Source organism: Equus caballus, chromosome 19, assembly GCF_041296265.1.
Source record: "Equus caballus isolate H_3958 breed thoroughbred chromosome 19, TB-T2T, whole genome shotgun sequence".
Classification (NCBI taxonomy): Eukaryota; Metazoa; Chordata; class Mammalia; order Perissodactyla; family Equidae; genus Equus; species Equus caballus.
Window position 1 is genome coordinate 65018591 of NC_091702.1, and position 72089 is coordinate 65090679.

The 72089-nt window shown below is 41.5% G+C and overlaps 2 protein-coding genes, 1 long non-coding RNA gene and 1 other non-coding gene across 6 annotated transcripts in view; 2 read left to right on the top strand and 2 right to left on the bottom strand.

The window, feature by feature from the left end:
* Nucleotides 1–15292: 15292 nt before the first annotated feature.
* Nucleotides 15293–30811, bottom strand: LNP1 (leukemia NUP98 fusion partner 1). 2 transcript variants are annotated; one of them, XM_001503503.5, is made up of 3 exons: nucleotides 30193–30811; nucleotides 20547–20777; nucleotides 15293–17304 (listed from the first exon to the last, which is right to left on the bottom strand). In XM_001503503.5, the coding sequence occupies exons 1-3, from the start codon at nucleotides 30577–30579 to the stop codon at nucleotides 17155–17157; spliced, it is 768 nt and encodes a 255-aa protein (XP_001503553.2). In that variant the 5' UTR covers nucleotides 30580–30811; the 3' UTR covers nucleotides 15293–17154. The 2 variants fall into 2 exon arrangements, with proteins under 2 accessions (XP_001503553.2, XP_070099017.1); XM_070242916.1 differs by having other exon boundaries at nucleotides 16793–17899; nucleotides 30193–30728.
* On the top strand, nucleotides 15709–15813 carry LOC111769128 (U6 spliceosomal RNA). The gene has a single exon (XR_002801925.1). It is a non-coding gene; the product is annotated as a U6 spliceosomal RNA (small nuclear RNA).
* Nucleotides 30812–43523: 12712 nt separating the features above from the next.
* Nucleotides 43524–58991, bottom strand: LOC138919009 (uncharacterized). 2 transcript variants are annotated; one of them, XR_011428895.1, is made up of 2 exons: nucleotides 58346–58991; nucleotides 43524–48593 (listed from the first exon to the last, which is right to left on the bottom strand). It is a non-coding gene; the product is annotated as an uncharacterized lncRNA (long non-coding RNA). The 2 variants fall into 2 exon arrangements; XR_011428896.1 differs by having other exon boundaries at nucleotides 43761–48593; nucleotides 57966–58991.
* Nucleotides 58067–72089, top strand: part of TOMM70 (translocase of outer mitochondrial membrane 70) — a 34573-nt gene continuing 20550 nt past the window's right edge. The window contains exons 1-3 of the mRNA XM_014732669.3: nucleotides 58067–59548; nucleotides 69096–69269; nucleotides 71634–71760. Of these exons, the coding sequence (XP_014588155.2) occupies nucleotides 59231–59548; nucleotides 69096–69269; nucleotides 71634–71760 (619 nt within the window). The 5' untranslated portion in view covers nucleotides 58067–59230. The remainder of the gene's footprint in view (nucleotides 59549–69095; nucleotides 69270–71633; nucleotides 71761–72089) is intronic.

Consider the following 72089-nt stretch of genomic DNA (forward strand, 5'->3'; position numbering starts at 1 on the left):
CTCCTAGAGTCTAGGCTCAGGCCCTACAGTTCCTAAAAGCCAGAAGGTGAATATTATGGGGGGCCGACTTAGAGTCTGTCCACCACAACGGACTAGTCAGACACCTCGGTCTCTATAACCCTGATTGCAATGTCATCATACCTCCACCCTCCCAAAATTCAGGGCCCTGCTCACCAAGTAGGAAAATATGTGAGTGGATTAATAACATTCAATCCCTCTGGCAGTCAAGGAAACTCACAAAGGAGAGTTGGCCCGTGACATTAATTATGAATTTGACTTTCTAGAACATTTGTAATCTGACAATGGTGCACCTTTTATCAAAATAGCTTTTCAACAATGGGCTGATAGTCAAGGTTTATGATCAACTCTCCAAGACTCATTACCATTGACAGGCCTCTGACATTATTGACCACTGGAACAGCATTCTCAAAGATCTACTAAAAAAAGGGGCTGGCCCTGTGGCCGAGTGGTTAAGTTCGCGTGCTCTGCTGCAGGCGGCCCAGTGTTTCATCGGTTCGGTTCGAATCCTGGGCATGGACATGGCACTGCTCATCAAACCACGCTGAGGCAGAGTCCCACATGCCACAACTAGAAGGAGCCACAACTAAAAATACACAACTATGTACCGGGGGACTTTGGGAACGAAAAAATAAAAAATCTTTTTTAAAAAATCTACTAAAAAAAAGATTTCTGGGGACTTCTGCTTGCAAGAAGATGGGGTAGACATAATTTTCCCTGCTTCTCCTGCTAGGACAACTATAGCTCCTGACTTTATATATAAACAAGCATAAGAAATCTTTGAAAGGTTGAAAGAAGAATACAGAGAGGCCAGGAATCTAAGGACCCAAGGAATAATGTGATGGCGAGTTCCTTGAGTTTTCTGTTTATCTCATTGACCCAGACGTGGAACCCAACAAAAGTCTATTCTCTCTCACCAAAGGTCCAGAAAGGAGGAGCTGAGAAAGACAAAAAGAAACCTTTAGACAATATTGGCTCTACTGCAGCCAAACACCACAAAAAGAACTGTGGCTCTGCCCGTAGCCACACCAGCAAAGGCCAAATGGGATCCTGGACTTCCACCATCATCAGGCAATAACAAGGTGAAAAGAAAGGGCTAGTTCTTTGAAAAGATCAATATAATAGTCAAACTTTTAGCACAACTGACAAAGAAAATAAAGAGAGAAGACACAAATGACTATTGCCAGAAACAAAATAGAGGATCTCTCTACAGACCTTGCAGGCATCCAAAAGAAAATAAGAGAATACTACAAACAACTCTACACACATAAATTTGACTTAAATAAAGTGGACCAATTCCTTGGCAAACACAAATTACTGCAGCTCACCCAATATGACATAAATAATTTGAATTGCCCTGTAACTTTTAAGGAAATTGAATTCATAATTTAAATATTCCCAAAAACATAAATCTGCAGGCCCAGATGGCTACACTGGAGAACTCTACCAAATGTTTAAGGAAGAATTAACACCAATTCTACATAATCTCTTCCAGAAAATAAAAGAGGAGAGAACACTTCCCAATTCACTTTATGAAGACAGTATGACTGATGCAAAGCCAAACACAACCAAAAAGACAAAACTACAGACCAGTATCCCTCATGAATATAGATGCAAAAATCCTTAACAAAATTTTAGCAAATGGGGAGCCAGCCCTGATGGCCTTGCGTTTGGCTGTCACTGCTTTGATGGCCCTGGGCTCCGTTCCCAGGTGCGGAACCACGCCTCTTAGCCGTCAGTAGCCGTGATGCAGAAGCAGCTCACATAGAACTAGAAACTTACAACTAGGGTACAGAACTCTGGACTAGGGCTTTGGGGAGAAAAGGAAAGAAGGAATATTGGCAACAGATGTTAGCCCAGGGTGAATCCTTCCCTACAAAGAAAAAAGAAAGAAAAGGGGCATTAAAAAGAATTAACAAATGGAATTCAGCAACATATAAAAATAATTATACACCATGACCAAGTGGGTTTTATCCCAGGGATGCAAGGCTTGTTCAATATTAAAAAATCAATCCATGTAATCCATGATATTGACATCATAAAGAAGAAAAATCACACAAACCTATCAATCAATGTAGAACAAGCGTTTGACAAAACTCGGCACCATAAAATTTCTTAGAAAAAGAGGAACAGAAGAGAACATTCACAATTTGATAAAGAGCTCCTATAAAAACCCCACAGCTGATGTCACACAATGTGAGAGACTGGATGCTTTCCATACCTACTTTGTGACTTTATTTATATAATATCCTTGCAATGACAAAATTATAGAAAGGGAGAACAGATTCATGGTTGCCGAGGAGGGTTATGGGGATGATGAGGTGGGAGGGAAATGAGTGTGGCTATAAAAGGACAACATGAGGGATCCTTGTGGTGATGGAAATGTCTGTAGCTTAACTATATCCATGGGATATGGATGGGAGATTGTACGATGATTTTGCAAAATATTACCATTGGGGAAAACTGGTCAAAGGGTGCATGAGTTCTCTCTGTATGATCTCTTACAACTGTATGTGCATCTACAATTATCTCAAAATAAAATGTTTAATTATGGAAAAGATTTCTGACCCTGTCTCCCTCACCACTTCCTGGTCCGCACAACTTGGGACAGCAGTTTGGTCACTGGATGCAGCCCTCTCCTGAAGGGACCATCTCCTCTCAGCGGCTTTCTGGGTCACATTCTGGATGAAAGAGGTGGAGGGTTCTACAGAAGTGTTTTGAAAATTTAGAATTCTTCCCTGACCATTCTTTCCCCCTAATAGCACACCCTCCAAATGGCAGCTTGGCCAAAGGTGGGCCTATAGGATCCAAATTTAATTCTGGTTTGAGCCACCTGCATTCTCTTACTGGTTTGACATGGTCCTAGATCCTAAGGACAGTGAACACTCGGTTGAGTACACTACTCACCGAGTCCTCCTGCAATAGGCTGTGCCTAACCCTCTGGACAAAAGATATGGATGTGACTGGGAAAGAGGTGAGGTTATAGCTCCTGGAACAGACACACTGATTTTGTAAAGGGGAAGGGAGAGCAAAAGCCTGGTACCTGAGGAGGGACACAGTGAACCCAGGACCTGCAGTGGAGTAGGGGGAACATAATCATTCTTTGTCTTTGGGTGCCTCTTTGCCTTCCCCAGGGAAGATGCCTTGATGCAACTCTCCCAAACTGTTGCAAGCATTTTAGGTGACACTCTAGGTCTGTCATCTCCTGTCAGACAACTCTGACCACAATTTAATAGCTGTTCCCCTCAACCTTACCAAAAAGTCTATTGGAACAGAAAGCATGACTCCAGCTTCCATACCTTGCCCGCAGGACACTTACCAACATCTCTGAAATGCCACTTGGCTAATGGCATGGACAAACAGGACACGTTGGAAAGACTACCTGAGGGACTAGCCTCAATTGTTCTACCTTAACTGGGAACCCTCAGGCTTACCAACTAACCAGGGGGCCACATTGGGGGCGCTATCCATCTTCTGATGCAGACTTCCCTGAGCAGCCCCAACAATTGTCAACAACCCTGGTCTTTCCAGGGACACCATGTGCATCCCCAGGACTCTACTGCTTGAAGTGGAAGCCTGGGATTAACTTGCCTATTTCCAAAAAACACAATGAGTTGCATCTTAGGAATAATCATCAGAGACCTACAAATGTTTAAACAAACACCACAGCAGATTGTGTACCTCTCAGACCACTGAGGAGATCTCTCAAAAATGATACTACTTGGTTACTTGGAGAAGCTTCCCAGAGGGATAGATGACTCATTACTTGTGCAACGCTGCTGGCAGTTTTCCCTGCTCAGGAGTCATCCAATTACAAAAGATCTAGGAAGATGTACTCTTTGCTTTAGCTGAAGTAATCAAGGACACTACCTTGGTCCTCTAAGGCATTCAGGTCAGCCTCAAACCAGTGGTCAGGATTGTTAAGGATGATAGGCTGTCTCGTTACAGGCCCAAGACAAAGTCTGTGCAGTCATGAATAATCATGAATCTAGACTCTTGCCTTGGGCCAACTGGAAAGGTCAACCCAGAAACTTAAAGAGAAAGTCACTTGGCTTTCTAAGGTTGACTCTGATTTTGGGAGTTGGTTTATGACTCCCATAAACTCTGGTTTATGAGAGTTCTTCAGCAGGTTGAAGCCAGGACGCTGGGTTGGGAGGGAGGCAGGTTTGAGGTCAATGCTGCTGCTTGGATTCCTGTTTACGGTAGCCTTAATTAAATGCTATCTGGGACAAATTAAACAGATTTGGTCTCAGTCCTTGGTGGTCAGGTTAATCAGATTGGCTGATGGAGTGGCATTCTTGTGGAAAATATGCTCCAAGTTAAGACTGTATAGAAACAAGGGATGATATTGTTTGGGAGATGATTTTCCATGGATGTCTCAAGTTTCTGCATGTCTTATGATCAGAAGATCTGACAGCCTTTGTTCCAGACTATCTTCTCAAGAATATTTATAGAGTAAACAGCCTTGGAAAATAGTTATAATGTCTCCTTCCAGAACAGAGGGCATTTTTGTTTAATGATGAAGATAATATCTCCTTCCAGAGCAGAAATTGGAAAGGTTTGCTTGTAACCCATTATAAAATATTGGGGTTTTCTAAGCTCAGGAACCCACCATATGTTCAGGCATTAGCTGGCTTTCATCCTATTGGATTTGGGGTTGTGGGAACCAGCTCAAATGCTGATACTCCAGCTGCTGTTATTACTGTGAGTAATAAACTGTCCTTTGTCTCTGCTTCAACAGTCTCATGTCCTCTGTCATCATCTGTGACTCTGTGGCAGACGAACTTGTTGGCTTACATGTAGGGTAAAAGCTCAGGATCTTCACAGTTCTTGATGGGAACACCATAGTCTATCAGCCATCACCACAGATCCCTGCCAGTCAAGGACTTTGGTTGCTACTCTGACCTTGTTTCCCATTACAGCCATTAAATTCACCTTGCATCTGAGGTTAGTGTCCCACCTGCAGTCTCATATTCTGAAATCTTATCACTGTTTTTAGGGAGCCCAGCACTATGGCAGTATCACCTACCATCAACCCAAGCCTACCATTGATGGCCACTGCTTCTCAAAGACACCAAGTGCTCACCCTCTTACATTTCTTATTTCCTAATGAATGGAGTGTCCTCTGGGCTGTCTTGGGTAACACGATCAAGGGATGGATCCTCTGGTCTCATATAATAAATCCACTCTAATATCCCCCACTTCCTGAGCCCTCTGATACCTTCCTCAATACTCTGTCAGGGCAGTTCTGGCATTTCCACCTCTTTTATTATGAATCTTTGTCATACCCAAGCTTTAAGGAGTCATTCCAACAGGCTGTCAGAGCAGACTCCAAGTGTCCTTGCCAGGTCACTAACTTCTAAGTCACAGGACAGCGGTACCACATCCATCAACTCTTTCCTGTCTCGGCTTCTATTTCACCACATATACTCCAGTGCTCACATACTCGCCTGGTTCCTGCTAGTTCAGATTAGCTGGGTGCTGAAAATCTTTTGGGAAGCAAGGTATTTCATTTTGGTGACAGAACTGTATTTCTCCACTTAGGCTATCCGTCTAGAGGCAGTGAGTTCTAGGGGGGCAAATCTTGAGAAGGATGAACACTGCCCTGTGAAGCAGCCGCTTCGGGGGGTCCCTCATGGTTACCAGGCAAAGTGAGACTACTCTCCTCTAACAAACAAAAGGCACTGCCTCTGCCAACCTCCAGGGTTTCGGGAAATCAGGCAGCCCAAGCTTCTCCAGCATGTCCACTCCAGTATCTCCATCACAGGTCTCAGAACCCACTTCTTGGTCAGAGCTCTGGCTTTAGCACAGGAGATGTATCAAGGCTACTTATTCAGTCTCCTTTGCAGCTCTGCTATGCTTTCTGCTAAATCTAGGGCTTGATTTTTGTCACCATCTGCTGATGCCTGCAAGTGATGAGGGTCTCTTTAAACACTGCCTTTGAGGCCTTCTGGCTTTCACAGCCTGGACGGAGGTGACAGTTGGCTGAACTGAGCCTGCCATTCTCTTCTTTGAGGCATTCAAGGCAATTAACCAAAGCCCGTTGACTCTAAATTCTTATAATCTATTCTCCTAATCCTGTCTGACCCTATTGCATAACCTAGTGTTTCCTCTTCCACTTATAGCTCATCCCAATGCATGAAGGTAAGATTCTGAGTAATCGTGATGCTGGAGCACACCAGAGATGATCCCTGCCCCGTTTCCACAGCAAGGGAATCCTTGTTGTCATCTCACCAAGTGATCCGAATCCAGAGGCCCATCCTAATTACCAGTTTTCCAGTTCTATCTCCAGTAACATGTCTTAGATTGGGTTCCCCCCTCCCTCAAAAAAATCAGAACCTGGGGTCAGAACTTGGATGCAGATAGTTCACCGCTAGGTGATCCCAGGAAGCAGGAGCGAGGGAGCTGAGAGAGCAAGACAAGGAAGGAGGAAGAGCCATTAATAGGATGTGTTACCAAGGTCACCACTGTGGCTAACAGGAACTAGCATGCCCAGGGACCACCAGAGAAGCCTACAGAATGCTTCCCGTAATTGTGCCCCTGAAGGACGGCAGGCTGGAGCGTTAGTCACCAGCTCCTCCCCTCCTTTGGTTGAGAGTTGCCCCTGAGGGCATTAACTCCCCTCTCTTCCAGACTGTACTTGCTTTCTTTTGGCATCAGAGAAGTCCCTGGGGCCAAAAGTGAACCCATCCACCTTGAGTCCTTGGGGTGAGATGCTGTTCCCCTGAGGTCAGCCTGAGCTCACAAGGGATCGTCTACTAAATTGCCCTGGAAATCGGAAGTGGACTAAGGGCATGTGACAGAAGGCGCCAGAGGCATCACCAACAACTCCCAAACCAAGAGAAGGGGAAAATGGGATAGTAGAAAATGCTAAAGTAAAAGAAATCAATAGAGGAGAGAAAAGAGGACAGAGAAAAGGTGGGACAAATAGAAAGCACATGGTAATATGGTGGATTTAAGCAGCAATATATCAGTAATTACATTAAATGAAAGTAAAACAGACGATCCAAATAAAAGACGTATTGTCAGAGTAGACAAAACACACACACACTAATGCATACACAACTATATGCTATTTACCAAAAAAGCATCTAAAATAAATAACATATGAACACCAACCAAAACAAAGCTGTGAAAAGTGTGCCTATAAAAGAAAGACTGGAAAAAACGTTGACAAAATATTAATCACACTTCTGTCTAAGTAGATGGGTTTTGGGTGATTTTTACCTGCTTCTTGTTTGTCTTCCAATTTTTCAACAATCAACATGTAGTATATTACCCTTTAAAAAATAAAGGTTTTTTCAAAGTAAAATAATGGATTAGATCAATGAAACAGAGCAGAAAGTCCAGAAATAGAGTCACATGTATATGCTCAATAGATGTTTGACAAAGGTGCAAAGAAATTCAGTGGAGAAAGGATAGAGTTTTCAACAAATTGATGGGACAGTTGAGTACTCATATGCAAAAAGAAACAATTTTTTTCAAATCCACCTGTCCATACTTTGCAACATAAGCAAAAATTAACTCTGAAGTGATCATAGACCTAAACATAAAAACTAAAACTAGTAGCACATAGCAGAAAATCTTTTATGACCTTGGGTTAGGTAAAGATTTCTTAAATACACCAAAAGCACAATCTATAAAATAAAAAAACAGTAAGTTGGACTTCAAAATTAAGAAGTTCTGCTCTTTGAAAAACACTATTAAAAGAATGAAAAGACAAGCCATATACTGGAATAGAGTATTTGCAAAAGACGTATCTGCTAAGGACTTGTACCCAGAATATATAGGGAACTCTTAAAAAAATAAAAACTACCCAGCTTTTTCAAATGGGCAAAATACTTGAACAGAATTCATTTTAAAAAAAGATATACTGATGGTAAATAAGCACATAAAATGATGTTCAATGTCATTAATCATTTTGGAAATGAAAAATTAAAACCACAATGAGATACTGTAACACATCCATTAGAACAGCTAAAATGAAAAAGGTTGGCCACACCAAGCACTGGTCAGGATGTGCAGCGGGTGGAATTCGCATATACTGCTGGTGAGTATGCAAAATAGTGCAACTGCTTTGGAAAACAGTTTAATAGTTTTAAAAAGTTAAACATACACTTCCAATCCATCCATAAAACAATGAAAGCATGTGTCCACAGACAGACAATGAAGTATACAGCAACTTTACTTGTAATCACCAAAAACTGGAAACAGCCCGTATGTCCATCAATAGATGAATGGATAAACAGAGTGTGGTGCCTCCAGACTGTGGGATACTCAGCAATAATCAACATAGATGAACCCAAAATAACCGGGCAGAGTGAAAGAAGTCAGACAAAAAAACTTATTCTGTATGATTCCATTTACAAATTTCTAGGAAACGTAAATTAATCTATAGTGACAGAAAGTAAAAGAATGGTTGTCCAAGGGCAAGGTGGGAGGGTTATTGGAAGGAGAGAGAGAGAGGGCTTACAAGGGGACACCAGTATATACATGTGTCAAAATGTGTCAAATCGGTAAATTTTATGTTATGAATATTTAACTACAATAAAAAAGACAAAATTATCAAATTGTACACTTTAAATATGGGCAGTTTATTATGTGCCAATTATACCTTAACAAAGCTGTTTTCAAATGGTGTTTTTAAATAAAATGATGCCGTAAAAAATCATTATGCAAAAAAATTTTATCCCACAATTGTTATTTCTTAAGGATAGGTTCCTATAAGAAAATTTACCAGGTCAAATAGTAGTAACAGTTTCAATGTTCTTGAGACAAATTACTGTCAAAAAAAAGTTGAACAAATTTTTATTTTTAATATTGCATCTCACCCTCTCCAAGCTCTGAGAATTAATTCCTCTAAACATCTGCAAATTTGATCATTTTAAATGGCCTCTTATTTTTATTAACAGTTTTTTTTTAGGAAGATTAGTCCTGAGCTAACTGCTGCCAATCCTCCTCTTTTTGCTGAGGAAGACTGGCCCTGAGCTAACGTCTGTGCCCATCTTCCTCTACTTTATATGTGGGATGGCTACCACAGCATGGCTTGCTAAGCGGTACCCTGTCCACACCCAGGATCCTAACCGTTGAACCCCGGGCTGCCGAAGTGGAATGTGCAAACTTAACTGCTGCACCACTGGGCCAGCCCCTCATTAGCACTTTTATTACAATGTTACGCCATATTTTAAACAGAAAGTTGACAAACTAGAGAGCTTCATGTGAAGGCATTTAGGGTGATGAGGCTGTGGAACTCAGGTCCTGTGAGACATGATGGATGATGGCACAGAAAGTTCACCTGAGGAAACGCCCTGGGACCAGAGACGCAGAGGAAGGCAGGAGCACTCAGCTCCGGGAACTGTGCTGACATCATTCAGGAGAGAAAGGAGACTGCTGCAGGGTACCAGAGGGAAAGAAAGAGACTGGCTCCTGTGGATGGAGCTCCTCCGAAAGGGAGGTAGCGGTTCAGGATGAGAAAGGACCTTTCGGAGGAGGGAGGCAGGTAGAGGCAGGATGACAACAATTCAACTACAACAGCTTTAGTGCAATAAATAGGCTGTCTTCCCAGCCATGGCAATCATCAAGAAAAGCCTGGAACACACGTGGCGTTCATTGCAGAGGGACTTCCTGACTCAATTAGGAATTCGGACACTACAGTCTTTAATCAGATGATCTTTATTTTTTTTTCCAGTTTTGTTGAGATAGAATTAACATACGTCACTGTAGGAGTTTCAGTTGTACAGCATAAACAATGGACACATATATTGTGTAACCATTACCACATTTAGTTAACATCCATCATCGCATATAAATACAATAAAAAGAAATGGGAAAAAAAGAAAAAAGAAATTTTCTCCTTGTGATAACTCTTAGGATTTACTCTCTTAACGGCTCTCCTATATATTATACAGCAGCGGTAAGCATAGTCATCATATTGTACGTTACGTCCCGAGGACTCACTGATCAGATGGTCTTTAAAATTCTTCTGATTTTGTTTCTCTCATTCCCCCTCCTTCACTTTTTTTTTCTATTTGCTCCTGCACTTCCCTGGAAATAGTAACTTGTCATTATCTTACTATGTTTACAAGCTGAGAGGTGAGAAATAAAGCCACTGGTTTATAAGAATGTAGTGAGCATCCTTTAAACACGAATTAACTGATCACAAGTGAGAGATGTGTTTCAGAGACGGAAGGGAGATTCCTTGGAAAGTAATCAGTTGGCTCCTTAATTGTGTTAAAAAGGCTCATGACCAGTACAACATTATTATTACCCCGTAATGAATGGCTCACCAGTGCCCATCCCAAGTGGAAAATCTAAACAGGCAGACACAATAGTCATTATGAAGATTTCATTTGTTTACACTTATCCCTCCACCGAAACACTTGAAGGCAATTTACACAATAGCAATGAGAACGTGCTATGAAGAAGGATGTATCGTGCCCAGAATACTGAGGAGGGAGAAGAGAGGGGAGAGGTGAGAAGAGTTTGAAACAATGTCTTCTTCATTAAGTTTGAAAGCCAGCGAGAGGTATTTGATGCCATGCTAAAAGGTTTTGATTCAATTCTGTAAATAATGAGGAGCCCACCAAGTCTTTAAGCTAGAGAGTGACAAGGTATTTTTTTTTTTTAAACAAGTTATCTCTGGGGAAGGGATGTGTAGATTTCTGTTTACTCTGTCTTCCTCACTGGAACGTTAGCTACTGGAAGACGGGGTTTTTATCTGTCTTGCTCACTGTTGTCTCCCCAGCACAGCACAGGCAGTCAAAATATCTTGTTGAATGAACAAGTAAATCCTGGCAATTAGCAAGCAAGGGAGAAACTCAGAGGTCATGAGCCAAAGCAAAGCGCGGCGGCAGTCTGGAGTATAAGCCACGCAGGAGCTGCGGGATCACGTGTGTGCACAAGCTGGGGGAAAGAGGCTGGTAAAAATAGAGGGGTCCACAGCTCACTAGTGTTTTTGTTTATTTGCTTGTATTTTTATTGACATGTAATTGACATATATTAGTTTCAGGTGTACACATAATGATTTGATATTTGTATATATTGTGCAATGATCACCACAATAAGGCTAATTAACATGTATCACTACACATAGTTACAATTTTTTTTCTTGTGATGAGAACTTTTAAGATCTTAGTAACTTTTAAATATACAATAGAGTATTATTAACTATAGTCACCATGCTATACATTACATCCCTGGGACTTATTTATTTCATAACTGGAAGTTTGTACCATTTGATGCCCTTCACCAATACCACATGTGCATGCATGCACGCGCACACACACACCTGCTTCTGGCAACCACCAATCCTTTCTCTGTATCTATGAGCTTGGTTTTGTCTGTGTGTGTTTGTGTGTTTTAGATTCCACATGCGCAAGATCATACAGTATTTGTCTTTGTCTGACTCATTTCACTTGGCATAATGCCCTCAAGATCCATCCATGTTGTCACAAATGGCAGGATTTCTTTCTTTTTTATGGCTGAATAATATTCCATCATGCATATATACTACAATTTCTCTGTCCATGCATCCATCAATGGACACTTAGGCATTTTGCATATCTTGGCTATTGTAGATAATGCTGCTATGAACATGGGGGTGCAGATATGTTTTCAAGTTAGTGGTTTTTGTTCCCTTCAGATCAATGCCAAAAGCGGAATTGCTGGATCACATGGTACTTCTATTTTTAATTTTTTGAGAAGCCTCCATACTGTTTTCCATAGTGGCTACACCAGTTTACATTCCCACCAACAGTGCACAAGGGCTCCCATTCACTATTGTTTTTTTCTTCATGTCTCCACATGTGCAGATGGGGCAGAACTGTGTTCAGACAATTCATATGATAACTGGCTCCAAAGCTATAGCAGGAACTCAGCCAAAATAGAGTTATATAATCCAAGGTTAAAATAGGATGTTAAAAACTCCAAAGACAGAAAATTAGAATTCATTCTCTCTCCCTTCATCAATTTAAAATTCCCCATTTTACAAATGTAAATCATCTGCACAGTATTTTAAGCCCTCTTTCTCCGTTTGTGCCCCATGGAGATAACCAGTTTATTATCTTCCATTATGTGTACCTGTAAATACATTAATAAGTCATAAAAATTACCCTACATTTAATGTTAAATCCAACCTTTGAGCGTTTTGATAGGAAATGCTGCGGTCCTCTCGTTTCTGCTTGAAAGCAGAGGTGGTGACTGTCATTGTGCAGACACTGAGGCTTCTCTGTGCCCGGCATGTGCTGTCTTAATGTCGGCTCAAGTCTGCCCCCTAGAGGCCAGTAACCAGAGTGCCTTGACGGTAATGCTGAACTCTGTGATAAAGTTCGTAATTCTGACACTGGGCTTTTCCGGAGGACTGCCAATTTCTATTTTATATGACTGCATTATTTGAAAGTATGTCAGATATTTCTTTTACAAGTAAAAAAAAGGTTTTCATTTTCGGGGGAAAATATTAACTACAAATACTTTTTCAGAGGAAGAATTAATTCAAGTTTTAGGACTCTGGTTGTTTAGAGTCACACTCTCAAACTATATTTATTGAGACACTACTATGTGACAGGCACCTACTGGGGTCTGGGAATGCAAAGATGATTAAGATATGGCTCCTGCCACTAAGAGTTCACAGTCTAGAAGGGAAGACAGACAGGTAAGGAAGTCACTATGTTGCATGATAAAACCTACGTGCGTTAGACTATAGCACAGAAGAGAATATGAATGGACAAGGGCATTTTTACTTGGAGAGGAAAGGATGGGAGGAAGGAAGAAAGGGAGGACAGAATAAGGTGTAATAAACTTTGGACTGTTGTAACTAGTATTGGGCCAGTTAACCCCAAATAATACCATGGATTAATTAAATTCCAATACTTTTTAAGCTCAGGAGCATTCAAAAAGTAAAATTCAAGTAATACAAAAAGAGGCTTGAGAGTTAGGGTATAGATCAGTGCTGTCCAATAAAAATATAATATGAGATACAGAAGTAATTTTACCTTTTTTAGTAGCCACATTAAAAATAGAAGAATGGGCGCCAGCCCAGTGGCACAGCAGTTAAGTTCACACATTCCACTTCAGTGGCCCAGGGTTCGCCAATTGGGATCCCAGCTGCAGACTTACACACCGCTTGTCAAGCCAGGCTGTGGTAGGTGTCCCACATATAAAGTAGAGGAGGATGAGCACAGATGTTAGCTCAGGGCTAATCTTCCTCAAAAAAAAAAAAAAATAGAAGAAGGAGCCAGCCCAGTGTCATAGTGGTTAAGTTCACATGCTCCACTTTGGTGGCCCAGGGTTTGCTGGTTCAAATCCCAGGCACAATCCTACACACCACTCATCAAGCCATCCTGTGGCAGCGTCCCACATGCAAAATAGAGGAGGATTGGCACAGATGTTAGCTCAGGACCAATCTTCCTCAGCAAAAAAAAAATATATATATATGTATATAAAGAGAAGGAAAAAACAAGAGAAATTAATTTTAATAATATACTTTATTTAATCAAATATACCCAAAATATTATCATTTTTCTTAGAATAAAGGCAAGATATAAAGGGCCTGAAATGGGATCGTGGCAATGAGAATGGAATTGGGTAGATCCAAGTGTTATTTAGAGGCAAGATAGGGAAAAGTTGATGATTATTTGGGTGGAGAACAAGAGGAGTACAAGATGTCTTCAAACCCAACCAGGTTCTTGTTTGATGACTGGTCAATGACGCTTCCATTCACTGAGACAGGGAACACAGGAGGGGCAGATTAGGGGCACACAGAGCAAGAAATAGCAGTTTACTTTTAAAGGATGAGTTTGAGATGCCTGTGAAACCTGCAGCTGGTTCCACGTCCAAGGGCCAGTTATGTACGTGAGTGTGGTGCTCAGGGGAGAGGTCTGCACCACAGGGGAGGAAGTGGGGATCATCAACACACAGGGCACTGACACCACAGGAACGTGTGAGACTGTCCAGAGAGAATAAGGCAAGCGAGAGAGGTGCCTAGGCAGGGCCCAGAGGAAAAGAAATATTTAAGGGATAAGGATCCCTCACCAACGGCCAACCAGGGGTGATCAGAGAAGTACAAGGAAACCCAGAAGAATATAGAAAACAGCCAAAGAGAGAACCTCAAAGGAGAGACAGCAGTCAGCAATGTCAGAAGCTTCCAGAAAGTTAAGCAAAGGATGTGGAGCAATGTTTTCATAGACTTTGAGAGTAAGGAAGTCATGGGCGACTTTGATGAGAAGTTTCTGTAGCTGATGAGGACACAAGTCACATTGCCACAGACTGGAGACTGAGGGGGAAGGGTAGATAACTCTTCAAGAAGTTTTCTCTGAAAGGGAAGACAGCTCAGGTGGTAACTGCTGGACATCAAGAATGGTACCTAGGTATGTTATAGGGGAAGGTTTTTAAGACAGAAGAGACTTGAGCATGTTTTAAAGCTATTGGAAAAGAACCATGAAAATTATGCACTAGACTATTGTATTGATTTGAAAAGATGTTACTTAACGTTATATTGTTAATGGAAATGAGCTCATGTCTGAAAAAAGTTTCTCACGTGTATGTGTGTATGTTCACACAGATAATATTCTGGAAGGACACATACCAAAGTATTCACCACGTTTATCTCTGAGTAGGTACAATAAAAGGTTTTTAATTTTTATTGCTTTTCTTCATCTGTACTTTTCACCATGAGAAGTTTTGTTTTGTGATATAAAAAAGGCAATAAGCTGGGGATTTCATTTTCAGAGGATCCCCTGCTCCAGACACTCTGGTCCTGAAAGTGTGTTGAAAATAGACTTTCTTCTAGTTTGATAAAATATATTGTAAAATTCCTAATCGCGATTTTTCCAGGAACTGCCGTCCTTGAGTCCAGGGAGGGGAAGAACCCTGACTGGTATCCAGGCTACAGTAGGAGGTGGCTACTGTCTCTGCCAGTCAGCCACTGGCCAAGAGAACGCCCTCCCATGGGTAGGCCACCTCTCCCCAGACCTTTCTGTGGTGGCCACAGAAGATGAGTGGACTGTCCCCAAATCTGAAACTTGGTTGGCAAGACTGAAAAGTGTACCTGAAGCAAGGTGGGGTGACAACTGTTTTCCCCACAACTACAGCATAATGCAGGCCTTGACGGTGGGCCAGGCCCATCCTCCGCTCTGTAGTGATAAACAGGCAAACCTCACCGGATGGTAGCTTGAGGTCATCTTTGACATGGGTGAAAATGCGTAATGCTGCATTTAAGAGGCAATGAAAGTGTCAATCCAAAATGGATGAAGTTTTGTGAAAATGAAAAGAATGCACGTCAGAGATCATTGCTATTTTATTTTTCTTTCACTGTTTTTCTCTTTTTTTTCCTTCTCCTTGTCCTTCTTTTTACTGTCTATGTTAAAGTTAGTTTGTGTCTTACATAAGCTATAACTTACAGTATCGGTTTTGAGTAAGTAGTTTGGGAGGATATTCTTCTCTACAAAATGCAGACTCTAGCGGCCCTGGGAGATCCAAGACAGAGACAAAGAATAAAGAGGGAGAATTCTAGTATCTTTTCTTCTAGGGAAAAACAAATAGTGATAAAATGTGGCCTCAATGTGTTAGTTAACCCGATTGTGGTAAACATTTCACAAAGTATCCATATGTCAAATCATCATACTGTACAACCTAATACATACAATTTTATTTGTCAATTATACCTCAATGAAGCTAAAAAAAATTAAGAAAAAAGTACTCCCTTCGGCAGCACATATACTAAAATCGGAACAATACAGAGAAGACGAGAATGGCCCCTGTGCAAGGATGACACAGATTCGTGAAGCATTCCCTATTTTTTTAAGTAAGCCATGGGATGTAGTGTGCAGCATGGTGACTATGGTTAATAATAGTGTATCGTATATTTGAAAGTTGCTAAGAGAGTAGATCTTAAAAGTTCTCATCACAAGAAAAAAAATTGGAGGGGCCAGCCCGGTGGCACAGTGGTTAAGTTCCCACATTCTGCTTCAGTGGCCCAGAGTTCGCAGGTTCGGATCCTGGGTGCAGACCTATGTACCACTTGTCAAGCCATGCTGTGGCATGCATCCCACATATAAAGTAGAGGAAGATGGGCACGGATGTTAGCTCAGGGCCAGTCTTCCTCAGCAAAAAGAGGAGGATTGGCAGCAGATGTTAGCTCAGGGCTAATCCTCCTCCAAAAAAAAAAAGTTAAAAAAAAAGAAAACAAAATTAGAACTATGTGTGGTGGTGATGGATCTTAACCAGACTTACTGTGGTGATCATTTCACAATATACACAAATATCGAATCATGATGTACGCCTGAAACTAATATAACGTGTATGTCAATTCCACTTCAATAAAAAATAAATGATAAATAAATAAATAAGAACATGGCCTCATAAAGTTAAAGCCCAGAGCATAAAGCTGACCTCAGAGAATCAGTCTGCACCTGTGCCATCAAAATCCCGTGCTACTCTCAATTCCCACTTTCCTCACCTGCACTAGGTCACACACCTCCTGAGTCAGGACCCACTGCCAAAGCGAGACGAAGGTCCTGCCTCCGGCAAGGAGCACGAGTCACGTGAACTGGGCTCCGGCCCTGACTGCCACCTCACCAGGGAGCACTGAACTTCTCTAAACTTCAGTTTCCTCCACAGGCAAGTGAAAAAAGAATAGGTCCCACCTCAGAGCGGTGAGGATTATTTTACGTGGTGCATTAAAGAGCTCAGCACAGCACTTGTCAGGTTAATTACGAGTTCTCCTTAAATGGTGACCGTCAGACATACTCACATAATTATTTCTAATAAGGAAGTAAACTTAGCGTCACACCGATGACTTTTATTTAAAATTATTTCCGAGGTTGATGTGGAAGAAGGTTGGGGAAGATGTGTGGGTGGCACTTTAAATACTTTTCTTTACGTTGTCAAGAATTACTTTATTCTATTAAAATACCTTTTATTCTTCTTATTCCCATAAAAGGGCAACAGAGCAGATCACACTCTCGACGAAGATGCCAGAGCAGTGGAGTATGACGCAAGCTGTCCTGGGGAACAGCCGAACGAACCGCCCACTCCAGTCACTCAGCATCTGCAGATACTTTTGCAGCTTCCACCCCTTGGCATGGTGAATCGGAACTCAAGAAACATAGTGGCATCTGCAGTCGTGATGTGGAAACAGTACTATTTGGGCCCTTTTTCAAACAGGGCGGCCATGTATGCTTCCCTGTGCTCTGTCTTCTTGCAGCTCCTTCTTTCCTCTGCTTTCTTACAGGATCCTGTCTCCATCCTCAGGCATTCTCGTTCATTTCTCTCCTGTCTGCTCTCAGGTCCCTGAAAGACAGGGGTCAGGAAAGGGTAGAAATGTGCCAACAACGTTCCACGTTTCTCCTAATTAGCAGAAATGAAGAAAGCTCTGATCGTTGGGCGGATTCCACACCTTAGTGTCTAGTAAAGAATTAGCATAAGCCTAAGGGTGTTGCTAAAGGTTCTAGTCCTAAACCAAAGGAACCGAGGGGCTTGTGGAGGAAATCAGCCTGCACACGACTCTGACACTTTGCCTCTGACGTATAGAGGGATGTGACTTCACCACACACAAAAAATTAATAGTCTCCTGGCTCTTTCTGAAAAGGAATGTGGCAAGTGAATCATACATGGGATGATTCTAACCTCCCCAGGTCCACTCCCTTCAATTGCATGAACAGTAGGGTTTGCACCAAGTTTCAGTGTGAGGACTGAGAAGTATGCGGTGTCGAGGAACGACATCCAAGAGCACTGACATTCCCCACGAGGTTGCTGGGGTCCACATTCACTGACGTCTTGCTTGCGTACGTGGTCCTAGGATCAGGAGGTACAGCACTAACTAGAGGGACCCGGATTCCCAGAGGGTGCACCCGGGCGGAGGGAGACAGACAATCACTCAACGAGCCTAAAGGGAGACAAGGAAACGTCAGGTAGTGATAAGTGCAATGACAGATATCACAAGTCCCAAAAGCAGTTTCTAGTTCTTCTTGATGCTAAAAGATGTAAAATTTAAATCTACATGTTAGTATACATTTGGCCCCCAGACAAAAGACAGTATATATCATTTTCAAATTTGCTGAAAAATCACATTTTTTAATGCAGCTCGCTTTAGAAAAATGTGTTGACTGCATTGCACATAGGAAGTTTTAAGGTATCTGCGTATGTTCTGAATTTTTAGTTTTGCATTCAGATAAACTGTATAATATACACTTTACAAACTGATATAAAATAAGATACGTAACAAAATTATCATATATATTTATCATATAAAATGAAAAAATTTCAACTATTTTGTAACTCTCTAGCAGGTTTCTAGCTATTACACATAACTCTGAAAACAGTTCTTGAGTCCAAGAAGTTGAAAATGCTGCATTAGTTATCTTGACACTCAAAAAGGAAGAACTTGGGAAATGAATGGAACAAGCATATTTTGTATTTTAGGAATAATGTGATGAATGTCTCTTTAAACAAGAAAACATTTCACGTTTACACACTTTTAGTGCTTATAATAATATTAGCAAATGGTTTCATATAAGCGGTTATATAAGATTGTGTATTGTGATATGGACTTTTTTCTGAGGCAGAGTCTACAAAGAACTGTTCAGATTAAAATTTTTTTCAAAGTATATTTATACTCTACCTTGTTCCAGAAAGAATTTGAGGCAGGTAGGTCTCCTGAATTCATATAATTAATGACTTTAACACGTAGTTTTAAAACAGGAATTCTTTCACTTCTGTTTTATTCCTGCCAAAAGCTCATAATCTGAATCTAATCATGAGAAAATATCAGATAAACTGAAATTGAGCGTCATTCTGAAAAAAGAACTGGGCTGCACTCTTCAGATGCCAGTGTCAAGAAAGACAAGGATGACCCAGGCATGCTCCAGAATAAAATAGATTAGAGGTTGAAACATGTGATCTGGAATCTCATTATAAAGAATATCATTGGGACAACTGGTCAGATATGACAGATTATATATGAAAGTATTGCATCAGTATCAATTTCCCTAGTTTAATTATTGTACTGTGCTTATGTAAGAGAACGTTCTTGTGCCCTTGTTTAGGGGTGGGAAGGAGTGAGAGGGTACAGGCAAATATGATATGTCAACATTTGGAGGGAGTCAAGATGAATGGTATATTCTTTGTAATATTCTTGCAACATTGCTCTAAGTCTGAAACCATATTTTAAGAAACATTATTTAAATATATATGAACTCTTTTTTTAAAAGATTGGCCCTGAGCTAATATCTGTTGCCAATCTTTTTTTTTCCTTCTTCTCCCCAAAGCCCCCCAGTACATAGTTGTATATTCTAGTTGTGGGTCCTTCTAGTTCTGCAATGTGGGACGCTGCCTCAGCGTGGCTTGACGAGCAGTGCTAGGTCCACACCCAGGATCCGAACTGGCAAAACCCTGGGGCTCCGAAGTGGAGCGCGCGAAGTTAACCACTCGGCCGCTGGCCAGCCCTGTAAATAGGAGCTCTTATAAGGTTTAGATATTAAGTGACAGCTGCTCACTATTCTTCCCTCCTTATTCCTCTCATGATCAGGTGGAGAGAGCAGCCTACTGAGAGGGAATAATAGACACACAGGGTCGCTCTGACAAGTGAGACGTCACCTATGAGGCAAAGGTGCATGGTGACAGTCCCAACAACCATGAGTGCCACGTAGAAAGCATTGCACTCAGATGGACAATGAGGTCGGCAGCATCCCACAAGCATCTTCCCCTGTGCATTCACAGAGCAGAGCTCAAGAACCTGGGGGCAATACACCTAGGTTCACTTATTTGCTCCACCTACCGCCTGGCAGAAACATATTATTCTTGTTTTGCAAAGTAAAACAAAAAACCCAAGACTCACAAAAAAGAAGTATTCTGCTCAAGGCCACTCAGTGAGGATGTTACAGAGTTGAAAAACTACCCCCCAACAAACTGATGTCCAGTTCATTACTTCACATATCAAGTTTGGCATCGTCAGTGGAGTTTCTGTTGCCTCCCCAGTCCATGCCTGTCTCTCTTTCTACTTTACTCAGACGCCCAGGAGGCCAGCGTGAGCACCTGAGCTGCTCCTCCTCCTGGATGCTCACCAGATAGTGTCCAGAGAGTTCCTCCTGTGTGCTTTCTAAAAGTACAGGTGACACAGCACCGTCATAGACTGTTTGCTGCTGGGTTAGATAGGAAAGGACAGAAGAATGGGGGCAGTTTTTCTCTTTAAATAGGGAAAGGAGAACGAGTCACAGTTATTTGTTTCGAGGGTGACGAAAGTCTCAAAGAACTAGAGGACCTTGGTTACAAAAACATTCCACATATGGCCCTCCAGGAATTCTTCTGACACAAGATGTCTCCAACAAAACAAATAATTGATAATTGTTATTATTAAATAATAATTAAAAATTTATGTACATCTGGACTATCTAAAACTGAGTGCCATTTTTCAAAGATCTCATCCCCAAGCTGTGAAGGCAGAAGTTAGGTTGTCCTCCTCGAACTTGGGAAGGTGAGTCCTTTGGGTTTCCTTTTCTAAAGTGGTTTAAATATTCAGTAACTGTGTTACGTACCAAAGAGACAGAGCGTTTGGTCCTAAAGCACAGTTGCTGTTCAGAAGACTCTGAAAATGCCTGCATTTTGGAATGGGATCTTCCTGTTGATTCCAGTGGCTCTTTGAATGACCCGTCCCCTGAACATTTTCTGTAATCCTGCATGTGGGTTCGGCATTGAAATCCCTGGTCCTCATGAGAACGCCTTCTAGGATGGCTGTCAGACGATGTGATTCTGGGAAGCACAGGAAACTGGGAATACAGAATAAAAATGTTTACAATATAAAAAAACTGTGCAATGTTAGCTCGGAGACAGAATATCCAAAAATTACTAACTAAACAAATCTCGTGTTGAACTAAAATGTTATCTTCTTGAGGAGTAGAACTTTCTCCTACAATGAGGCAGTAGGGTCAATTGGTCCATCCCAAGACCAGCTTTGTGGCTCCTCCACCATTCGGAGGAGCATTCCGCACCTTCAAATGATGGGTAAAAATAAATTCCAAAATGATCGCAAAAAATTTTTAATGAAGCCATAAATATTTAAGAAATAATACAAAGGTAAATATGTGATTTCTGTATGGAGAAGGAATTTCTAAGCAAAGGAGCAGTGGAAGAAGTCATAAGGAAAAAATTAATTTACCCATATAAAAATAAAGCTAATGTGCGTAAAAAGTAACATAAACAAAATTAAATAGTAGACAAAAAACTGTAAAAGTATTTGCTACATTACTAATGTTTAATAAGCATCCTGAATATATAAATATATATAAATAAAATATATCTCACACAATACAGACAAACACAGAGGTCATATAATACACTGACATCAATGCTAAAATCACAGTCGGAACACGATCAATGGACAGGGACAGTTCAGAGAAGCCAGACTTCTTGAAAGAATTGTGACACTCGCTCTCTCCATTTCTCTCACTCTCCAACCCGCTCCAATCCAGCTTCTGCCTCCATAGCTAATTTTGGTCAGGATACTGGTCTCCATGTTGCCAACTTCCGTGCACTTCGTGGTCTCAAGTCATTCAGCACATTCAACTCCGGAGCCCAGAGGGCCCCGCTCGTGCAGCCTTTCCCCTGCCTCTACCACCACACCTCTTGGTTTCCCTTTCATCTTTCGCCACCGTGTTCTAGACATTTTGCTCACTTCTCCTTCTAGTTGCTCATAACTGCTGGGGTTCCCCAAGGTTCTAAACTAGCCTTCCTTCCCTTCCTTTGCTTTCTCACTCTACACTGCCTCCCTAAATATCTCACCCCTGGACTTCAATTCCTAGCTATAATCCGATTTCCTAATTTATGTCGTTAGCCCAGGCCTCGCCTCTGAGCTTCTGCCCACTCGGGTTCTCTTGGTATCCCATAGGCACCTGACCTAACTTGTCCAAATCCGAACCCATCATCTCTCCTCCCTAAACCTGCTCCTCAAGTGTCCCCAACTCAGAAGATGGCACCACCATTTGCCTGGTCACCCAGACCGGTCACTCAAGGAGCCACCCTCCACATCCAACTGCCAAATCAGCAGATCCCACCTCTCAAGTGTCTGTCAGGACAATTCACCTTTTTTCCAGCTGGTTTTCCAGCACCACTGTTACTACCCCAATACAAGTCACCATAGTGGATACCCTCTATCCACTCGTACTCACGTTATTTCATTGTTCACACAGCAGCCAGAATAGTTAAAACAACAACAAACCCGTACCTGACCGCTTGTCATTTTGCACCTCATCTTGCACCCCCGACCCCTCAGTGACACAGCCTTGCTGGTCTTCAGTCAGTTCCTCAGCTCACCTGCTTCTGCCCAGCACAGGCCTTTCACAGGTGGTCCTCTCTGCCTGTCACCTCACCCGCCACCCCATCCCTTCACCTCTTCAGTCATTACGGAAGCCACGTTTCCCCAGAAAGCCTTTCCTTCCCCCGATTGGTCCAGATCCCCGTTGGATGCTCTCCTGGGATCTCATACTTCTCCTCTCTGATACTTAGGACAACTGTAATCAATAATTTGGGTAATTTTGTTATGTGTCTCTCTTCTCCATTAGACTGTACGCTCCATCACATCAAGGCCACGTTTCATCCTCTGCCAGAATCCCAGTACACAGCACCTTGCCTTATTCACAGCATGCGTTTGTTAAATACATATTGAATGAGTAAAAGTACAAAGAATGAAAGAAAAAGAATTACCAAGCGGTAAAAATTGTATATGCTTATTAGTAGTCAAAGATTATGTGAAATTAAATAACACACAATTTTGTCTTTCAAGTTAGCAAAAAAGAGTGTTTCTTAATGATACCAACACTGGCAAGAGTGCAAGGGGCTGGCAATGTCATACCTTGCTGGTAGGATTACAAATGTGCACAGCCTTCCTAGGAAGCCGTTAGCAGTATGTGTCAAGAGGCTTAAAATATTCCCCTCCTTTGATCCATCCATTACACATTGTTGTGGGCTGAATTGTGTCCCCCCAAATCCACATGTGAAAGCCTTAACCCCCAGTAGCTCAGATTGTGCAATGCTATTTGGGTAGGCCTTAATGCCATCTGACTGGTGTCCTTACAAGTAGAGGTAATTTGGACATGCAGAGAGACACCAGGGATGTGCCCACACAGAGGAAAGACCGCGTGAGGACACAGGGAGAGGGAGGCCTCTGCAAGCCCGGGAGAGAGGCCTCAGGAGAACCGGCCGTGTCAACACCTTGATTTTGGTCTTCCAGCCTCCAGAACTGTGAGAACATACATTTCTGTTGTTTGAGCCTCCCAGTCTGTGGTATTTTGTTATGGCAGCCCTAGCAAACTAATGCTCGTGTCTAGAACTTACTCTCAAACAATAATCAGGTTAAAGATTTGTAAAGCTGCTAAGATGCATGAGGTAAATCTGTATATAGTAGTCCATTTACTGTAGGTCAGACACAGTACTTCATGCTGTGGATAAGTTGGGGTGCAAAATAGGCAGAGGGTGCCCGTCTTGATAGACATTAAACAAATAAGGCACGTGCCTGCATCCTCAGCCAGACGCTCTAGAGGGAAAGGTCAAGGGGCAGTGAGAGGGTATAGCAGAGTAAACTGCGTATATTTGGGTGGGTGTCGGGGTGACGGGGAGGGTCAGGGGAGACTTCTGTGTAAGTGTGGTTACTAAGCCACAATCTGAAGGAGGAGCAGGGATACGCAGGGAACAGGGAATGCGTTTCTGGCTGAGGACGCACACTGTGTGTGCAGAGGCCCTGCCACGGAAGGAGGGGTGTGCATGGAAGAGAAGCAGTGGGTCTGAGGAGCTCTGAGCCTGGGAGACGTGAGCAGGGCTGGACGGGGAGGCGTCGAGGGGCTCGGCATAGGGTGACGCCACAAGATGGTGCCCAGAGCGCACCAAACTGTAATCAAAAGTGTCCTCTGTGATGCGGGATTGCTTCCCTCCTTCTCTTGTTTAGTATTTCCTAAGTTTTCTTCAGTGACTGTGTATTATATTATCAGGAAAAAAATAATAATTCCTTAAAAATTTGAGTCTGGGACACAGAAGGACAAATAGTGCAGGATCCACTTATGTGAAGTATCCAAAATAGTCACTCACTGAAGCAAGAAACAGAACGGTGGTTGCCAGGGGCTGAAGGCAGGGGAAGTGAGCAGTTGCTGATCAACGGGTACAAAATTTCAGTCCTACGAGATGAGTAAGTTCTAGAGATGTGCTGTACGACATTGTGCCCAGAGTTAACAGACCCGTATTGTACACTTAAAGGTCTGCCAAGAGGGTAGCTCTCATGTGAAGGATTCTTACCACAACAAAATTTTTAAAATAAAATTTAAACATTGAAACTGGGAGTGAAATGCAGATGTTTGAACAAATGTCCTCTCCCATTAAGAGGCCCGTAAAGAATGGATCGCAAATGAATAGAGTACACCCTTAATACCTCCTTATATCGATGGGCTTTCCAGTTTGTTGTTTTGGTGTGGGTCTTTGCGGGAAACAAGCTTAAAAGAGCATTCTAGTTGGTTACAGGGAGAAGCTCCTACTTTTAAAAATGTTTAATTTTTTCCTGGAATTTCATAAGCCGTTCTAAGGAAATTTCCCTCACAAAGATATGAATCAACGCCCTAAATAGCTTATTTTTACAAAGTGTGTACTTGTCTCCTCTACGGCCGTGGACTGCCTTCCTGGTCTGTCTCCCACACAGTGAAGCCGGCTCTGACACTGGGATGGGACCCCTACTCTCTGGGCTCAGCAGCGGGGCTCCCTGGCCCCCAGACTACAAAGCCAGCAGCAGGCATTGCAATTTGGGGGCAGTAACTACCCACTGCCCTGACATTACAGAAGAGCGTTCCAAATGGCATAGCTGTTTCCCCTGTGGCCCCAGAGAACCATTTCTGTCAAAGACAAATCCTATGCTCTCCCTGAACTCCAGTCATAGGTTCCCCCTTACAAATAAATTGATCATGCAGCATCTCTACTTCAAGAGCTAACTTCTCCACACTCTGTATCCTGCCTGCAATTGCGGTCCCCCTTCCACCGGACCCCTCCTGCCCTCCAAGTAAATGCAAGCACCAGGCCAACCTGCAATAGCAAGGTGAGAGACAGTGAGGAGAAAGATCCACCTGCTGGAATAAAACGACCCATGTTAGTGTCACAGCGTGTGCTAGGCACTCCAGGGACCCTGTCCTTGATCTCTCACCTCCGAACAAATCCTACAAGGGGGTCCTTCTTCCCTTTTACAGCTGAAGAAAGTTTATCACAGCTTAACTAAATGACTTAGCTACGCCTTACGTGACTAGTGCCTTTCCTGGAGAGACAAAGAGTCTGGCCTAAGCACCAGACGTCTCATTGTTGGGTTAATAATCCTCAGCTTTGACTTGAACAGGAGCAACAACTCATTCTATCTCCATGTGAAACAACCTGTAAATGGGATTTTTAACAGCGTACCACCTATAACAGAATTCTAGTACCAGAGTAATAATAGTAATTTCTAGGGCTTTAGGAATTAGCGTAAAGGAATTTCACGTGAAGAACATTTATACATAGTCTAATGCTATCATCAAAGCCAAGAGGGCTGTGAATTAGCAGACTAGCTACACATGGAAATAGCATCAGAAAAAAGATGCAAGTGTTCAACTGGTAAAATGGTAGCTCTTTTAGAAATAATAAATGTAGGCTCAATACCATCCACTGGGCATCCTTTAGGGGGTCTCGGGGATGTTTTAAACTGTTCAGTAAAATAAATATTTTTAAAATTGGAGAAACGAATGGACCCTGCTCTGTCATACTGTTACACTGTAAATCAATGTGAAACTGTCATCAGGACTTATCATAAGCCACAGCTTGCTAAACAAGGGAGAGCAACAGAAGCAATTCCCTGGAGCTTATGATGCTCATGCCTGAGACACTGGAACCTTTGCCCAGGGGACAATTCAAGGACTTGTCTTGTTTATCCAGAAACTGAAATAGCCAAAGTAAGCTCATCTAAACCACATGCCACTGAGATCATAACCCCAATGGCACTAAATTCAGTCTTGTGCAGTAATATTTCCCCACTAGTTCTCCACTGTCCGGGCGTTATTCTTGGTATTAACACGTTTAGTCAGTTCAGGCCGCCATGACATAATACCACAGACTGAGGGGCTTAAAGAACAGAATTTATTTCTCACAGTTCTGGAGGACTGGGAAATCCAAGATCAAGGTGATGGCAATTGAGTTCCTGGTGAGAGCTCTCTTCCTGGCTTGCAAATGGCCACCTTCTCTTCATGTGCTCATATGGCCTTTCCTTGGGACACAGATGTGAAGACAGAGAGCGCAAGCTCTCCAGTATCTCTTCTTACAAGGGCACTAATCCCATCCTGCAGGGCCCCTCCCTCATGACCTCATCTGAACCTAACCACCTTCCACAGGCCCCATCTCTAAATACTGTCATGTTGGGGGTTAGGGCTTCAATAGATGAATTTGGGGGGGGACACAAACATTCGATACATAACAGAACATATGCCGTATGCCAATCTTCGACATAAAATTTCCAACCATCTTCCCATTACATTGTAATGTAAAAAGAAAGAGACACACTAAAGACAATGAGGGAAAGGCAAAATGAAAGACTCTAGAAACTTTTGCAGTAATTAACTGAAAGCATCTGGAAAAACATTTCCAAGTATCAATACCTCTGACACATAATAATAAGAAGAGGAATAGGTACTTATTAGGTACCAGGTGCTGTCCTAAGCTCTTCATATACGTTACTCATTGAATCTCCACAACACCCTTTAAAGGTACACAGTGCTGTCATCAATCCATTTACATACAGGGACTCTGAGAAAGAGGGAGGTGAAATAGCTGCTCTTGGTTAAGCTGCTGGTAGTAGGGGCTGGGAGGCCAACACAGAGCTTCCCTCTTAACCACCCCATTCTGCTGCCTTTCTGGCCACTCCTCTGCCTTGGCATCTAGTAGAAGAGACAGAACAAGTCTGCAGAACACTACGCTAAAAGCTCCTCTATGGAGCCGTCACTGATGCCTGCAATGTGTCACTAGTTTCCTTTCTCTGGATTAAGGCATTGTCTCCCACTGAAATTAAATAAATTTAATCTGAAAAACAAGAAACCTCTGTGTGTCATGAAACTTTAGGTCAACACTTCCCTGTCCAGGTTTGTGAGAAATCCTCTGAGGGGGCTGTGCCCCACCCAGCCCTGCAGTGAGCAATTGCAGGAGAACCCCTCCTGTAACGTGACACTCTAATGGTGAGACTGTGCAGCCACCTTCAGACCAATCGAGGATAGAAAAAAAAAAAAAATATCTGCCACTGCTTTAAATTGACAATAGGAAGCAAAAATATAGAATGGGTTAAAAGTGATTTTTTAAAAAAATAAAAAGCAAAACAATCCTTGGGTGTAGAGGCTTGTTTTGTAGCCCCTCAAATTACATCATGCAGGCAAGCACATACTGTGCCTGCCTCGGAGCAAAGAAGGCTTGAGAAAGGCTGTTCAGAGTCGGCAGAGCCCTAGGCCAGGCACGCTGCTTCTCCTTGAAGTGGTCTTTCCTTTAGTGTAATCGCCCCCCACCGGCCCAAACTATACAGAACGACGTTAAGAGAACCATGTTAAGCTGAAGGAGAAGACGACTAGAAAGCTGAATAAAGTATTAAAAATCTACTTTCGATGAGCAAATAAACAAGTGATAGGGAAACTGTTTTAGTTCAGGTTCATATTCACGTGGTGATGGAGGGAGCACGCAGATCAGTTTACTAACAAGAAAGACTTCCTATTACTCTTTTTTTTCCACCAAGGACATCAGGACAGTAAAGTTAGACTTTTTTATTCGCTTTAAATTAGCAATCATAGATTATAATGAGTCTGGTCAAAAGGTGGTGTTCTCTGAGAAGGACCAAGCTTTACCTCTTGTCTACCTTGTTCTGTCTGCGAAATTCGTTTTTTCCCCTGGACTGGAAGTTCCACAGCATGGAAACCACGCACGTCTACTTTGACCCTGTGATCCTCCTGTGCCCTGCACAATGCCTGGGGCATGGCAAGTGTCCAACAAAAATACACAATGAATAAGACTTCATCACTGTGGTTCTGAAAGAATCATGAGGCTGACAAAGCCTTATTAGAAACCACGATCAAACAGAAAAGAAGAGGAAACCCTTCTCTTCCTAGGCGTGTGTTGCTGACAGATGTGGGTGATTAAATGCATGTGTTATTGATGGATGTAGGTGATTAATAGGTTCCGAGAGGGCAGCATCTTCCATTGGAGTGGTGGAGAGAGAAGAAAAAGATAAGCCTAAGAGTAAACTTTTCTGTTTAACTTATTTTCATTGAGCTCAAAGCAAAACACAAAAAATGAAAACCTGATTGTTCCCGTATCACTAAAGTAAGAAAAATTTGAGTACATATTACAATTAAGAAAATTAAGGATCCAACTACAGATTCACTTCACACATGTATAGCAGTCTATGAGTGGAGAGCAAACAATCAGACTCCCTCACTGTCTTCCCAGCTCTGTGCACGTCACCCTGGGTACCCTGGATCTGTGCTCTGTGCTTGTGCACGCTCTACTTTATTCACTCAGATTGTCACTTTTATTCCATGCTTTGTCCCCCTAAATAAACGCATGCTTTCTGATCATTATGGAATGTGCTGTTTACTCAGAGAATCTAAACAGGTTAATTTAGGCAAATGCCCAAAGCTGATATGAGCAGAAAAAGATACTTGGACATCATTCAGAAATGTTACACATATGTGTACACTTGTATACATATGTATACAAATTCTGCCATTCTCTAATAGTTTAAGGCAAACAACCTTGCAACTTAAAAGTGGATTCTCTATATAAGGTGGATTATCTCAGTTTTATAAGCCTAACAGAAGCTAAGATTTATTCAAGAAATATTTTATTAGTCACGTTTTTTCCTTTGTTTTCCTATTTCCTGTGGTTCCAAATGGCTGTTGTGATAAATAGTAAATCAGAATTTTTCTCTTTGTTCCTCCCTGGTTCCCACTATCTGGAACCTGGGAACTAGTCACACTTCTGGCTCACACATATGAATACCTCACCCAGTGTGGACCAAAAGAGATTAAAATGACAGTGTGCTAAGCAGGTGTTTATGACAGAATCATGGGACGTCAGAGCTGGAAGGGTTCTCTGAGATCATCGAGTCCAACCCTCTTCTTTTTCATGTCAGGAACCAGAAGCTCAAAGAGGTGTTAAAACTTGCCCTTTGTTCCTGAGCCCACATTTGGTAAGACATCTATTTTCAAATATGTGTGTCTCAGAGAGGTCTCCTTCCTCAAACTCGCAGATCACTGGGAGTAAGAGGTTGCCTTACACACATTACCTCACAGGCATTACGCATCTAGGGATGCTGGGGCTAAAAATAAAACAACGTTATTCCAAAACTTCCCTGGTTCTGGGGTTGGCAGAAGCAGGGGCTTGAGGAAGTATCCTCTGGTGGCTGGAATTCTAAGTGACTTGTGATCACTGTGTGACTGTGAAGCAGGAGCCGCACACATCTAACGGTGGCATCTTCTGGCGCAGCTGCTGAGCCGAGAGAACTGCTGCCTGCACCTGCACCCAGTCCTCCCCTGGTCAGGCCCACCCACCCCCGTCTCAGGAGCCTTCCTGCTCGCCTCCTGCTCCCTGGACACTGGGTGCTCTGCCCGGCCATGGGAAAACAGTGCTGAGGGCGTGAGGATTTTTGGGTTTCTCTCCTGTCAGGAAACCACTGGGAACGAGAAGAAAAAGTACATCAAATTTACCCAACGTAGTGATTTATTATGTGGAATCCCCGATTCCTTAGAGGTCACCAAATAGTGGAGCTATTTTCAGTATTTCAAAAAGACGATTGGGAATCACACGTTGGTGCACATCAATGCTACACAGACTAGCTATACCCTCAAGTTTCTTTCCTTTTGCTTGAATTATATCATCACACAGCAGGATTATCTCTGGCTTATCAGAAACTCTGAATGGCAGTTAAGATATCTTAGGCTACTAAAAATGAAGAAATCATTACCTAAATAGATGAAAATCAGGTCCCTTGGAGGACAACATAAAATGATAAAAGTGATTTTTGTGGGTATAAAAAAGATTTGGAAGTACTGATTTCCAACCAAAGAAAACTTCATACCAAAGGAACCTCCAAAGATTATGTAGGAGAAATCCCCTCCCCAGCCCCGCTCTCCCGGTTCCGGGATGGTAACTCACTGGGCAGGGCAGGGAGGTTTTCCTGTAACTGGCGTGTTGCGATCGGTGGCGGTCCCGGAGGCCCCTCTCATCCTCCTCTATCCAGCTGTGACCCCAGAAGCTGCTCATCCATTTGGCAAAAGACACATCCTCATCATCATCATCTCTGTGCTCCATGTAAAGGTGATTCAAAATATTGAAGGCCTGTCCCCGAATCTGGCAGAGAGAAATATCATCCAACAGGGCTGACTGGATGAAACCCAGGATCTCCCCCAAAAGACGAAATAAAACTGGTATTTTCAAATGGTCTCCGATAATGGGATCCTTAAAGGAGAAAGATTTACTAAACAACCACTTCACCATCAGGCAGCCTCGGTAATGTCTATTTATAAATTGTGCAGCCCACATTCTCCTCCCCTCCCCCTGTCTTTTTAAATTGAGAGGCTTTTAATCCTTCCATTGCTGGGGCTCGTGCCTCGCAGCCTCAGGGCGGGAAGCACGGTCCACTGCCTGGTTTTCCCTGTGCTTTGCTGCCGATGGCATGTGATGGCTTCTCCAGCTGTCAATGATGATGGAGCATGACCCTCACAATATGCCTGTCAGCTCCATGCCAGCTCTGAAATGGGGCCACTCACAAGGGACAGACTGCAGCCTGCAGGATGGCCAGCTATTGGCCTGTCATATCTAGAGCTAGACACTCTCCTGAAAAATACAATTGATATTGATATAAAATCCAGCTCCTGGCGCAAAGTGGGCAGCATTTTTTTGATTGGATGTATTAATTATACATGCACAAATGTAAATAATGCACATGCATATGTAAAATGTAAAAATCTTAAGTGCAAAGTTTGATGAATTTGTACACACATATACCCCCGTATAATCACCACCATGCAGGTGAAGACAGAACATCTCCACCCCAGCAGGTTCCCTCTTCCCCCTTCCAATCCATCTTCTCTCCAAAAGGTTACCAATTCTGACCTCTGTCACCATAGATTAATTTTGCCTGTTTTTGAACTTTCTTTCAATGGAATTATACAGTATGCATTATTTTGCGTCATTCAACATTATGTTGGTGGGATTTATCTGTTTTTGCAGTAACAGTAGTTCATACTGTATAATATAACATCGTGTGAATATCCTCCATTTTTTTCCTTCAGTCTACTACTGATGGTCATTTGGGACTGTCATTTGCGTTGTTTCCAGTTGGGGCTATTATAAATAAAGCTTCTACGAGCATTATAGTCCCTGTCTTCTAGTGGGCTTTTCTTCAGGGTAAGGAGAATGTTGTATTTATTGAGCCCCTACTTTGTGCCAGGCATGGAGCCAAGGATTTTCCATACGCTGTTTTCATTGTAAAAACCCTGTGACTGGGAGACTTGCGTCACATTTTACAGATGAGGAAACAGATTCACAGACATCATCACTGCCCAGGGTGAAATGACGACTAAGCAGCACAGCCAAGTTTGAAGCAAGGAGCAGAACAACCAAGCCCAGGCTCTCCCCACCGTTCTGCCAGTGCTCCAAGAGAGCCTGGGGAAACCTCACATTTCTAAGCAGAGGGATTCCTGGCCATCTTCCATACGAAAAATCTTACTTGAGCTGCGAAAAGATGGGCTTAATAATTGTGGCCAACGTTCCCAGAGGATGGTACCTCAATCTATAAATTACTAAGGGGAAGTATCCAAAGCATTAAATGGCTTGCAACATTTTTGTTTCTTGTTTTAAATGGTGAGAGATGTATGCCTGTTACTTTGTAATAGTTTTATTAGAGAATGGAGGAAGCCTGGTTCTCAATGATCCAGATGAGAAAGGAAAAGTCATAAGTATATGCCATCACTGTTGGTTATCTCTGTTACTAAAGAAAGAAATCAAACTACTTCTCTTGGAGAAGCAAGACCAGGTCTGTCCACAAAACTTAACTATGGATAAACCCCTTCTTTTCTATTCCTCCTAAGACAGAAGTGTGTTTTCTTCCAATTTCTGAAACAAAAATAAATAAAAGTATAGTCAGGGGATGGAGAAACTGGAGCAGATATTATCCAAATATTACCTAAAAGTATTTTGAGGAAAATAAATAGGACTTGATTTTAAAACCTCTTTGAGTGAAATCTGTTTCTTGGAGTTCTGAATCTTTCCCTTAATGCCTTATAGAAAGAAACAATTTGGATATTAGAGAATGTGCAGAAGAAAAGATATATATATATGTGAAGATTTGTTATGAGGCTTTGGCTCATCCAGGTAGAGACTGAGAAGCCCCACAGTCTACCCTCTGCAAGCTGGAGACCCCGGACAGCCGGCGGTGTAATTCAGTCGGAGTCCGAAGGCCTGAGAACCAGGGGGCGATGGTGTAAATCCCCGTCCAAGGGCAGGAGAAGGTGAGGTGAGACGTCCCAGCTCAAGCAGTGAGGCAGGAAAAAAATGGGTGAATTCCTCCTTCTTCGATCTTTTGCTCTACTCAGCCTGTCAACACGGTTGCATGATGCCCACCCATGCTGGAGAGGGCAATCTCATTCAGAAACACCCTTACAGACACATTCAGAAATGATGTTTAATCGGGGCACTCCATAGTCAGTCAAATTAACATAGAAAATTAAGGAAGGAGGGCTCCATTCTCACGATCTGTTTACCTCCCAAAGGCCCTACCTCCCAATACCATCACGCTGAGGATTAGGCCGCAATGCATAAATTTTGAAGGATCACAATCAGTCCACAGCAGGGCACCTACATGACCAGCACCCAGTAAAGTCCCTGGGCACTAAATCTCTAATGAGCATGTAGACAACACTTCACACATGTTGCCACAACTCATTGCTGGAGGAATTAAGCACATCCCATGGGACTTCACTGGAAAAAGACTTTTGGAGGTTTGTTCCTGGTTTCCCCTGGTCTTTACCCAATATGCCTTTCCCTTTTCTAGTTTTGCTTTGTATCTTTTAAGTGTAATAAACCTTATCCACAAGTACAACTATATGCTGAGTCCTGTGGATTCATCTAGCAAATCCCCAAATTGAAGGTGATAGTGTCATTAGTGGGATTCTCTAAAAACAACCTGACTCACTGAAATATGGCTTTAGCAGTGTTTGGGAGAATGAAGGGTGAAGGGATCACAATGATGAACTTAATGACCAGTGGCTACCCAGTCATCTGTGGAACGGAACAGCAGCTGAGATGACGTCTGTTGTGAGAGGTAAAAGTTACCTACGGAATTCGAAAATAACAGACCCAGCCCCAGGAGAACTGCCTCATTGGATCTGTTGGCCACTTTTGGCAATGGTAGCTAAAGTGAGTGATTAAAAAGTGCAGCCTGGGTGATGCCTTCGAGTTTTGTTCTCTCTTCCAGGTGGGAGGAGATAGGGTCCAAACATTCCCAAAAAACATTTTGGGTGAGCCGAAATAGTAAACGTTTGTATTGCCCACACCTCCAAGTGGGAGGGGAAAACATTAAGCCAGTTCCACGCCTGGGGCAAGCTTTAAATATATCAGAAAAAAAGTAGAGGGGAAAAAGGACAGTCTATCCACTGGTGCAGCAGCCTCTTGCGTTCCAGCTGAGATCTCTCAGCAGCTGTAATGTTTATCTTGAAAGTGTTGAATTTATTGCTAGGGGTTTGAATAAACTTGGAATGAAGAAAAAAAGAGACTTTAAAATGGCTTTTATTGTGTGGCTACTGCCTCTGGATGTATGGCTAAAAACTGATATAAAATATTATATGCTTGTAATTTCATAAATGCCAAAGGGATTATCCCAATCAGAGAAAGCTGCCCTAGAAAAGGTGTAAGTAGAACTCGACTTCCCTGCTTTTTCTGCTGGTGGATGGGTTAAAATTTAAACTCTGAATATCTGCGTATTGAAATCTCTGTAACTGGTTTTTTTTTTTTTTTTAAAGATTTTATTTTTTCCTTTTTCTCCCCAAAGCCCCCCCCCGGTACATAGTTGTATATTCTTCGTTGTGGGTCCTTCTAGTTGTGGTATGTGGGACGCCGCCTCAGCGTGGTTTGATGAGCAGTGTCATGTCCGCGCCCAGGATTTGAACCAACGAAACACTGGGCCGCCTGCAGCGGAGCGCGGGAACTTAACCACTCGGCCACGGGGCCAGCCCCTGTAACTGGTTATTTTTGCTATGATTTTTGCCTGTTGGAGCCTATGGGGAAAAGTGGACAACATAAAAAGAGAGATAATCTCCACAAAAAAATATACTTTTGGAGTTTTAAAAAGCAGTTTTTAGTTTGCTAATAAGTTCCTGTAAAATCAGATGGCTGGCCCTTAGAGGCTGATGATTTTTCAGCCTAAGGGGCATATTTTTGAGTGTGTTGATCTGGACTGTAGGACTGACAAGATAAAATGGGCTTCAAAGGATTTAGAAGCCCGCTGTCTGGCCCTGTAGTCTCTAGGCTTTGCTGCTGCTAAAGAAGAAAAGTCACTGGCATTTTTGGAATCTTGAATTCAGAGACTCTAATTGCTTGGACCTGATGGTGAGCTGAAACCTGATTACGGCTGCGAGGAACTAGTACAACCTCTGAAAGCAGACATCGACGCAGTGAATAGAACTCAGACTCTGGGACAATTACGGATTTAAGACACCGTTCTGTGGGGCCGTAAACCGTAAAAACATCATGGATGCTGCCTGGACCACATGAGTCACTTGCCGACGCCCATGGGAAAGGGCTTGTTCTCTGATGGGACCACCTAAAACCAAGATGCTGGAGGCTGTATATTTTTAATGCGGGGACTAATTGTATCTGACATGATTGATCACAAGAAACCCAATGTGTGATTCCTGTTGAAAACTTCAAGTTGGGGGAGAGCTCATCGGGGGAGTGGGACCTCTCCACCCACTCCTGACAGATAGGAGTCTCAACCCGTTCTCAGGGATTCTCGCTGCTGTTGACTTGTGTTTGGCTTTCCAGGTTATTTGAAATTTGCAACAATGGGTTTGACAGGAGATTTTCACATATGGAGGTGCATGAGATAACTCTTCTGGTACAACACTGATTGGGCTCCAGCTAAAGAAGCCTGACTCACAGCCTGGCAGATGTACATTGTACATCTGCTTTAACCATTCCTGAATGAATTAAACACGATCTCGAAGTACAGGAATGCACTCTTTGAAGATAAGAATGCAAAGGTCCCCTCCTACACCCACCAGTACCAGGCAACACCATAGCAGTACTCCTGAAGACAAGTTCTCTTTCCTGGACATCAGGGTCATGTTGACCTGCTAATTTGCAACTGAATAGCTCTTTGAAACTTTGATGAAAATGTATCCTGGGCATGTTTAACGTATGTTCTTTGTTCTAAAAAGGCATAAAACGGTACTGAAAGCCACACTTCTCCACAACACTTTCTTCCTTTGTGGAAACTGGCTTCCCAGGTTATAATCCTCAGCTTGGCTCAAGTAAAGGTTACCTCTTCTCTCTTATCTATAGAATAGTTATTATTTGGCATTGGCATTTTGATCGCCTAGTTCTGTTTCTCTCATCCTTTTCCATAGTTAGGCAGTGTGATTATTAAATACAGTTGTCTCCAAATAGAGATTGATCTTTTCTAGGCTGCTTTACTAAACAAATAATCAGGATGAAAGAGGTGGGAGTTATATAAACACATTCTGAAAAACTTCTGGAAATTCGGAATTTTTGTTCTAACCGGTTCTTGAACATGATGACGTGTCTTTCTGGTTAAGTTATATAAAAACTGTTTTTCTAGGTAAATTCTTTCATCCCTCTTATGAATTTATTAAATTAGCATTTATTAAGTGGAGCACAGGGTACTGGATGGTGAGCTGTGTGGTCCAACAACAGACCACAAGAGGAATTAAAATAGAGAAGTTCATTACTCACCTGCCCAGGAGGAAGTCCCCATTACAACTTGAGGGGCCACACAGGGAGGTCAAGGCAGAGTGCAGATAGAGAGGGAGAACCAGGGGTACATTTTTTTATTAGGGTCCGCGGGTAGAGTGCTTTGGGATTCCCAGGCTAGGGCCAGATTAGTCAATTCAAACCAAAAGAGCAGTGTTTTAATCAGCCCCACGGGGGTTTTATCTAAGGGGCGCATAAGGGGAAGTCACCCTGAGATAAGGAAGATTGTTGATTATAAGGGATATTGCAGAAGTCGTATAAGGAACTTAACACTTGCTTGTGACTCTGTGGGCTGCTATCTAGGGCATGTGCCTGCATGAGGGGCCTAGAGTCAGTTTAAGGTCACTGCTGGCTGCTTGGCCCAACCTAGTGGAGACCCAGGCAGCAACACCATGGAGTAGCTTAGCTAAATTCTCAACACAACTCTTTACACCAAACCCTTCCTGATGAAAGGTCTAGATAAGAATAAAAAATGATTGGGGAAAAAACATAAAGTTATGATTACTGAATGAGACACACTGATTTTGTAATACCACAGAAAAAACAAAAGCCCGATAGCTGGCAGATGCAGGGGAAGGAGGGCACTAATGATCTCTGTTTCTCCTAACTGCTCCTGAGCGCCAGGGTTGTCTTCTCAACATGGTGTGAGGTCTTGAACTCAAATTGACTGCTGAGCCTATGATCACATCTGACAGCACCGACCTTGAGACAGCAGGGAATGTCCCCGGCACCTCCATTTTCCATGAAGAACACTTCTAGATGTTGTCCTCATTCGTGAGGCAAATGAACTGATGTCAAAGACAAGCAAGATGGACTGAAACTGACTGCCTTCTGGAAGTCCTTCTAAAACTGAGGACTCAGCTGAATTATTTGGACTGGACAGAGAACCCTAGGGCAGAAGGACCCACAGTGGGAGGCCACACCGGAGGCCCCATTAACCTGTATTGCCTGGCTGATGTATGTCCCCACTGGGGCAACTTAACAATTACAAACTTTTTGCTTCCAAGGGTACTTTCCAGGATGGTCCTTCCTGTATGTGCATCTTGACTATCGTGCACCGCCTCAGTCCCGGAAGGCAGGAGGGTCAGCTTCAACTTACCAGTCAGAGTTGTGCTGTGCTTGAGTTGATGGCTCAGGCCAGGTAAAAAGGTTAATACAAAAACTAAAGGAGAAAACCACCTGGCTTTCTAAGATTGACCTTTACGGTTAATGGGATTTGTTTCAATTGTCTAAATCCAGGACCCCCGGAGGGCATATCAGAAGTCAGTACTGCAGGTTGGGTTCACCCTGCTGCATGAGGTCCTACTGATAACAATCTTGCTCTAAAAATGTCTTGGCCAAGAGGGTGGACTTGGCAGAAAGAGTTAATATAGCAGCCTGACTGCCTATCCTTAGGAAGGCCTCCTTGCAAGGTTGGCCCTCGACTGGTCTCTGGGAAGCCGGCTGGTAAACAGTTCCTTGCAGTGATGGAAAACTTTCCCTAATGATAAGAGCAGCTTAAACTGCTTGTACAACCAATGTGGTTTATGCTGAACAACTGCTTGTCTTCTGGAAGCCTGGAACTTTGGTACATACTAGGCAAGTGTGCCTAAATGACCAGCATCCAATAAAGCCTTGGGCTTGGAGTCTCTGGTGAGTTGCCCAGTGAAAAGCACTTTGCACATGTTGTAACAACTCATTGCTGGAGGGATTAAGCACTTCCTATGTGACTCTACTGGGAGAGGACTCTTGGAAACTTGAGACGGGTCTCCCCCGGACTTCACCCATGTGTCTTTTCACGTTGCTGATTTTGCTTGGTATCCTTTCACTGTAATAAATCTTAGTGGTGAGTCCAACTGTACACTAAGCCCTGTGAATCCCTTTAGGGAGTCACCAAACCTGGGGTGGTCTTTGAGACCCCTAATACAGGAAGGAAAGAGAACTCTTCAACCTTCGGCCAAATTCTCTCAAAGCAACAAGATATAAATTTACCCCCAAAAGAAAAGGAATTCAGTCTACACTATACAAAACTAGTCCACCTCCATTTTTTTCCTAGTTAGGTCCCTTTCTTTAAAGTAAAAGAGAAAGATTGCGCCTGCTCTGCCTGGCCCAAGGTTCTTAGGACGAGCCCGGGTCAGGGAAGGAGCGGCGGCCGCAGGTGTCCGCAGTAGCACTGAGGAGGACTCTCTCCTGGCCCGTCTGTCTCGGAAGCCGGGCCTGAGAGAGGCTCTGGCCCAGCCTGGGAGGCCAGCCCCGCTCCCCTGGCAGGGGCCCAGACACCTGCTCTGAGGACATGCTGCCAGGGGCACAGGACTGTCGGAGCGGCCCTTTTGACCCCACTCTGATGCTCTGCCTTGCCAAGCCCGCAGGGTGTACCCAAAAGCGTCAAGTGGCCGAGATAGCTGCAGCTTTCTAGAGAGTCTGTGTTTTCTTATTGGGCTTAACGTGAAAGGAATGAGCTTCCCTTGAAGGGCAGGAAGCTTGTGGTGCAGGTGTTCTCGTGAAGCAATCAGACATCACGCGTGCCCAGGGAATCGGTAAAAACGAGCCTTGGGCTGCGTAAAACGAGGGGGCTTTCAATGCCTCCTCCACGTTCGCTGCTTCACAAGACTGCAGGAATGAAAAGGTGGTTTGCCCTTCATAGATTTCATTCTCTTTTTCATTTATTTATTTCCCTTTATTTCTTTCTTTCTGCACAGCCCCTATTGTTATAGTAACTTATTTTTTAGTTCATTTTTTTCTTCACAGTTAAAGGGAGGAATTATTCCTCACCCTGCTTTCAAGCTCGCCTGAGCCACTCTCATTCTGGAAAAGAAATTATGCACAGAAGAACTATGCTGCTACACCTTTTCTGATGTAGTCAGAATACGCCAATGGTTTTTAGACAGTTTTCAGTTGCCAGAAAGCAATGCTTGAATACTTGAAACTGTGTACTGTGTTCTCTTTAATGTCCTAATTGTCAGAATGTTCTTCTGTAGACAACACGTCATAACATAATCATGCATTTCCAAGATTGTTACCAAGTTGCACTGTGAAGTCTGCCACCCTGTCAAGGTGGGCATCAAAGGCAGACTCTTTGTTGTTTAACCAGGGGTCCTAAAGCATGTCTGTGAGGGTGCATCATCATCATTTTTTATTCCAAAAGGCTATGCAGCTTACATTATGAAAACTATTTTTAAAATACACCATTGATGTAAAAAAATAAATGAGGGAAAGAAAGCTGTGTTTTCAGAGGTTTTCCTACAAGAATATTGGTTATATAAAAATCCAGCTACTTTGGCATGAAGCATCAGTGAGTTCTGCAAGATTTTGGCTAATAGTAGGCTTCATAAATTTGAGGTTGCTAGATGTTGGAATGGGCATGTGTAAGACAATACATCACTTCTTCCACAGAGACCTTTAAACACAGCATCGTTCCTCCCCAGCCAGGGATGGAATCTGTGCAGCCCTGCCTCCAGGAGTGCTACTAACTGTATGCCTTCTCCAGGTCTTTTTGATCTCTGAGCATATATTATTCTAAAACAGATTGAGCGTACTATTTGCTAAAATTACTGCTCTGTAACGAGCGTTATCAGTTCAGTTCATCACTGTGCTACACTTCAGAGAAGGCCTCCTCCCAGTCAGGAGCTGCAATTTCGCAGAGTCTCGGGGCAGCGTCTCAGCACTTTCTCTTAACTTGAGTCCACCAGCCTCTGCATAACAAGTGCTCCAGAGAGGAACTGGGGGAACTCCAGGCCTGGGGGGGGTCTCCTTTTTAACTGGGGTGAAATTTTGCAATGTACAATAAAGCATTGGATTGCCAAAAACATAAAGGAAATTGTGACAAAATACTTATGACATGTATAAGAGGCTTTAAAAAATATTCACATTCTCTGACCCAGAAATTTCTGAGTATAAGAAGTATATAATCAGAGGTACATACAAAGGATACTTGTTCATTAGAACATTATTTAAAATAGCAAAAATGTGGAAACATCTTAAAAGTATAACAATTGGAGATCAGGCTAATAAATTATGACATATTCATACAATGGAATTCTATGCAGTCAAAAAAAATCATGGGATTTAATGACACAGGGAACTTCTCAAAATAAAATATTTGGTGACAAAACCAAAATATAATACAGTGTGATGGTTAATTTTATTTTGTCCACTTGGCTGGGCCATGGTACCCAGATACTTGGTCAAACATTATTCTGGATGTTTCTATGAGGGCTTTTGGATGAGATTTACATTTAAATCAGTGGGATTTGAGTAAAGCAGATCGCCCTTCCTAATGAGGGTGGACTTCATCCAATCAGTTGATGGCCCAAAAAGAACAAAAGACTGACCTCCCCTAAGCCAGAGGAGATTCTGCAACAGATTGCCTTCGGACTGCAACTGCCATGTTGCCTCCTCCTTTGTCTCCAGCCTGCTGGCCCACCCTGAAGATTTTGGACCTGTCAGCCTCCATAATCACATGAGTCATTCCTTAAAATAAATCTCTCTCTCTCTATATGTATATACAGACACATATATATACACATACCTGCATATATATATACACACATCCTATTGGTTTTGTTTCTCTGGAGAACTCTGACTAATAATATAGTTTATTAGTATGATCCCAAAAGTCAACTATGAATCATGGGATTTCAGATAATTTTATTTTCTCCTTTATACTTTTTTCTATTTTCTAAAGTCTGTAAGTGGTCATGAATCACTTTTGTAAGCATGAAAAGATGCTATTTTAAAATGAGTAGTGCACATCATACTTAATGGTGAAAACAAAGCTTTTACCGGAGATCAGGAAAAAAGCAAAACTACCCACTCTCACCATTCTTATTCAACGTAGTACTAGAAGTTCTAGCCATGGAGGAAAAATGGGAGGGAGAGGGGAAAGCATACAGATTTTAAAGAAAGAAATAAAACTGTCTCTATTTGCAGATAATGATTGCCTACGTATAAAACCCAAGGAGTGTACAAAAACACTCCTAGAACCTATAAGTGAGTTTCAGCAAGGTCACAAGATATAAGATCAATACAAAAAAATTAATTGCATTTCTACATACTAACAATGAACATATGGAAATCAAAATTAAAAATATGCCACTTATAATTGCTTCAAAGAAAATGAAATACTTAGCCATAAATCTAACAAAATATGTATAGAATCTGTGTGCCAAAAATAACAAAATGCTAATGAAAGAAAGGAAAGAAGACTAAATAAATGGAAAGGCTTATTATATTCATGAATTAGAATAAAGATGCGAATTCTCCCCACACTGATCTGTGGGTTTAATACAAATTTCTATTGAGGTATTTGTACACATAGAAAATCTTATTCTAAAATTTATATGGAAATGTAGAACACATGCAATAGTTAAAAACAATTCTGGAAATGAAGAACAAAGTGCCAGAATCACACTATGCAATGCTAAGGCTTACTGTATAGCTACAACAATCAAGACAGTGTGGTATTGGCAGAGGGAAAGACACATAGACCAAGGGAACAAAATAGAGAATCCTGAAAAAGACCTACATATATACATACCCAACTAAATCTTTTACAGGTACAAAAGCAATTCAATGGAGGAAGGATAGCCTGTTCAATGAATGGTGCTGGAGCAAGTGGACACTCAGTTTAAAAAATGAATCTTGGGGCCGGCACGGTGGCATAATGGTTAAGTTCATGCTCTCCACTTCAGCAGTCTGGGGCTCATGGCTCGGATCCTGGGCATGGACCTACACACTGCTCATTGAGCCATGCTGTGGCAGCATCCTATACACAAAATAGAAGGAGATTAGCACAGACAAGTGACAGTGACAGTTTTCCTCAAGCAAGAAGAGGAAGACTGGCAAAAGATGTTAGCTCAGTGCCAATCTTCCTCACCAACAACAAAAAAAAGAATCTTGACCTACACCACAGATATTACACAAAAATTAACTCAAAATGGATCACGGATTTAAATGTAGATTATGAAACTACAAAGCTTTCAGGAAAAAAAAACATAGGAGAAAATGTTTAAGATCAAGAACTAGGCGAAGTATTCTTAGACTTGACACTAGAAGTATAATCCATAAAAGGAAGAATTGATTAATTCGATCTCATCAAATTAAAAACTTTTGCTCTGCAAAAGACCCTGTTAAGAGAATGAAAATACAGGCAAAGACCAGGAGAAAATATTTGCAAACCATGTATCCAACAAGGACTAGTATTTAGAATACATAAATAACTGTCAAAATTCAACATTAAAAGAACAAACAATCCAATTAGAAAATGAGGAAAAGACAGGAAAGACATTTCACTGAAAAGGGTATAGAGATGGCAAAAAAGCACATGAAAAGGTGTTCAACATCATTAGCTGTTAGGAAAGGCAAATTAAAACCACAATTAGATATCACTCTACACCTATCAGAGCGGATAAAACTTTTAAAAATAGGGTTAACACTAAGTGCTGGGGAATAAGCAGAGAAGTTGAATAGCTCATACATTGCTGATGGGAAAGAAAAATGGTACAGTCACTTTGGAAAATAGTTGGCCAGTTTCTTTTAAAGCTAAAAATGCAACTACCATGTGATCCGGCAATTGCCCTCTTGGGCATTTACCCTAGAGAAATTAATTATGTTCATGCAAAACTTGCATATGAATGTACAGATTTGATACATACAACAACTTAGACTGACCTTAAGAGAAGTATGCTGAGTGAAAAAGTCCAGTCTCAAAAGGACATATGCTGTATGGTTTTATTTATATAACATTCTTTACATAACACAATCCTTGAGATGAAGAACAGATGAGTGGTTGCCAAGGCTAGGGATTGGGAGAGGGCTGTGGCTATAAAAGTTTAGCATGAAGGAGCTTTGTGGTGATGGAACAGTTCTGTATTTTGATTGTGGTGGTACTTACACAAATCTATACATGTGTTAAAACTGCACAAACTGCAACACATACAAATGAGTGCATGTACAGCTGGAGAAATCTGAATAAATTCCACAGATGGTATCAATGTCAATTTCCTGGTTTTGACATTGTTCTGTAGTTATGAAAGTTGTCAATATGGGGAGAAGTGGTGTGAAGGGTACATGAGACTTCATGTACATTTATTTGCAACTTTCTGTGAATCCCTAATTATTTCATAATAAAAGCAAAAAGAAAAATGGTACCAAGAAAAAGAAACTTCTCTAAATGGGTAGCTACAGGATCAAAATGAAACTGAGCTAGAGGTATTCTGGGAAGATAAGAATGAAGACAGCATAGGTTTTCAATCTCTCTGAATCCCCATATAAAAACCAACAGAACATTTGTAGAGGAAAACACCCTGGACAACTCCACAACAAATACAGGTGACAAGGTATCCTCCACTATCAAGCAGAGAGTATGGGGTCCAATCACCAACAGCTGAGACCTAGTAGAGCCATCCAGGGAGGGGCAAAAAGAAGGAAGCAACAGGGCATCTGCTTGACCTGAGAACAGGAGAACCACAAAATAGCCAATAGTTTGGAAAGCACAAAGGACCAATTTGAGGACAGCGTTAACTTTTATCCAGCAATGTTGCTGAAATATTTTATTGGTTCTAGTACGTTACAGATTTTCTTGGATTTTTCTATGGAGACAACCATATTGTCTATAAATAATGAAAAGTTACTTCTTCATTTCCAATATCCTTTTATTTCCTTTTTTGTGTCATTTTGGCTAACACCTTCAGTACTATGTAATAGAACCTGGAATCCCTAACTGGTTCTTGACTTCAAAGAGAAAACTACTACCATTTCGCTGTTAGGTAAGATATTTATTTAGACTTTCACATGACTTTTGTCAAGGTTCTTTAACAAAATGTTTTCCTAATTGTGTCACAAGCAAATATGGCAAAATATTAACATTGGTTAAATTTTGGTAGAATATGGCGGTAGATTGTAAATAATTGCAACTTTTTTGCTACTTCTCCCATTGAGAGTTGGAGTATAATTCACCATCCTATGAATCTGTGTTAGCCTTAGCAACATGCTTGACCCATAAAATGGGGTAGAGGTTATGTTTTGGAAAGCTTTGCAGCCTCCGCCTGGGGCTCTTGGAACACTCTCTCTGGGAAACCTGAGCTGCCACGTGAGCCTGACTACCCTGACTGAGTGCTGGAGAGGCCACAAGAAGGTGCTCCACTGGACACTCTCAAATGAGGCCAGTCTTCAGGTCATCTACACCAAGGACACTGAGAGAAGCCGTCTTGAACCCTGCAGACCAGCCCATCTTCCAGGAAAGTAAACTCTGTTGACACCAGCAGAAGAGAAGGATCAATCAAGCCATGCCCAAATTCCTGAGCAACAAAATTGTAAGCCGTATAATATAGTTGTTTTAAACCACTACCACTTGGGAGAGTTTGTTAAGCAGCAATGGATAACTGGAACATAGGTACAGAAACTATTTTTTGTGATTTTACATTTTCTCATAATTTAACAAAATCGAGTCTCTTCCTCATTGTTGGAAATTGAGGCTATTTTCCACTGGTTAGGAAAAACAACAAAAGGTAGAGCTAGGGAAGCATAGCCCAGAGGACCTCAGCTCAGCGCTAGAGCAGCTAAGATCAGGTCTGCAAAACCAGGGCTACTAGTCTTAAAGGAGTGAACCAGAAAACAGTGTGCTTTACGGGTGGATACTCCACTGCAGGCTCATCACTTAGTGATGGACCAGCAGCTTCATGCAAGTCAGAAAAAGGGGCACCTTTCTCCAGGCAGACTCAGCCCGACACCAGCATGTGATGCACAAAGTGCAGGCTGGACCTCAGCACTCCCCTCGCCCCAGCACCCTTGTGCAGGGCACAATTAGTATAACCTGCATGTAATATCTTATTCATAAAGTGCAAGGCAACGTTTCTACATCTGCAAATGACACAAATTCTTGTGGGTGGCAATGAACTAAGTTAACAAGGATGGAAAGATCTTATAAATCTTTGTGAGTGGGCAGAAAGGTAGCAAATGAGCGCATAAAGTGTACATATGAGCTATCAGTCACAGCTAAGGAGAGGGAACTAGGGTTATTGTAGACTGTACCCTGAAGACAAATGCAGGGGCTCCTTCTGACAGCAAAAAGAGCAGCCACTTGATTGAATCATAAAGTGACATTCCCCTGAGAAACAAAGCAGTACCACCCACTCAACTGATGCTTTGATAGAAGTTGAATAGGGCAGAAACCGTCAGAAGAAAGTTGGAGAAAAATTGCCAGCATGAGGGCTCAGGGAAAACAGGGGCTTCTATATATCATGAGTGGGATACAAAGGAAAAACGAAGCAGGTCCCAATGGAAGCAGCTGCAGTGGTGGAGGTGGTGGCAGCAGTGACTACAGCATGGTTGGGACTGGGAACTAGTGGCTATGATGACAGTGGTGATGGAAGCAGACTATTTCTGGTGATGGTAGCAGTAGCAGCAATTGAGTTGGCTTCCCAGCTGATACCAACAGTGTTAGACAGCAGTGGTGGCACTAGACAATTAACGTTGGCAGCAGTAATGGAGATGAAGCAGCAGTCAGGAACTTGTTCAACAAACACTTCATCAACTCTTTATTCAGCACTGACCATATGTCAGGTACCAGCTTGGGTAGATAAACAAGTTAACAAACATCCCTTGTATGCACAGCCCTGTAATAGATGCAGGAGTACAAAGATGACTAGAACATGGTCCTCACCCTTCAAGGACTCAGAATTGAGTATGGGTAGCACAAATGAGAACAATAATTATGGCAATGTGGTGATTGTGGGGAAGAAATATAAACTGCTGTATGGTCCAATGCAAAGAGAACATATTCCTTTGCTCTGACATAGCACATTAGAGGATGCAGTGTGTTAAGCACTGTACAAGATACAAGATAAATCAGACATATATCCTGATCTGGGATGCCTGTAGTCCAGCAGATGAGGTAGGACAAGTATAATTCTATAAAACAGGGTAGCAAGCGATGTTTTAAGAAAGTTCCAGAAAAAGTATTTTGGGAATTTAGAGGAAGACCTGCATACAGTAGGCACTCAATATTGTTTTAAGTAAATTAACATTATTACTACATCTTGAATGCCATTTTTCCTTCTTCGATACCCTTTAATATCATTTATTCAAAACAATATTTATAAGGTGCCTACTATAGCTGTTATGGATTGAATGTTTGTGTCCCCTCAAAATTCATCTGTTGAAGTCCTAACCCCCAATGTGATGGTATTTGGAGATGGGGCCTTTCAGAGGTAATTAGGATTAGATGAGGTCATGAGGGTGGGGCCCTCATCCAATGGGATTAGTGCCCTTGTAAGAAGAGACACTAAGAGCTTGCTTTTTTCTCTCTCTCCCCTTGGTGAGCACAAAAAAAAGAGGTCATGTGAGGATGCAGAGAGAAGGCAGCCATCTGCAAGCTGGGAATAGAGCCCTCACCAGAAAGTGAATTGGCCAGAACCTTGATCTTGAACTTCTCAGCTTCCAGAACTATAAGAAATAAATTCTGTTGCTTAAGCCACCCAGTCTATGGCATTTGGTTATTGCAGCCCTAGCCGACCAATACAGATTTTGGTACAGGGAGTGGAGCCCCTGGCCCCTAATAATTCATGTTCTTCTCACATGCAAAATACATTCATTCCATCCAACAGACCCAAAAGTCTTAACTCATTCCAGCATCTACTCTAAAATCTAAAGTCCAAAGTTTCATTTAAATATCATCTAAATCAGGTATGAGTGGGACTTGATATATGATTCATCCTAAGGCAAAACTCCTCTCCAGCTGTGAACCTGTGAAAGCAGACATGTTACGTGCTTGCCAAATACAATGGCGTGACAGGCATATTATAGACACTCCCATCCCAAAAGGGTGAAACAGGGAAGAAGGCAAGGGTGATGGTTCCCAAGCAAGCACAAAACTTAGCCAGGTAAATTCCATTAGATCGTAAGGGTTAAGAGTAGTCCTCTTTGGTTTGGAATTCTGCCCTCCAGATCCACTGGAGTGGCAGTGGCACCTTCACAGCTCTGGCGGCTGGGGGGCAGCCCTGCCCTGAGCTCTCTGAAGTGCCCCTGAGGCACTGGGCAGGGGCACCCCAGTGGCCCCCCACTTTGCAATAGAGGAGGAACTAGCCTTGCCCTCTGTGTCTGTGGGGGGAGTGGTAGCCCTGACTTTTGAACAGCCTTTGGATCGTTCTTCTTCTCTTTTCTTGAATAAAGCATCTTTGAAGCCAAATAGCACTATGGTCGCATCTTGTGAAATCCCCAAAGTCCAACAGCCTTCCTTCATTCCTCTTTTGTTTTTGGTCCTCTTTAGTCCCAGCTGGCAGTGTTTTGCTGGTATAATCCCATCTCCATTCCCGGCTTTGCTGAGATGACTAAGTCCCTGAGTTATAGCCATAATCTCTTTATCACATGGTTGTTCAGCCACAACCTTAGTGTTCTCTTCAGGACAAGCTTTCTCATTTTTTGGAATATGGATAGGCTAAGAATTTTCCAGGGGCCGGCCTGGTGGCGTAGCAGTTAAGTTCTCCTGCTCTACTTTAGTTGCCCGGGGTTCGCTGGCTCAGATCCCGGGTGCGGGGCTACCCACCACTTATCAAGCCATGCTATGGCAAGCATCCCACATATAAAGTAGAGGAAGATGGGCACAGACGTTAGCTCAGGGCCATTCTTCCTCAGCAAAAAGAGGAGGATTGGCAGCAGATGTTGGCTTAGGGTTAACCCTCCTCAAAAAAAAAAAGAATTCCTTACAATTAACAGTTCCTTCCTCAATTGGCCGGCACTAGCCAGGGGTTGAATTGCCGTGGGGGAGTGGAGGCGCTGCCCTGAGCCATGCCCTTCCAGCTGCAGGTACGGTCTCCCGGCTGCCTGCCAAGCTTGGCCCCTGCCTGCACCCCCCAGCACTGCCCCGGCCGAGCCCACCACTGCTTCAGCCCTCGGCCTAGGCCACTCAGGCAGGCACCCAGGGTGGTGGCGCCTGCAGCCAAGCTCCAGGAACAGCCAGCCAGAAGCACCATGAAATGGATATTCACCAAGAAAACCATGACAACTTCATGCTTCAGAAACTGAAGAACAGGGAACTGCAGAGTCCTGGGCCAGGGCCCTGACTGTAGACCACCATGTCTCTTTGCACATTGCAATGTGCTGGCTGCGGTCTCTCCAGCAGTAAAGCACCTCACTCTATCGATGATGTGAAGACCACGAGGAGCTCTTTATCACCCTTGACCACAACCAGCTGAGTACAGGCCTGGTGGACCAGCTCCTGGACTACTTCTACAGTGGCAAGGTGGTGATCTCAGAGCAGAACATGGAGGAGTTCCTTGGCGGGCCCAGTATTTCAACATGATGTGCCTTTGAATCCACTGCAATGACTTCTTGATTAAGACCATTAGCCTTGTCAACTGATTGTACCACCTCACCTTGGCCGAGATGTTTGGGCTCACAGAGGTATCAGACTTGGCCTAGTCTGGCCTTCACGACAACTTCCATTACTGGACCAGTCCTGAGGGCTCCGTGCAGCCTGAGGGCTTCATGCACTATCCACCTCTCATCTTCAGCTGCCTGCTTCAAGATGAAAACTTGCATGTGCTCAACGTGGACCGGGTTCTCAGTGTACTCATCATTTGGGTGTACTTCTGGAAGAATGAGTGGGAGAAATATTTCATGAAGTTCTTTAGTTACATCAATCTCAATGCTGTCTCCAACAAGAGGCTGATATTCGCCAGCCACAAGTTGATGGGCATGGAGAACAGCTCAGCCCACACAACCCTCATTGAGCGTGTCCTTGTGGAACAAAAGCAAGAGAGGCCATCCAGCCTGCTGAGCTACCAATGGAAAATAATATATAGATAAACTGTATCAATGTTAAATTCCCTGATTTTAATAACTAAAATGTGGTTATAAAAGAGAAGGTTCTTGCTTTTAGGAAATATATATGTAGTATTTAATGATAAAGGACTATGATGTCTCCAACTGACTCTCAATTGGTTCAAAAAATAATATGCATATATATACATATATACATATATATCTATACACACACACACAAACACACATAGAGAATGATAAACCAAATAGGGAAAAATGTAAACAGTTGTGAATTCAACTAATACAGAAATTTCTCACTCCATATTTGCAACTATTCCATAAGTTTGAGATTATACCCAAATAGAGTCACCAAAAATAAGTATAACATTCCCATCTTCTCATGTTACACATCAGGTAAACTGGCACATTCCAAAGTTTCTCTCACATAACACTAGTTCCAAAAGATGCTCCCCATAAAAAGCGGATCCTGGAGGCAAGTAAAATCGAGACCAGATGCTGTTGATGATGTTCCCCGCCCGAAGGAACACATAGTATAAGAACATAGTAAAGATTTGGAGATGTCCTGAACTAAAGGAAACTGTTCAACCCAGCATTTCCCAAGCTTTTAACAAGTAAACCTTGTTTACCTTGTGATGCTAATATCAGCACAACTAGCACTCCAGAAAGTGGAAGGGGCTGACTGGTTTCCGGTAGCTAGAGGTAAAGCAGGCAATGCCCAGGCCTTCTGAGCCTGGGCCTCCTACACAGGACTGCTGGCCTCAGAGAGTTGGCTAGGGACAAAATATAGGTTTGCTCTGTGCTAACCAACATCTCTGAAAACTGAGCCTGCAACCCTGGCCTTGTGCTCTACCTGGCTGGACTAATGCGTCTAAACCATGCCACTGTTTAACAGGAAAGCAACCACAACAAGGACACAAGAAATATATCCTTGCTTCATAAGTGTGCTATGTATTATATGTATTACAAGTTGTTCACTTCATGTATTACTTTACATATCTTGCTTTCTGAATAGACTGAACTCTTTAGTTAACAAGATTATTTCTTACCTCATCATTTTCTCTCCAATGCACAATGCCTGACTCACTACAGGACACCAGCAAATGTATAGTGATTACACAGTGAATTCATCATTGAATAATTACCTCTGCGCCCAGATAGGATTTGCCTTGTATTAATTCAGGTACTACATAAGCAGACTTCTACAGCATGTCTGTAGGTAGTAACCCTAGTTACCCTGGCAATAAGATAGATACGAAACACTTCTAATTACAGTCCTTAAGAGAATTAAAACCTTGATAAACATTCTTTCAGCATAAGCAAAGAGAAGCTAGATGAAGGATTACCCAAATAAGAGACTTCTGCAGCCAACTCAACGCTCCCTGCCTACATGCATGCATGCACGTATGGCTTTCTCTTCTCTGGATTTCCAATAACGCTACAACCTGGAATGAGCAAAATCTTTTCCCCCAAAGCTCGGCTGAGTCAGGTTCATACTTCCCTAGACATCCACCCACATGATAATCAGCTTAGCGCACATCCAAGCACACATGTCTTCCTACCTCCAAGCACTCAAGGAAAAAGGATTATTTCTTTACCGGACCCTATCTCCAATATCGAATCTTTACAAATACAGAAGAGCTTCTTGTTCCTTAGAGGGAAGAGAGCAATATGTTACATAGAACAGTGCCTTGGGAGTCTCCTTTCTAGACACAGTTATTAACACAAATCACAACGTGAGCTTCCAGATCTCTTAAAATGAGGAATCTGCACAACCTCCTCTGCTCTCCTGCAGAAATATCGAGACTTAATGAAAATGATACTACTGCCCAACATTTACACAGAGTTCTACAGCTGGCAATGACTTGTGAAATTGTGAGATTTCATTTAGACCTGCAACAACATGCCCAGAAGTGAGCTCCTCAGCAGAAAGCAGAGGCAATCCTCTCCTAGCCAGCTCCTGCTTTCTTAGAATGTGTCTGTGTGGGTTGAATCTGTGGCAGCTATAAAGAAAGGCTAATGGCACCTGTCACAAATATTATCCACTGCCTCTTGTGGAGAATCAGCAAGGGAGAAGAGAATAACCGACAAAGGAACCCTTAGCAGGCTTTCAGCGGATTTCTCAGCAGAAACCTTATAGGCTTGGAGAAGGTAGAATGATATAGTCAAAATACTGAAAGACAAAAACTTTCAGCCAAGAATACTCTATCCAGCAAAAATATCTTTCAGACAGAGAAATAAAACCTTTCTCAGATAAACAAAAGCTGAGGGAGTTCATCGCCACTAGACCTCCCTAACAAGAAATGATCAAGAAGGCCCTCGTACCTAAAACAAAAAATGAAAAAGTTTACAATTCTTGGGCAAGGAGATAAATAGAAAGAATCAGAAAATTGCAGCTCTCTATCAGAACAGATCAGCAAACAATTATAACATAAAAGATAAAGGGAAGGAAACCATCAAAAATAACTAAGAACACTTCAATTTAATCACAAACTCATAACACAAAGCATAATAATTTGTGACAACAATAACTTAGAAGGGGAAGAGGAAAGGGATGGAAGATGCTCAGGCTAACAGAGATAAGAGGCTATCAGAAAATGGACTATCTCATCTATGAGATCTTTTATACAAACCTCATGGTAACCGCTAAACAAAAAATGAGAGCAGAGATACAAATAATAAATACAGAGAAAACTGAGAAAACCATCACAGAAAACCTCCAAATAGAAATGGCAGTCAGAAATACAAGGGAAGAGAAACAATGGAAATATAGAACAACTGGAAAACAAGAGATAAAATGGCAGTATTAATTTCTCATATATCAATAATTACTCTAAATGTAAATGGATTGAATTCTCCAATCAAAAGACACAGAGTGGCCAGGTGGATTGGAAAACAAGACCCAACAATATGCTGCCCCCAGGAAACACATCTCAGCTCTAAAGATAAACACAGACTCAGAGTGAAGGGATGGAAGATGATACTCAAGCAAATGGCAAGCAAAAGAAAGCAGGTGTTGCCATACTTACATCAGACAAAGCAGACTTCAAGATAAAATAGGCAATGAGAGACAAAAAGGGGTAGTATATAATGATAAAAAGGATATTCCACCAGGAAGACATGACACTTATGAATATATATGCACCTAACACAAGAGCACCAAAGTATATAAAGCAACTATTAACAAACCTAAAGGGAGAAACTGGCAGCAGCATAATAATAGTAAGGGACCTCAACATCCCACTTACATCAATGGATAGATCATCCAGACAGAGAGTCAATAAGGAAATAGCAGAATTAAATGAAAAACTAGGCTAGATGGACTTGACAGATATATAAAGAACATTCCACCCCAAAACAGCAGAATACACATTCTTCTCCAGTGCACATGGAACAGTCTCAAAGACAGACCATATGTTGGGAAACAAGGCAAGCCTCAATAAATTTAAGAAGATTGAGATCATATCAAGCATCTTTTCCAACCACAATGCTGTGAAACTAGAAATCAACTACAAGAAAAAGAGGGTAAAGTCACAAATATGTGGAGACTAAACAACATTCTACTGAACAACCATTGGATCAATGCAGAAATCAAGAGAGAAATCAAAATTCATGGAGACAAATGAAAATGAAAATAAACCATACTAATTCATATGGGATGCAGCAAAAGTAGTTCTAAGATGGAAATTCAAAGTCAATGCAGGCGCACCTCAACAAATAAGGAAAATATCAAGTAATTTTAAACTACCCCTAACAGAACTGGAAAAAGAAGAACAAACAAAGCCCAAAATCAGAAGAAGGAGGGAAATAATAAAAATTAGAGAGAAATAAATGAAACAGAAACCAAAAAAACAGTAGAAAGGATCAATGAAACTAAGAGATAGTTCTCTAACAAAAACAAAATTGACAAACCCTAGCCAGACTCACTAAGGAGAAAAGAGAGAAGGCTCAAATAAATAAAATTAGAAATGAAAGAGGAGAAATTACAATAGATACCACAGAAATACAAAGGATTATAAGAGAATACTGTGGAAAACTATATGCCAACATATTGGACAATCTAGGAGAAATGGATAAATTCTTAGACTCATACAACCTCCCAAAACTGAATCAAGAATAAACAGAGAATCTGAATAGGCCAATCACAAGTAAAGAGATTGAAACAGTAATGAAAACCTCCCCAAAAATAAAAGTCCAGGACCAGATGGCTTCTCTGGAGAATTCTACCACACATTCAAAGAAGATTTAATACCTATCCTTCTCAAACTATTCCAAAAAAACTGAAGAAGACAGAATGCTTTCTAACTCATTCTATGAGGCCCAACATTACCCTGGTACCAAAACCAGACAAAGACAACACAAAAAAGGAAAATCTCAGGCTGATATTGCTAATGAACATAGATGCAAAAATCCTCAACAAAATACTAGCAAATCAAATATAACAATACATTAAATGATCATACACCATGATCAAGTGGAATTTATATCAGAGGTGCAAGTATGGTTCAACACCTGCAAATCAATCAATGTGATACACATTTGACAAGATCCGACATCCATTTATGATAAAACCTCTCAATAAAATGGGCATAGAAGGAAAGTATTTCAAGATAATAAAGCTCATATATGACAAACCCACAGCCAACATCACATTTAACAGTGGAAAACTGAAAGCCATCCCTCTGAGAACAGGAACAAGACAAGGGTACCCACTCTCACCATTCTTATTCAACATAGTACTAGAGGTTTGGCCAGAGTAATTGGGCAAGAAAAAGAAATAAAAGGTATCCAAATTGGAAAGGAAGAGGTAAAACTCTGTTTGCAGATAATATGACTCTACATTATAGAAAACCCTAAAGAACCCACCAGAAAACTATTAGAAATAATCAACAACTACAGCAAAGTTGTGGGGTACAAAGTCAACTAAGAAAAATCACTTGTATTTCTATACATTAACAACAAACTAGCAGAAGGAAAAGTCAAGAATATAGTTCCATTTACAATTGCAACAAAAAGAATAAAATATCTAGGAATAAATTTAACCAAGGAAGTGAAAGACCTATACACTGACAACTATATGACATTATTGAAAGAAATTCAAGAAGACACAAGGAAATGGAAAGACATTTCACACTCATGGATTAGAAGCATAAACATAGTTAAAATGTCCATATTACCTAAAGCAGTCTAAAGATTCAATGCAATCCCAATCAGAATCCCAATGACAATCTTCATGGAAACAGAACAAAGAATCCTAAAAGTTACATGGAACAACAAAAGACCCCAAGTAGCCAAAGAAATCCTGAGAAAAAAGAACAAAGATGGAGGCATCAGAACCCCTGACTTCAAAATGTACTACAAAGCTATAGTAATCAAAATAGCATGGTACCGGCAGAAAAACAGACACACAGATCAGTGAAACAGAACTGAAAGCCCAGAAATAAAACCGCACATCTATGGACAGCTAATCTTTGACAAAGGAGCCAAGAACATACAATGAAGAAAGGGAAGTCTCTTGAAGAAACGGTGTTAGAAAAATTGGACAGCCACATGCAAAGGAATGAAAGTAGACCATTACTCTACACCATATACAAAAAATTAACTCAAAATGCATCAAAGACTTGAATGTAAGAACCTGAAAACATATATAGGCAGTACACTCTTCAACATAGGTCTTACCAGCATCTTTTCGAATACTATGTCTACTTAAGGAAGGGAAACAAAAGAAAAAATAAATAAATGGGACTACATCACACTAAAAATCTTCTGCAAGGGAAAGAAAACCATGAACAAAATGAAAAGACAACCCACCAACTGGGAGAAAATATTTGCAAATCATAAACCCAACAAGCGGTTAACTTCCAAAATAAATAAAGATCTCATACAACTCAACAACAAAAATAAAACAAGCAATCCGATCAAAAAATGGACAGAGGATATGAACACACATTTTTCCAAAGACATACAGATGGCCAATAGGCACATGAAAAGATGTTCGACATCACTAATTATTAGGGAAATGCAAATCAAAACTGCAATGAGATATCACCTTACACCTGTCAGAATGGCTATAATTAACAAGACAAGAAATAACAAATGTTGGAGCGGATGTGGAGAAAAGGGAACCATCATACACTGCTGGTGGGAGTGCAAACTGGTGCAGCCACTATGGAAAACAGTATGGAGATTTCTCAAAAAATTAAAAATAGAAATACCATACGATCCAGCCATTCCACTACTGGGTATTTATTCAAAGAACTTGAAATCAACAATTCAAAGAGATTCATGCACCCCTGTGTTCACTGCAGCATTATTCACAATAGCCAACAGGTGGAAGCAACCCAAGTGCTCATCGACTGTTGATTGGATAAAGAAGATGTGGTATATATATATATATATATACAATGGAATACTGCTCAGCTATAAAAAAAGACAAAATCATCCCATTTTTAACAACATGGATGGACCTTGAGGGTACTATGTTAAGTGAAATAAGCCAGAGAAAGACAAACACACATGATTTCACTCATATGTGGAAGATAAACACATGGATAAAGAGAACAGATTAGTAGTTACCAGAGGGGAAGGGTGTTGGGAGGTGGGCAGAAGGGATAAAGGGGCACACATATATGGTGACAGATAAAAACTAGACTATTGCTGGTGAGCACAATGCAGTCTATACAGAAACTGTCTATACAGATAAATAATAATGTGCACCTGAAATTACACAATGTTATAAACCATTATGACCTCAATAAAATCATTTAAAAAAAAAAGAGCCATTGGAAAAAAACAAAACAGTTCCTTCTTCAATTCATCTCTCTTCTTGTATTTTACTATAAGTAGTAAGGATGACCCAAGCCACATCTTTAATATTTTGCTTAGAAATCTCCTCTGCTAAATATCCAATTTCATCATTCAAAGTTCTACCTTCTACAAAACACTATAACACAATTCAGCCAAGTTCTTTGCTACTTTATAACAAGGATCGCTTTCCTCCAGTTTCCAATCACCTGTTCAATTCCATTGAGATCTCACTGAAATGGCCTTTAACACCCTGATTTCTATCAACACTCTGTTCATGATTATTTATATTTCTGTAAGAAGATGGAAGCTTTGACTCCAGCTCTCCTCTTTTCTTTATGAGCTCTCACCAGAATCATCTTTAATGTCCTCTATCTACCTACAGTTCCTTCACAGCAATCTTGGCTTTTTCTAGAATGTGCCTCAAAACTCTTCCAGCCTCTACACATCACACAGATCCAAAGCAACTTGCACATTTTCTCCAGAGAAACAGAACCATTAGGATGTGTGAGTGTATATATATATATCTCAAACAAACAATGAATTCAGTGACCTTTAGAGCAGTTTCAGACTAGTACTACAGCTAGAAACTATATTACAAGAGATTTTGGATGAAATGAGTGATAAATAAGTAGAGGTAACAGGTGTAGACAATTCTTCCCAGTAATTTTTCAGTGAAGAAAAAGAGAGAGAGAATGGAAACCTAAGGAAGACTTGAAAGAGAATGGAGCTTTGTATGTGTGTGCTTCATATAAGCACATTGGTGGACTCACTGGAAGGTCTGGACACCAATCAACCAGCTCTCCACCAACTCCACCAATCAGAAAGCCTCGGTGCAGCAATGACAAGTGAGGGGATAGAATCATACAACTGGAAAGCTGTGGGGAGCCTTAGAAATCATCTAATCCACTGGTCACACTACATAGAAAGTAAAGGTGCCCATAGTCACACACACAGCACACTGGTATTAACATCTAGAATAAGAACTCAGGTCTTCTGAATCCCAGTCCACTAGACAGACTAGCTTCCTAAAATACAGACCAGAGAAGAGGTGAAGAAAGCTGCTTCTATTGAGTTCCATTACTCTAGCAAGAAAAAGAAAATGTCTATGATAACATATGCAAAACTTTGATTTTTTAGGAAGGAAACATAGTTCTTTACTTCCCTACTTTAAAATTTAGAAAAACAGAGAACTAAGGTTTGAGTGTCTACCATTTTGTAATAAACATTACACCAAAAAGACCTTAAATATTACCTAATTAAATCTTTACTATAACCTGAGAGGTGTGTTTTCCCTATTTCACAGCTTAGAAATTTATGGATCAGATCAGTAAGTTCACAGAGCTAGTGACATTCTTACTCAGTTCTACACTATAATCAATTAGGAAATGGGGGAGAAAAGAGTTGAACAGACTAGGAACAGAAATGAGATGTTTAACAAAGTATAAAAGTAACAAGATGAATTCATTTACTGATGCTGACACTAAAAATAAAATCAAACAAAACCAACATTTTAGATAAATATTACTTAATTAAACAAAATGCTTCAAGAAATTCTAACATTGATTGCCTTTGGAGAGGGGAACTGGGTGACGGGGACGGGGGTAACTTTTGGATTGTAACCATAACAATCTATTACCTATTCCAATAAATAAAAGTTTTGGGGTTTTTTCTTCTGCTGAAGAAGATTCATTCACCCTGAGCTAACATCTATGCCAATCTTCCTCTATTTTGTATGTGGGTCGCTGACTCAGCATGGCTGTAGCAAGTAGTGTGGTTCTGCACTCGGAACCCAATTAGCGGAACACGAGCAACTTAACCACTAGACCACCAACCTGGCCCCAAAGTTTTGTTTTGTTTTGTTTTGTTTACACTTTAAATGTTTCAGTTCCTATCAATAGTTGGTAATTACTAGGATTCTGCAATCTCCTCTGAGGCTGAAGGAAAAATTGAAATTTCAGCAAAGAAAAATCCTAACTCTGTTCTGAAAAGGCGAGAGAAATTAGGTTAAGGGGCAGAAGACTTGCCTTGGGGGGTTGGAGATCAGGAAGAGAGAGAAGCCGATTTGCCTGCAACAACCACTAACTGATCAACTCAATTCTATTCCTATTATTTTTAGCTCATCTTTTTAGTCTGTTGCTAAGGAACCCTATGGCCTGAAAGCAGTTTACTAATAGGAACTTACAAGAAGCAAGAGAAAAACAATGATCCTGAAACTTTCAAATTAGGCCATTCTAATTCAATCAGTCTATTTTGGTGCCACTTGATCTCTTTTTGATCTTTATGTAGGCCTACTGTTATGTTGAAAATCCTGTTATACCCCAAAGCAAAAGGATCATCTGTCAATTTTTAATATAAGGGTCCGCACACAAGTATACCTGAAATGGGAGCCATAGTTCTAGACTCTGATTCTCTATTAATATATGTCTTTTCTTTCGAAAATACTATGAATTCCAAACAATTCCTTGCAAGAGAAATTTCTGTATTTAAAGAGGTCTGGTGCAGAGCATAGGGAAAGGACTTGACAAAGCTATTAGATATATGAAAGCTATGAACCGAAATTTCGACTCGGGAATAAAGAGAGAAGCGGGCTGAGACAGCGAGTGCAAAACAAGCACGGCAGTGGGCCATCAGGCGCTGGTGTGGCTGGGGTCTCGGGGGAATCCAGCACAGGACACAAATATGTATAGCAAAGCTGCAAGCAGTGGGGACTCCGGGGCGTCACGTTTCCAGCCTATCAGTTCCAGAACCTCCTTACACACAGACGTCATCAACTTCACAATTGGTGCAGATGGGAAGCCGCAGGGACCCCGTTCTGGTCGTTTTGACTGGAGCCAACCTAGGTTTTCCCGTTTCCGCCCAGTCTGATGTCTGCCATCTGCTGTTGGCCCCGATAACCTCAAGTTCGTCCGAGCTAAAATCTGGCCATGGTAGGGATAAGAACATGGGGGAAGACAGTAGGCCATCTTCGACTGTGGACTCTTTCCGCACACATCCTTAAAAGTCCTTCCCCTCCGTCGGGCTTCCGGACACGCCAACGGTAACAGACCTAACAGGCGAGAGTTCCAAGCGGTGCCAACGAGACTGGGGTCCAAACTCCGCCAACAGACCGGCGGCTCGGCCCCGCCCCCCCGCCAGCCAATCGCCTTCGCAGCTCCCCGGCAGTCCCGCCCATTCCCGGGGCCGCCGGGCCTCCTCCTCGGTTCTGACCGCCTGCGCACCACAAACCCGCCCTACACGCGCCCCTCCTCTGTGCGCTAGACAGGAGGGCCCCCTGCCCTTCTTTCCGAAAGCGGAGGGAACGACACCGGCTCCCACAGCGGCCCAAGACCCCGGAAGTTAGTCTTACGAACAGCAGCGGGGCCAAAAGCCTGCCGCGGGGTCCCTAGCACGCCCAGTTCCCTGTGACCCGGAAGTGGTTCTTCCCGCCTCCTCCGCTACGGTGGAGCGGGGAGGCCCGGGGCGGCAGGTCTGTCCCGGCATGCCCCGGGCTTCCGGCGACCTCTGGCCCTTGTCTGTCGTCCGCTCCCGCTGCCTGGCGTGCTCGCTCCCTGTCTTCCCTCCCTCCTGTCTCTCCTCGCACGCTCCCTGGTGACTGTGGCGCCCGCGACCAGCAGGGAGGCAGTGGCGGAGGACGATCGTCATGGCCGCCTCTAAGCCGGTGGAGGCGGCAGTGGTCGCGGCGACTGCGCCCGGCTCCGGGAGTGGGGTGGGCAGCGGCGCGGCCCCAGGCACGGGGGGCCTGCCGCGATGGCAGCTGGCGCTGGCGGTCGGGGCGCCCCTGCTGCTGGGCGCGGGCGCCGTGTACCTGTGGAGCCGGCAACGGCGGCGCCGGGAGGCCGGGGGCCGAGGCGACGCGAGCGGCCTGAAGCGCCACAGTGAGCGGAAGACGCCGGAGGGCAGGGCCAGTCCGGCCCCGGGCAGCGGACACCCCGAAGGCCCCGGCGCTCCCCTGGAAATGGTGAGGAGCAGCCCCGGGCCACGCAGGTGGACCCCGGCGGGCGCAGCCTCCCCTTGACAGGTCGTGTGGGTCGGGGGCTTCCGGTGAGACGGCAGCTGCCGCCGGCTGCACGTGGGTTTAGGGACATTCAGTTCTGGCCGCTTGTAGGGACTGGCGTAGCCCGAGGGCACAGGTTAGCGACTTTCTTTGACAGTTTCCTTTTGATTTCAGAAAAATACTTGCTTTTCTCAGTGACACAGCATTTGTCCCTAGCGTCGTGAGTACGGGGGACATTTGCAAGTGTGATGATTGTATTTAACTAACTAGTGAAGGAAGCCGAATTCCAGTAAGTATTGGTAGGTCGTGAAAAGGATTGATCTGGTGATTTCCAAGGCCTAGAACCTAATAGGTAATAACCTTTTAATAACGAGCCACTCCCCTTTTTTGAAGTGTTTTAGTGTGGGGCATAGGTAAATACGGTGACCAATGGTTGGCAGAGTAAAATGGTGTTGAGTGGCATTTGTTTTGTCATCCGTGGGAGTGCGTTCTTGAACTTTTTAGGTAGAAGGGTCTTAAATTCATTTTTGTTTGTTTGTTTTACCTGGAAATTTGCATAACCGAGCCTGATAAGCAGGGTACAGATTCTCTGATGTTAGGCCAAGCATCGGAGGATCTGGTGAACTGCTTTGTGTGGTTTTGTTGAACTGACTACTAAATCCTTTTGGTATCTGACAGCTGTGTGGGAAATTGGCCTGGCTGCATGTACCAAACTGGGATGGGATGGGTTGAGGGCTTTTATCTGTGTGTAGGATTATACAGTGGGAGTTCCAGAGTAAATCAGAGTTCAGAGAAACATTTGGTCAAATAACTGCCAGTTATATACATTTGCAAGTCGTTTCCACGTTATACTATTCAGGTTGAAAGTATGCTTTTACTAAGTAGTCAAATTAGCTTAAGTTTTGATGTGGGAATGAACTACCATAGTTCAGTACGTACTGTATGTTAGGCATTGTGCTAGGCCATGAGAGAGCCAGATAGGCTTTCTAATAAGAGAGTAAAACATTGCCTTTTTTTAAATACAGAAAAGAGGCGTTACACTGTGGTGGAAGAAGCCAGGGACTGTGAGAACTAGGAGATGTGCGCTTTGTATTGGGCTCTCCAGCATAGACCTTGGAAAGTCATTTTATCTATCTGACCTCAGTGTCATCCCTGTAGAATAAGAGGATTAAAATATTAGATCTCTTATGTTTCTTGTAGTCCTAAAAATTGGTGATTCTCAGTGCTGCTAATGAGAGTGGTAGTGGGGGGGATTCTTTGAATTAATCATAACTTGTCTTATGTCATTTCATGTGTCTGAAATTCTCTGGTCATTCCATGTTTCATTTGTTAATTTAATTTTAATCACAAGAATAGCAGATGAATGAAAAATACATAAAAGTTCTCAGATCTATAATATAGTTTCTGTACACGGAACTAGGTTTTGACATTTCGTTGCAGTTTCAAATACTACCCCACCTCACCCGTTTGGTATTTGATAGAATTTGGCAAGCTGTCTTTCAGATTTTAGATTTCCTTAAATCTTATTTTCAGTTTGTCAGCATTGTCTGGGTCAACACTGTGATGGTTGTTGAATTCCATGGTTTGTAGTTTTATCACATCAGTTTTTTAATTCAGCTGACTGCAGTTAAAAATTAAACTTTGATTGACTTCTTTGTGTATCTTGAAATGCTTTGAAATGATTTATTTTTGACCCAAATAAAACTGAGCAAAATACTTGTACATACTGTTGTTTGCTTTGTGGAATTTGCACGCTTGTACCTGTAATCTTGCTTTAAATTACTGGATGATTCTTCAGTAAAGCAACAATAGGAATGTCTTTGCCATTTTTTTTAATGGAAATTTGTATTTTTGCTGTTTGTGACTAATAGATACCAAAAGATGATTTTTTTGTCTTTTTTATAGTGTGGTCCTTAGAGTTATTATTAGACTATCTAAATATAGCTGACCATTAGTTGTAATTTATTTATTATCTGTAGTTGGAGAAATTGCTCTCTTTGCATAGCATCTTTAGATTGGCAACTTCAGTGGGTTTTGTAAGTAAGGCAGCATTTGTTTCAACTCATGGAAAAAATGGCAGAATCTTGACGCCCTAACTGTTCTTTCTCCACCTGAGCAATAGCTATATTTTTTAAAAGAATGAAGGAATGGACAAATATTGTTGGTTCAGAGTTCAATATCAGTGAGCAAATGGAAAATCAGTGGGTTTTGTGTGTTAGTTTATCTTTACCTTAATGTACAATGAACTAACAAAATGATCTGGGCTTTTATCTATCGGTTTGAGATTTGCATGTGCAATGTAGACTATATACAATTATCATTTATCTGGGATAGCAAACATTTGTAAAGCAAAAGCAGAAATTGATATTTTTGTTTAATTAGGATTTTAGGATTTCACTAAAGAGAGGCATCTAATCACAGTTGATAACGTCTGAGATTGAGGTACTTAAAGTATTAAATCATGTTCCATTTGGGGCCGTTATAAAATCTAACGTGATGTGCCATTTTGCTTCAGTAATTTTTTTTAAAGTGTGAAGAATTACAGATTTTCAAAGTTCAAAATGTTCTGTGAAGATCATCTTGTCCATAGTGTTTCTCAGTCTCTGGGCCTGAGTTATCACAAGGGACTACCACACCCATATGACACCGAGCCTGGTATCCTGGCTGCACGGATATCTTAAGTTATTTCTTTTTTTCAAACAACCTGTGACTTTTTAAAAGTGCATTTATTTACAAGTATTATCAACTTTATAATAGCTTCTTATCCAGTTATTTTTGATCTGATGATAAAAACGGTTATGCTAGTGATCAAGTTTTTTTAATGTTACCCAGAAGTTACCCACATGAAATGGTTAGGAACCACTAATCTAAGTAAGCCCTCTGGAATGGGAAGGGAGAGATGTACCTAAACATTTTAATGATGGGAGCAAAGACTGAGTAACCTGTTATCTTTGAAATGAAGTAATTTTCTTCCCCCAAATGATCTGTTTCTAGTCGTTGTTTAAAAATCAGGGTCACCAATGACATTCCTTTGTAATTAAGTCCACTAAACACCTTTCAATCTGTATCTTACTTGATGCTTGGCAGTATTTCACATTGTCATCTCTTAATTTCATAACTTCGCTGTGGCTTCTGAGACACTACATTCTCCTGATTTTCTTTGTTTGTTTTAAACTTCCTGATACCTACCTCCCTTGCTGTTTCTTCTCAGTCTCCTTTCTAGGCTCTTTTCTCTGCCTCTTCCTTTTGGTGACCTTCGTGGGCTGTCCTAGGCATTCTTAATGCTCCGTACCTTCCCTGGATGTCTGCTCGCCCTCCAGCAGCTTCACTTAGCACTTAATCTATGGATGGCTCTCTAATTTCTTGTCTATGGCCCAGACCTCTCAAGAGGCCACAATATAAAAGGAACCTTCCCTTCATTACCTCACACTCGGACTCCTGTTTTTCCTGAGAATACCCCTTATCAATTAATGTGCCTCATCTAACTAGTTTCCCAAGCCAGAAACTTGGATATCATACCTGACTTTTAACTCTTCCCCTGTCCTCCACATCCAATCTAGAAAAACATCCAGGAAATTCTCTGTCTTAAATATCTGACTACTGCTTCATTCCAACCACCATTATTTCTTGACTGAGTAACTGCTACCCTCGTAACTGTCTTCCTCCAATCCATTTGGTCACTACCAGAGTAAATCCTGACAGGACCATGCTTAAAACCATTAAGTGGTGTTCTCTTCATCAGCGATAAGATAAAGTTCAAATTCATCATGATTTCAGACCCTGCGTGATCTTGATCCTGTTACCTCTTCAACTTCATCTCTTGCCACTTCCTCTTGTTTCTCACCTTTGGATGTTCTTTGAACGCTGCCCAGTACCTCTACCTTCTCACCCTTCAAGTCACAAAATGTGGGTCATTTCACCTTTTCTGAAAACCTTCTAAGCCTACCTCTCATCTGTGTGAACTTTACCTCTCCGTTGCGCTCACCACATGGTCCTAGGGTTGCTTATTCATGTCTTTCCTACTATGATCTTCAATTTGTGAAGGCTGGGACCATCTCTCTCTCTCTCCACTGTATTCTCAGAACCTAATGCAATGCCTGGCACACAGCAGGTGTGGAGTGAATGAGCCAATGAAGCTTCATTCCTTGACCTCTCTAAGTTTTTATATATATATTTAATTCCACAAGTTGAATATTTTTTTCAAAACTTCCAGCTTTTTTTTAAGATTTTTTTTTTTCCTTTTTCTCCCCATAAGCCCCCCAGTACATAGTTGTATATTCTTCGTTGTGGGTCCTTCTGGTTGTGGCATGTGGGACGCTTCCTCAGCGTGGTTTGATGAGCAGTGACATGTCCGCGCCCAGGATTCGAACCAACGAAACACTGGGCCACCTGCAGCGGAGCGCGCGGACTTAACCACTCGGCCACGGGGCCAGCCCCCCAGCTTTTTATTTTTAATTTACCAGTAGATCCTGGAAATTGCTATAACAGTTTTAAACCTCATATAGACATTCTTTGTTTATAAATCACTTGATTTTTTATGAAGTACAACCATAATCCTGCAAAAGCAGCATTCTTAGAAGTAGGTTCTGCTTAGGTAAAGATTATACTGTATAATGATTTAGTAAGTGAAATTGGTTGTAGATTTTTAAAATTTCAGGACATAAAATGGGAAAGGACTTTCTTATTATCTTAGGTATTTTCTTATTATCCTGGGTTTGACTCATATAAAAGTAACAGTTGGGCAATAAAGTATTGAAAGATTGTTTCTCATGCACTAAGTGTGCCAGAGTTGATTGCCACTTCTGTAAAGTTGGGATTCAAATTTTAAAATATGCTTTTGGAATTTGGTAAATTTAAGGGAATAAAGCCATTTAAGAGAGACATTATTGAACCACCTCATGTATATTTTAACTGGATGCGTATAAATGTGTAATTGTGATAAACTAATATGCATTTTATTTTCTTACACGTGGATTAATGTCCCTAATTTTAGCTCATTTTCTTTCACAGTGACTATATGCAATCATCAAGATAATATTATATAAATACTTGCTAAGAATTTACAGTGATTCCTTATTGCCAAATGTATGTCATTAAAAGCTTTCTGTAATGTAGTCATTTTACCATCACAGGACTTGTTTTAGAGGTCCTTTCTGGTCTCCTGAATTTCTTCAGGGTGTGTGCTAAATAACTCTTTTAGGGTTGTTTTTCCTCCTTGGAGTATTTTCCTAACTGTCCTCTGTTAGTCATCTTTGTTCCAGGGCAGATTCTTGTAAGTAACTTTCACTGTCAAACCCTGATTGTTTTCTTACTTTGTAGTCCACTAAATTCACTGAGATTGTACCTTATATCTGTAGCTTTGGTCTTTAAGTGTAATTTGTTTTCCAGAACTGATTTGCCTCTTGTAAGGGATTGGGGGGCAGGTTCCTAGGTTGTGCCTGGTAGTTGATAAGTTTCAACACACAATATTTGTTGGAGAGGGAGAAAATGAACTTATTTACTATGTTTCTCATTCTTTCCTTTTAGATTTATTTCCTGAGTTATTTGTTTTTAACCCTTGTGTCTTACCCAGATAGTTTTGGATGTTATGTGTGTGTATATATGCGGTTGCTACTCTTTGGACTAATAATTTTCTGGTTATTAGTGGTACGATTTGCTAATCACCTAATGTACACGGTGAGATTTCAGTGTTTTGGTCAGTGGTAGTTCTTTTGAGAGGCTGCCAGTTAACTTATTTTCTGCACTGGCCTCTAGTGTTGCCTCAGAATAAAGACTATCCTGTTGGTCGTTGTACGGTGGAGTCACGTCAGATGTGCTTTTAACTAAAATGAATGCAATTGTACGTGCTTGGCAAAAATAAAGACAGACATCTAGTTGTGCTGATGCTTCCCTTTGTCTTTTCACTTAGTGCCCTTCTGCCTTGGAGTCAGTAGTGAGCAAGATATGATGCCTGAATTGGTTTCCTTTGTTTCAGTTCCAGAGTGTGAATCTGGGTATGATTCTAATGATAAAGATCCATATTCTTCATAAAACATGGATGAAGGGAACATGGAATGAAGGGAAGCAGCTGGACAGAAAGTAAAGGGCGGGCTGTGAGCAGAAGGTGATGGCGATGTTAACCAGGTTCATGCTGTCCAAAGATGTGGGTTGGTTGCTTTCTGGAGTGGTGGTGGAGGAGCAATGGAAGAAATTTGTGATTTGATGATTTGCCTATATAATTTGATCCTTTTCCACTTAATGTCATTCAGAACATCGTTTCTCTACATTACAGTAAGGAAAGGAAATTAAGCAGGCTCTGATTTTGGCCTTAGGAGTTAAAGAATTTGTAATAATTTTTTAAAGGAAGCTATTATAAAACTTAACCAGTTGGAGGGAAAGATTCAGTTCATTGGTTTTAGGTTGATTTAGACTTTGATGAATAAAAATAAGAAGTATCCATCTTTCTAAGAAGAGGAAGTCTTGTGTACCTCTCTGGGTTTCTGTCTATTCTTTTGGCTTGTCAGCCCTAGCCCCTAGCTATGGCTGCCTTTTGTATTCTGTATTATATCAGTTAGCCTTAAATTCGTAGTAGACAGGAAAGAATTCATGCCTGTTTGTGCTAATGAAACAAGGCCATTACTCAGCCTAGAGAATGTTCTTTTTATTTAAGCTGCAGATCTTTAGTAAAAATGTTAAATAAATCTTCAGTGTGTTTGTAGTCAAACATACTTCTCACATGCATTTAATATGCCACATTATTTTCTATATTAACAGTCCCTTGTGTTCTGGGAGTGTATTAGCCATGTTCTCAATGACATAGAAACATTGTAAACTTTTTGCAAGAAATTGAAATAGTTTTCTTTGTATTAATGTCAAAAGTAATTGAGTTTCATTATTTTAAAGTTTTATTAGGCACGTGAAGGTTCCTGGTTATGATGTCTTCTTGGCAGATTGTACCTTTTATTGATAAAACTGTCTTTCTTTGTTCCATCTGAGGCTTTTGAACGGTGTTTTGTCTGATACTGCCTTCTTTCTGTTAGTATTTGCCTTCTGTAACTTTTTTACATTCTTTTTTTGACCTGTCATTTTGTTTTAAGTCATGCCTTATGGGCAGCATGTAGAGTAACTTTTTTATTTTAAACAGTTTGAAAATTTTTGAATATGGAGATTTAACCTATTCATGTTTATTGTTATTGATGTGTTTACTGGTTCCTGCCATATGTACTCTACTTTTTTGTTTCTTCCTTTACCCTCCCTTGCCTACTTTTTGTTGTATTGATCGTCTGCCCCACTTTGGTTTTATTTTTAGTGGTAAGGAAGTTGTACACCTCTGCTTCTGTTCTGTGTTCAACCTTAAATGCTAGTTTGGCTGGGTATAAGATTTTAAGTTCAAGATCATCTTTCTTCAGAACTTTCTGCAGCTCCAAGAATTTTTCTGATATTTCTTTAAACACTCCTTTCTTTGCCTTTCCTTCTAAACTTCAGATAGATGTTGGAATTTCTGGATTAATACTCCATTGTCATTTAACATTTTTGGTTTTCAAGGTATCTAATTGGTGCACTTTAAAAGCAGGCTTTTTTTTTTTTTTTTTTTTTAATGACTGTGATAGGTTCTCATTCCTCTGATGTTAACTTTTCTCTTTGCTTGGTCTATCTTGCTTTCCCAAATATCAATTTTCTATTTGAGTTGGTGCCTCTCTTTTGTGGTATTACTTTTCCTTTAATGTTGGCAATTCTTGACAGTGTGTTCTCTTGGAAGACAGAGACAAGGTATGCCTGTTACTTGTCTCTTGGAAGTACGGTGTCCTCACTCCTTCTGGATGGCACAGCCCTACTCCAGTCTGACTTCTGCTTCCTTCAGTGGACTGGAAGGACTGTTGAGATTGCTTCAAGTGCAGTTTTCCAGAAATCACCTTGGTAGTTGCCCCACAGAGCCCACAGCTACGTAAGAGATTCCTAGTTGCCTTCTATTATGGATGTTTTGTGTGGAGGATTTTCTCTGTCACAGTTTTTGGAAGATGATTAAGGGTATTGACAAATGGAAGATTTTGTATTTATTAATTTATTTGTGCTTTATTTGGTTCCTTTCATCCTCCCACATCCTAGTTTTAAAATATGCGTGTTCCTTGTTGACACTGGCTAGCTTAAACTAGCTGTTTAGTATTCTGACCTTAGATACGTAGAATTTTCTAGACATCCTTCTTTGCACACTATACTTTTAAAAATAACCATAGCTATAGTCAGACTAAAGGAGAAGGGAAACAAAAGGTAAATGAAGGGGGAAAAGCAACAAAGAGAAATAAAGCAAGAGTAAGGAGAAAAGAGCAGATGTAAGGAAGGGTTACTGTCTCCTTCTCTCTGTGACTGAGATGCCCTGGGCCCCAGGCAGCTTGCCTTTCACAGCCCCTGTAAGTTATTTGTGGAGCACCTGCCTCTGCTGCTTTTTTTGACAGTGCTCACCTGTTGGAGATTATATGGATCTTTTCATAATCACATATTTGTTAAAGTTGGATGAGGTTGACAAACAAAATTTTGGGTAGACTTGCCACAGAGCTCTTGGACCTAGTAGCTGGAACCTGAATAACTGGATTTAACTACAGAGATGCTTCCCAGATGTTAATTGAAGTGTTCATCACTGTCCTCAGCAGGTGTTAACTCCCAACTATTCTATAATGTACACGTGAAGAGTGTAAATTGCGTCCTCCAGGAAGCAGACTCTGAGACAAAGATAAGCGTGCAAAAGATTTATTGATGAGCAAACAACAGATTTGGGATAACAATTATTTATTGAAGACAGCAGCGTGTTTCTACAATCTATTTTAAACGCTTGACAAACAGCCTAATAGAAAAATAGCAACTACACATGAATAAGTGGTTTTTAGACTAAGAAAGCCGTGTGGCCAATAAACATGAAAAGATTTTCAAATTCATTAATAGGAAAATGAAAATAATGTTGGAATATTACTTTATACGGGTAAACCTTTATAAGGGTTATTCAGCCTTGGCACTGTTGACGTTTTGGATCTGGTAATTCTTTGCTGTGGGGGGCTGTCCTGTGCGTTGTAGAATGTTAACAGCATCCCTGGCCTCTGCCCCCTAGATGTCAGTACCACCTCCTTTCCACCCCAGTTGTGACAATCAAAAACGTCTCCAGACATTGTCAGATGTGACCTGATAGGTAAAATCACCCCTGATTGAGAACCACTGTTTTATACCCATTAGACTGGCAAAAATTAAACACAGCAATGACACCTGTTGCTGACAGGAATCGCGGAAAAGTGGTACTTTAAAGAACTATAGCCCTTTATGGGAAAAATCTGAGTGTTTTTGAAATTAAAAATATGTAAACCTTTTGACTTAGCAGTCTTACTGCTGAGAACTCTATCCCATGCAGATATATTTATGAAGCAGCTTTCACTATAAACAGCCATTCTGCCCTCCCATTTTTCTTCTGTCAGTTTAGCATTTAGTCACCGTGATCTGAATCCATTCCCGTGTAGTGATAAGTGTTTTTGGTTTCCTCTCATTTTAGAACTCTCTTGATAGAGCCCAAGCAGCCAAGAACAAAGGCAACAAATATTTTAAAGCAGGAAAATATGAACAAGCTATTCAGTGCTATACCGAGGCTATCGGTTTGTGCCCAACGGAGAAGAACGTTGACCTTTCCACGTTTTATCAAAACAGAGCTGCTGCCTTTGAACAGTTGGTATGTATCCTAGGTTGTTTTTTCTCTTCTCTTTTTTCTCTTTATTTGCATAATGTTTCAGTTAATGTCACTCAAATCTAATAAATTTTTTGAAGTTGTTTTGAAATTATAGGATTTTTGTTTTGTTTTTATGTCCTTTAATTGTCCATAACTTTTTAAGAACAAATTTAGTTTTGCTGGTCAAATATAATCTAAAGTTATATATATCAGATTTTATGAAATTAGGTAATACAGAAAGTAAAAGTTTCTGGTGACCCTGTCCTCTTTGACAGTTTGAGCCTGTTTCTTCAAATTTTTGTCTCCATAAATGTAATAGTAGCATATGTGGGGAAAAATAGGCCAAAGATGAGTTCCTATTATACATATTGTTTGCAACATAGAGCTTTTCATGGAACATGCACAGCACATTCGTTCCTTTTAAAGGCTCTATGCAGTAGCTGTTGTATGGTTGTATGGTGGAAAACATCTCCCTGTTGATGAACATTTGGATTGCTTCCTGTTTTCCCTCTTGCATTCAGTGTTGTAATAAATATTTTTGCATAGTTTGGGGAGGATGAAGTTGTAGAATAAAATTCTAGAAACAGGAAATATAAAGAGGTAGCATCAGTACCTACTCCCAACCATAACGTATGAGCATATAGTAATACATTTCCATATATGAGCATGTAATAATATATTTTCAGTATTCTCACTGACTGTGGGTATTATCAGTCTTAATAATTTCTGCCACTCTCCCAGGAGAAAAATACTATATTATTGTCTTAATTTGCGCTTGAGGTGTTGCTGAAGTTGACCATCCTTTTCTCTGTTTGTTGAGCATTTGTATTTCTGCATTTATTTATTCAACGAAATTTTATTGACTGTCTCATATATGGAAGGTTACTATGGTAGGAGCTGGGTTTATAAAAGGCAACAGTTATACATGGAACTCGAGGATAGCTGAACAGTAAACTATTAAATGATGTTTTGATAGATGCTTTGATGAAACACATGATTCTGTAATAGAGGAATGACCAGAGATGGGATTGGTGCATAAAATAGTGGAGAAGAGAGTGTTACAAATAGAGGAAACAGTATGTATAATTGCTCTGAGACCGGAGAGAGTTTGGTGTAATTAAAGAAGTATAAAGCGGGGCTGGCCCGGTGGCACAGCAGTTAAATTCGCATGTTCCACTTCCCGGTGGCCCGGGGTTCACCGGTTCAGATCCCGGGTCTGGGCATGACACCACTTGGCAAAAGCCATGCTGTGGTAGCTGTTCCACATATAAGGTAGAGGAAGATTGGCATGGATGTTAGCTCAGGGCCAGTCTTCCTCAGCAAAAAGAGGAGAATTGGCAGTAGTTAGCTCAGGGCTAATCTTCCTCAAAAAAAAAAAAAAAAATTAGTATAAAGGGTCCTGGAGTAGAGAGAGAGGAAATTGGAAAGGTAGCAGAGGCCAGATCTGGCAAAGCCTTGCAATGTTTGGAAAGCTGAGACCAACAGAACTTGCTGTTGCATTGGAGGTGAAGGGCCAAGAGAAGCAGGAATCTTAACGATAGTGGAGAGGGAGAGGAGGGGAAGGGGTGAGACAGCTAAGTAGACAGTTAAGTTGAGAAATGTCTCTATTTTAGGAGAGTGGTCTGGGCTGAAGAGATACACTTGGGAGTCATCTAATTGTAGATGTTACGTAAGGCTAGGACAATAGATGTGATCACCTAACCTGAGAGAAGAGAGGCCTGGAGGGTTCCAACATGTGGAGAGCAGCAGAGGGGAGAATTCAGCGAAGGAAATTCAGGAGGTGATGGGAATCAAGCAGAGTGGCAGCTTGTCAGAGGTTTGCAGTAAAGAGGAGCTGCGAGATGGGGTTGTAGCTGCAGGCCTTATGGAATCAAAGGAGAGTTTAAACGATGGACAATACTGAGCAAATGTTTTTATGCTCCTGGGAATGATTGAGTAGGGAAGCAGATTGATGCAGAGGTGGGGTAGCTACCAGAGTGAAGTCCTTGAAGTGGGGAGAGTGTGGATCCAGATCGCAAGTGGAGGGTTGGCCTTGGATGAAGAGGAGCACTCCCTCAGTGTTAGATGATAACACTAACAGGGGAAGGAGGAGAGTGTGTGAGCACATCGATGCAGGGAGGTCTGCAGATTTGGTGGAAGAATGATGGCCTAAGTATGTCCTTGCCTATGTTTAAAAATCAGGTTGCTTATCTTTATTACAGATATTTTTATGAGCTGTTGTAATGTATTGTGGATATTAACTCTGTATGTGTTGGGAATATTTTTTTCTATTGTGGGACTCTTAATACTCAGCTTAAGTTTGGAAAACTGATTTCTGTCAAATGGTGCTTCCTTTAGTGTGACTTTTTTTAATACTTTCAATTACAGCAAAAATGGAAAGAGGTGGCACAAGATTGTACAAAGGCTGTTGAACTTAATCCCAAATATGTGAAAGCTCTCTTTAGACGTGCAAAAGCCCATGAGAAGCTAGACAATAAGAAGGAATGTTTAGAAGGTGAGGGTATTTTTGTGTTTACATATGAAAATTACTGGAGGCTTTGTAGTCATTCGTTAATTTACATGAAACTCAGCTACGAGTAGAGAAATCAGTTGTATTTTAAAAGTTTGACTCTTCCTCAGTTGAGACTGTGTTTTCTAGTTTAAATTGAGATTGCTGATACTTGAGTATTGTCTCTGTTCCCAACTATGGAATTAAATGAGTATTAAGAGTTGAAATTTATATACCACATATTTTAAACTTGGCAATTAATGAGATCAGTGTAATTCCATGAATAAGAAATCAGAAAAGAGGTTTTAATAAGTGATAGTGTTTCTAAGATTCTA

Excerpts from the sequence above, each read along its gene's own strand:
- LNP1 (XM_001503503.5), bottom strand. The coding sequence starts at position 30,579 with ATGTGGGCTGCACAATTTATAAATAGACATTACCGAGGCTGCCTGATG. Across the intron at positions 20,778-30,192 it reads AAACCTCCCTGCCCTGCCCA|TTTCCTGTGCTTCCCAGAAT; the intron begins GTGAGTTACCAT and ends CTGTATTCCCAG. Across the intron at positions 17,305-20,546 it reads CCAAACGCTCTGTCTCTTTG|GGACCTGAGAGCAGACAGGA; the intron begins GTACGTAACACA and ends CCTGTCTTTCAG.